This window comes from Ranitomeya imitator, chromosome 4 (genome assembly GCF_032444005.1).
Source record: "Ranitomeya imitator isolate aRanImi1 chromosome 4, aRanImi1.pri, whole genome shotgun sequence".
NCBI classification, from domain to species: Eukaryota; Metazoa; Chordata; class Amphibia; order Anura; family Dendrobatidae; genus Ranitomeya; species Ranitomeya imitator.
Genome location: NC_091285.1, coordinates 130,335,218 through 130,407,306, shown reverse-complemented (window position 1 = coordinate 130,407,306; position 72,089 = coordinate 130,335,218).

The window sequence follows — 72,089 nt, the reverse complement described above, 5'->3', positions numbered from 1 at the left end:
AAAGCAGGATGGCACCATTGAAGCTCTAAAAAACTATAGGGAGAAAAATACTTTATCTAAAAAACTAATTAAAGCTGCCAAAAAGGAAACAGAGAAGCACATTGCTAAGGAGAGTAAAACTAATCCCAAACTGTTCTTCAACTATATCAATAGTAAAAGAATAAAAACTGAAAATGTAGGCCCCTTAAAAATAGTGAGGAAAGAATGGTTGTAGATGACGAGGAAAAAGCTAACATATTAAACACCTTCTTCTCCACGATATTCACGGTGGAAAATGAAATGCTAGGTGAAATCCCAAGAAACAATGAAAACCCTATATTAAGGGTCACCAATCTAACCCAAGAAGAGGTGCGAAACCGGCTAAATAAGATTAAAATAGATAAATCTCCGGGTCCGGATGGCATACACCCACGAGTACTAAGAGAACTAAGTAATGTAATAGATAAACCATTATTTCTTATTTTTAGTGACTCTATAGCGACAGGGTCTGTTCCGCAGGACTGGCGCATAGCAAATGTGGTGCCAATATTCAAAAAGGGCTCTAAAAGTGAACCTGGAAATTATAGGCCAGTAAGTCTAACCTCTATTGTTGGTAAAATATTTGAAGGGTTTCTGAGGGATGTTATTCTGGATTATCTCAATGAGAATAACTGTTTAACTCCATATCAGCATGGGTTTATGAGAAATCGCTCCTGTCAAACCAATCTAATCAGTTTTTATGAAGAGGTAAGCTATAGACTGGACCACGGTGAGTCATTGGACGTGGTATATCTCGATTTTTCCAAAGCGTTTGATACCGTGCCGCACAAGAGGTTGGTACACAAAATGAGAATGCTTGGTCTGGGGGAAAATGTGTGTAAATGGGTTAGTAACTGGCTTAGTGATAGAAAGCAGAGGGTGGTTATAAATGGTATAGTCTCTAACTGGGTCGCTGTGACCAGTGGGGTACCGCAGGGGTCAGTATTGGGACCTGTTCTCTTCAACATATTCATTAATGATCTGGTAGAAGGTTTACACAGTAAAATATCGATATTTGCAGATGATACAAAACTATGTAAAGCAGTTAATACAAGAGAAGATAGTATTCTGCTACAGATGGATCTGGATAAGTTGGAAACTTGGGCTGAAAGGTGGCAGATGAGGTTTAACAATGATAAATGTAAGGTTATACACATGGGAAGAGGGAATCAATATCACCATTACACACTGAACGGGAAACCACTGGGTAAATCTGACAGGGAGAAGGACTTGGGGATCCTAGTTAATGATAAACTTACCTGGAGCAGCCAGTGCCAGGCAGCAGCTGCCAAGGCAAACAGGATCATGGGGTGCATTAAAAGAGGTCTGGATACACATGATGAGAGCATTATACTGCCTCTGTACAAATCCCTAGTTAGACCGCACATGGAGTACTGTGTCCAGTTTTGGGCACCGGTGCTCAGGAAGGATATAATGGAACTAGAGAGAGTACAAAGGAGGGCAACAAAATTAATAAAGGGGATGGGAGAACTACAATACCCAGATAGATTAGCGAAATTAGGATTATTTAGTCTAGAAAAAAGACGACTGAGGGGCGATCTAATAACCATGTATAAGTATATAAGGGGACAATACAAATATCTCGCTGAGGATCTGTTTATACCAAGGAAGGTGACGGGCACAAGGGGGCATTCTTTGCGTCTGGAGGAGAGAAGGTTTTTCCACCAACATAGAAGAGGATTCTTTACTGTTAGGGCAGTGAGAATCTGGAATTGCTTGCCTGAGGAGGTGGTGATGGCGAACTCAGTCGAGGGGTTCAAGAGAGGCCTGGATGTCTTCCTGGAGCAGAACAATATTGTATCATACAATTATTAGGTTCTGTAGAAGGACGTAGATCTGGGTATTTATTATGATGGAATATAGGCTGAACTGGATGGACAAATGTCTTTTTTCGGCCTTACTAACTATGTTACTATGTTACTATGTTACTATTGAATGATTAGTGCAAGGTTGCAAAAAGTGATTAATAAGTGGGGAGAAAAGCATGTTTCCTACTGAAAGAAATTACCAAAAAATCTAAACTTCATTTTTTTTTCATTAATCAACAATTAGTATTTAAATAATATAATTAAGAATTAAAAAAAAAAACATTTCTCAAGTCTTCTAACTTCTGTTTTTGCTAATACATAAATTCATAAACATATGCATGAGTCAACTTTTGGAGACTGGAATGCCATCACAGGAACTCCATAAGAGAGGGGACGGAAAGAGCACTCATACCTGATCATAACCGGGGAAATACGGTGGGGCCATTTGGATTTGCCTCCTTTTGAAGACCACCCATTAGGCATGTAAGAGCTGAAAGGCATCACTTGTTCTATACTGTCTGAGAAACCATTGTGTAAGGCTTTATTCACAAAAAAGAACTGTGCTCTGGAGGCTGTATGGCAGGATATGAATTGAATTTGCTCCGTACTATCCTGCTGCACTTTAACAATTTAGAGGGTGCACTGTGACGATTCACAAGTCCGCAGTCACATAGAGTTTTAGATCAGACAAACCCTTTAATATTGTAATTAATCTTTAATTTTGTGTTTTTAATTGTGATCTGTGTTTCTCTTCTTATTCCTATCAAGTGTTACATTTTGCAATTGTTAAACTGGCAAATGTCCCACAAAGTACATCTTGGAGAAGCTGAGTAATATGCATAGTGGTTTCATACAATCCTTTCTGGTACTAGTCAGCTCATGAAATTAATGACAAACATGTTTCGTTAGATGACAGAAATGGATGGATTTTGTCTGTCTTTAGTTCATTCAGTGATTACACACAGGATGTCTATGGCCATCTATGAATCTGACTAGACATGAAGTCATTGTACTATATCCAAATGTCTTAATATTTTAAGTGATAGATAATCCTGTTCCAAACAGTGAACATCAGGAAGTGTTTAGTTTTGTAGATTTAATTGTTAACAATTAGTAAATTAGTATTTTTAAAATATTTAGAGAACCATTCCCTTTACACTTTACAAATACTTGCTACTTTATTCTGATATATAACATACAATACCAATAAAATAGATTTAAGGTTGAGTGCAATGTGAAAAAAAATTGGAAACGTTCATTGGAGAGATGTGTGTGTGTATATATACACACACACACACACACACACATTTATACATTATACAGCTCTGGCCAAAATTAGGAGACCACCACATCAAAACCCTGTCATGGGCCGCCAAATCTCGAGACCTGAACCCCGTTGAAAACCTCTCGAATGTAATCAAGAGGATGATGGATAGTCACAAGCCATCAAACAACAAAAGACCTGCTTAAATTTTTGCGCCAGGAGCAGTGTGAAAAACTGGTGGAAAGCATGCCAAGACGCATGAAATCTGTGATTAAAAATCATGGTTATTCCACAAAACATTGATTTCTGAACTCTTCCTGGGTTAAAACATTAGTATTGTTGTTTCTAAATGATTATGAACTTGTTTTCTTTACATTATTTGTGTTAGGTGTCAAGTTTCCGCCTCTGAACTAAGGGAATCTCAAACCATCTCCGCTGCGGTCTCCCATTCTTCTCCAGCTGCAGTGGAGACGTCGGTCCCAGCGTCTAGCTCAGGCTGATACTGGGCGCCTGGTTACTACTGTCCTTCCAGGCTCTGCCTTTGTGGCCAGCATTGATCAGCAGCGAGCAGATCTTTCTGGGACTAAGTCCTGCTTTTCTCATACTGAGCACGCCCATGGGGTGACCTGCCATTGGAGGTTGAGGGTCACATGCTCAGGTCCTGTTGCGGCTCCTATTGGACCGTCTGAAAGGTCTTGCAGCACTGGTGCTATAAAAGGTTTGCATGGCCGCTCGGCCATGCGCTAGTGTGTACACTTGTAAATGTGTGTATGTTGACATGTGAAAGTCGTTCATTAATTATCCCCTCCTTTGTGTATGACTGCTCGCGTAAGGTGGATGATTGCTATCTAGCGCCCGACTTGGCTATCAGCACGTGACACACAAAACATTGTCAAATTGCTGTGACCGCCACTGCGGCGCTGAGCGCGTTCACAGTACTTTACTTACCCAAGTCTGGGTGGTTAGTGGCGTCCGCCAGAGCGGCACTGCACGCACTCTCATGCATCTTAATAATTATTATTTTATTCTCTCTGACACCCCAGTTGCGGTGTCGAGCACAAGAGGTCTAGTTGAACTCTAATCCAGAGTTTTGGGATTGAGTTCTGTGACTCCTTGCTTGTGCTCTTTTGTGCGGCACCGCGACCATGTGATGCAACAGGGTTCGCTTTCTTCAAACAGGGTGAAGTTAACCCGTGTGTGACTCCATTTTGTATCGCCATATAGTCCGTCATTACTCAGAAGCAGGTTCCATCTCTGCACGGTGGACCCCGGGCTGCGAACTCACCTTATTCTATCTAATTATTTGGTGTGTTCCGCTAGCCCTAACAAATTGAGGTCTGAAAGAAATGTTGTTTTGTTTTGTTTTTTATTTTGACTATTTCTTCTTTTCAGAAAAAAAACAAATTTTTTTGCTTGAAAATTCGGAGACATGTTGTGAGAAGTTAATAAAATAAAAGAACAATTTAAATTGTACTCAAAAGTATACCTACAAAGAGAAAAATCAGACAAACTGAACATTTTCAAGTGGTCTCTTAATTTTTGCCAGAGGTGTGTGTGTATGTATGTATGTGTGTATATATATATATATATATATATATATATATATATATATATATATACTGTATATGCATATGCATATATACATACAGTTGTGTGTAATTGTGTTTTCCCCTACCTGATATCCTATTCTTTTCCATGTTTTTCACACTTAAATCTTAAATTTCAGATCATCAAACAAATGTAATGATTAGACAAAGGTAACACAAAATGTAGTTTTTAAATGAAGATTTTTATTATTAAGAGAAAAAGAAATCCAAACCTACAGGGCCCTGTGTGAAAAAAGTGATTGCCCCCTAAACCTAATAACCTTAGCAGCAACAACTGCAATCAAGCGTTTATGATAACTGGGAATAAGTCTTTTATGACACACTGTAGGAAGTTTGGCTCATTCTTCTTTGCAGAATTGTTGCAATTCAGACAAATTAGAGGGTTTGCAAGCATGAACCACCCTTTTATGGTCATGCTACAGTATCTCAATCAGATTAAGGGCAGGACTTTGATTAGGCTACTCCAAAGTCTTATTTTTGATTTCCCTAAGCCATTCAGAGGTGGACTTGCTGGTGTGTTTTGGATCATTGTCCTGCTGCATAACCCAAGTGCACTTCAGCTTAGTAACATAGTAACATAGTTAGTAAGGCCGAAAAAAGACATTTGTCCATCCAGTTCAGCCTATATTCCATCATAATAAATCCCCAGATCTACGTCCTTCTACAGAACCTAATTGTATGATACAATATTGTTCTGCTCCAGGAAGACATCCATAGTAACATAGTTATATTTTTTTTTTAGCTTAGGGAGACTTCGCTTTTCCCAGAAGGCACCTGGAATATGCAAATTAGCCTCCTCAAGCTTGAATCCCTGGTTTGGTGATGCTTTCCAAGCAGCTGGTACCGGCTTGAGTTCATGAACAAATGGCCAGATAGTTTTCTTCAGTATTTTTTGGTAGACAACAGAATTCAAGGTTCCATTTACCAGAGCAAGTCTTCCAGTTCCAGAAGCAGCAAAACAGCCCCAGACCATCACACTACCACCACATTTTACTGTTGGTATGATATTCCTTTTCTGAAATGCTGTGTGAATACTATGCCAGATATAATGGGACATATGTGATGCCCACCAGGGCCGTGGGGTACTCTGAACTGCGTTGGACAGTACTTTGGGAAATTCAAGTGGCCGTGACCTGACTCCGTGGCCCTGGGCCTGCAATAAAAATGCAAGGAGGAAAGTTATATGGAACTGATTCATGACGCCACCCGTGGTGTTCGGCAAGGGATGGCTGACGATGCGGTTCAGGTGCACTGGGGCCGATAGTGATGCAGCAAAGATGGTACAGCTCCCCACGGGTAGAGTGGAGCCCCAGTGCAGATAAAACAGGAGGTTCAGTTGGTGGTGAACATTGGGGTGCGGAGAATAAGCAAGAGATGCAGAAAGATACAGTTTTCTTTACCTTTACTTCTTGGTAGATGAACATGCAATCCGGGGTACCAGTTACCGATGACAGAAAGAGTCCGGCTAGCCTGGATTCATTCAAGTGGGTCCACTTTACCAGGTGGGGTTGGAAGCCTTCCTGTTGTGCTCCCTTTTCGTGTCCCTGCGGCCTGTAGCTAAGCTGTTGCCCTCTCAGCATGTTGGCTTTATCCTTTATGGCAGACAGCGCGAGCCTATCACGGGCACTGCCTTTTCACTGGCAGCTTGGTCTGCTGTGGTGCCTCCGGGTGTTCGGTGTGGCCAGGGAGCTTACAGTCCCCTGACCTCCAGATTCAGCTGTTTGGGTGTACAGCACCCACACAGCTAAGGACTCTGGCATCCTTGGCTCCAGGGTCAGCTCTGATGCAGCTGCAATTCCCCAGAATACTTGTCTCCGCTCCTATCTCTCTCGTCTCCTCACACTAACTCACTCACAGACTACTCTGACTCCTCCTCCAGACCAGAGAGAGCAGCTCCTCAGAAGTCGGATCTAGAGCTCCTCCTTCTGGCTTGGAGCAGGGATTGTCATGCATGCTGTGTATTACCTGGCATGGGGACCTCTTCCTGCTTCCAGGCATGACATCACCCTTCAGAGGGAGGCAATGACACCATGGCAACCGGACTCTGGGGTGCCACATCCTCCCCTAGTTAACTGCAGTACGTCCAGGACTGAGACAACATAACAAGAACTGTTAATAACAACAATAAATGAAATGATAATCTACAAAGTCTTAAAAATATAAAAAAATTACAAAAATCCAAAAAAGAAAAACAATAACACAGTTACTGCAGCACCTAGTCCTTACTCTGCCGTCCAGGAATTGTCTTTGTCCGCGTACCTGGGGTTTGGTTGTTGGGAACCGCCGTAGCCCACTTTGTGTGTTGACCCTGGGCGTGGCTACATGGCAATCTGTAGGTGGGCCTGGTTTTCAGCCATGCCGGCGGCTTATATTCAAGGCCAAGTCGGGGTAACTATTTACAAGTAACACATAGTCCTGTGGCTCAATTGTCCTTCAACAAGTTATTACAAATATTTAAAAGGTCATACAGTAAGTCTCTGTAGGCTATCATGCTTAACGGTTGCAATTATACACATTATTAACTTATTTACATTTTAGTCCCTATACTGGGCTGGGACCTGACCTCTCGTACTACAGGTGGATCTACGCAGTACAGGAATCCCTAATGATCTAGCTTGGTCTAGTGCGTTCGTTCTTGACATTGTGGACCCACTGTCTGTGCTACTAGTAGGCCTGCATTTTACTGGTAAACTGGGCAGCCATCTGTGATTTCTTAGACTCCCCATGAGTCTGACAGATTCACTGCTAGTAGGGGGTAGATTTTCACGTTCCTCTGCAGATGTGGCATCTGTTACTGGAGCTGACGGGTCTAGAGTCTCTGCTGCTTCAGGTGCAGTAGACTGGGGAAAGATCAGGACAGGTACTACAATGGCTTGATTCACCTGCGTCCAAGACCAGGGAAAGTCTCTAAGAATGGTATGGATCTTCTCTTCCACTGTCATGGCTCTGTTTGTCATGCAGCTATTTGGTGTCTACAGGGTTTATCTTGGTAGCCTCCCATTGGCTTCAGTGAGGCTTTTTATAACCTCTCTGTGGGTCCTTGCCTTGTCAGTTATACTCTTACCCTCGGCTGAGCTGGTCGACCCCGTTTTGCCTGTGCCTTGTACCTGTGTTCTTGTGTGATTGTATGGTTCTGACCCATTCTGTATCCCTGTAGTGATTGTCTCCTGATTTTGTACTGCATTTGCTCATTCAGTTCTGACTCCTGCTTTTCCCTTGGTTACTCTATTTGCCTGCCCCTTTTGGTACCGCCCTTCCTGTCTGGTATTCTTGACCTCGGCATTGTTTGACTTCCCTCTGCTTGTGCTTCCTTCCCCTCTGTGCGCTTACCCTTGTGGGGTCCTGGTGCCGCTGCTGCACTCTCCTGCTCATTACTGCCGACCTGTGGAAGGCTCCGCCCCTGTCCCCTCTGACCGGCGGTCACATGCCACAGGTCGTTTTGCAACATTTACCTGACTGTCTTGCCATTCTGCCCATGTGCTCTGACAGACTTCTTGCTCTCAGCTGCTCGATCCCATTAGCTTTTTGGTGAGTCCACTTGGCTGTCCTGATATTATAACCGACCGAACCTTACTGTTTCTCCACATGCTTCTTCACTCCCATGGGTTTTATGGATCCCCTTAACCCTCCGTTAGGGGCAATATGTTTCATAACGAGTTTAGGGGCATTGCGCCTGTCTGGCATAGGCTATAAAATTGGCTATATTTTCCTTTTTTAAAAATTTCAATGCTCTAAAAGTGATCAGTAATAGGAATGTAATAAATGAGAATACACATAATCAAGGGTAAAAAAAAATGTTTAATACCCAGAAAAGTAATATGTTTCTATGTCTTGAGCATCCTCCTCACTCTCTCCATCTTGATCTGTATCAGACACATCTGGACATTCTTAAACATCATCTTCTGAATCAATGTCACTTTCTTCCCCTAAATCTTCTAGCTGTAAGGGGTCTGTCTCATCATCAAGCAGTATATTTTGCACTTGCTCAACATGAAGGGCATTGGACAAGTCAAATATTCTCCTCGCCATTTCATAAGAAAAGCAGAAGCAAGAGAGAGAATATGTGTTAGGGCGCAATGTGCCTGAGAAGCACACTCTTATTTCTAACAAAACCTTCTATGACAAATCCACAAATTTAGCACTAGCTATTCATAAAACAAGCTAAAAAAAACAATTGGGATGAATAAAAACAGCAAATTCTATTCGTCAAAGGTGTGACGCATTCAGGGGCAATGAGCCTGAGAAGCCAAAACACTGATATCTGATCTCCTGCAGCTCTGCAGCACAAGAGGCTTCCCAGGTTTCACACAGCCTTTAAAGTTATGAAGGTACTGGGAGGATGGTGTTTCCCAGACAAACCACTGAAAATAGAGAAATGAAACTAAGTGAGCTGCGCCTCTCAGATCAGTTGCCCCTGACGGAGGGTTAAGGCCATATCTGAGCAGATGGAACACCTGGCTCAGATGTTCCAAAAGTTAAATGTGGAACAACGGACTATAGTACAGTCCCCAGCAGCATCTAGCTGATATTGTGCAGGGAGTTGTTGCTTCTGGTGCCCTTGGGACTGGGGGCGGGATGTGGTTTTAGATTCCTGTGAACCCCCAGTTAGATTGCCAAATCTCTTTTCAGGGGACAAGAAGGAATTTAAGGTTTTTAAGGAGAGGGTGCAAACTTTTCTTTTCCTTAAGACCCCTCTCCTCTGGGGATGAATGCCAGAAGGTGATGGTGGTGGTGGTTATGTCTCTTCTTCGGGGTGCTCCTCAAGCTTGGGCTTTCTCCCTCCCCTTATCAGCCCCTGAGAGACTGACTGTGGATGGATTCCTTGAGGCTTTGGCTCATATTTATGGTGAACCAGAAAGAGTATGCCTGGCTGAAGACATGGTGATGTCTGTGTGTCAGGGGAAGCACTCAGCCAAGTGGTTCTGCTCAGAGTTCAGATGTTGGGCTGCGGAGGTCTCCTGGGATGATACTGCCCTGCGGGGTCTGTACCAGAGAGGCTTGTTAGAACGTCTGAAGGATGGTCTGGTGCTCCACCCTCCACTTGACTCTCTGGATGCCATGACCCAGGCCATGCGTATGGACCGCAGATTACATGTTAGAGGGGTGATGCAGTGTGAGGCCCCATTGTTTTCCAGTGACAGATGATCTAGCCCTATGCCTAAACTGATGGAGATTGGTGCCATTACCCTTAAAGAGAAGGAAAGGAGACATCGCTGTGAAAAGCAGTTATGATTTTACTGCGGGGAATCGGGACACTGGAAGGAGTGTACTTCCTGTCCATCATCTTCCAAGGTGACGGGAAATGACTAAGTCTGGGTAGTGATCGAGGAGGCTACCCAGACCTGCAGGTACATTTTTCCTCATGTTCTAAATTGTTACTGCAAGTGGAACTGCTGGTAGACAGTTGTCGTCTTTTCTGTACAGCTTTTGTGGACAGTGGCTCTTCCATTAAGCTGATCAGCCCTCATATTGTTGCCCAATGCAAGATAGGAACAGCTAGGCTCAAGACCCCTTTCAAGGTTGTCGCCATTGACTCGTCTCCCCTCACCCAAGCTGGGATTCTTTGTGTTTCTGAAGTCTTTTTGCTCAGAGTGGGCTCTTCTCATATGGAAACGTTAAGTTGTTTTGTCCTGGACAATCTGCCTTCTGGACTGGTATTGGATATGCTGTGATTACAATGCCATAACCCTGTTTTCAATTGTGAAATGGGGGAAATTGTTTCATGGGGGCCTAACTGTGTCATTTCTTATTATAAACCCATATTGCTTGTTGAACCTGTTAAATCTGTCTGTGTCATTTCTTGGTCTGGAGGGTATTCCGGAGTACCTAAAGGACTTCAAGGATGTGTTCTCCGGAAGTGGGGCTGAGGTCTTACCTTCTTATAGACCCTTTGATTGTGCCATTGATTTAGTTCCTGGGGCTAAACTGCCTAAAGCCCATCTGTTTAATTTGTCCAGCATTGAACGGTTGGCCATGAATGAGTACATTGCAGAGAGCCTCCACAAAGGACACATTCGGCCGTCAGTTTCTCCTGTTGCAGCTGGTTTCTTTTTCGTAAAAAAAAATAGAAGGTGGTTTACGTCCGCGCCTCGACTTTCGGGAACTGAATAGAATCACAGTGAGGAACACTTATCCCCTTCCCTTAATTCCAGGTCTGTGTAATCAGTTATCTAGAGCTAAATGGTTCTCCAAACTTGATCTTAGGGGAGCTTACAATTTGATTAGGGTGTGGGAGGAGGATTAGTGGAAGACGGCCTTTCTCTCGTCCGAGGGGCTTATTGAAAATTTGGTAATGCCGTTAGGTCTTACTAATGCTCCGGCGGTGTTCCAAAATTTTATTCATGTAGTTTTTGCAGACCTTTTTGGCCATTTTGTGGTTGTCTATTTAGATGACCTATTGATATATTCAGCTGACAGTCATGCTCACTTGCATCTTTTATGAACTGTTCTCCAGAGACAAAGGGAGAATCAATTTTTTAAGATTGAAAAGTGTTCATTTTTTTGCACAAGAATTATCTTTTTTGGGGCTCATTTCCTGTGAGGTGTTTTGTATGGATCCCAAGAAAGTGCAAGCTATTGTTGATTGGGTTCAACCCTGGGATCTAAAGGGACCCCTGCGCTTCTTGGGATTTGCAAATTATTACCAGAAATTTATTAGGGGTTTCTCTCAGGTGGTAAAACCTCTCACAGATCTTACATGTAAAGGTGTGGATGTGAAAAGTTGGTCTCCATTGGCCAAGGAGTCCTTTTTGTGGTTGAAAAAATGTTTCATGTCAGCCCCAATCTTGGTGCAAGCAGACCCGTTGTCACGATATGGTATGAAATATCATATAAGTAGTTTCTCTTGCTAGCAGGCTGTGGGCTAAAAAGCCCCCCTTCCCTTTCACTCAGCCAAGAGCTTTCCTTTCCAAGGTATGGGGGAAGAGGAGTTTATTGCTTCTAGCTCTGAGAGCAAAGGTATTTACGACCGGCATCCCTGCAGTGGAAAGTGACCAGCTAGAACTGGAAAAATGGCTCCAAAATTCATGGAAGTCCTTTGTTTCATTATTGTAAGATATTAGGCAAACCATTTAAGTTAAGAACACGAAAATATATATTCTTAATCTCCCTCGGTGGATCTACCCTTCACTCTTAACATGGGCTTCTAACTCCATCTGGTAAAGAAGTAGGGATTTCTCTGTAAATATGTATCACAGACAGGACATATTTGATCTCATTAGAATGCCCACGTTAATCCGAGATGAATGCTGGGTTTGTTATGACTATGACATGTTTTGTAGCGGAGTTATAGAAATTAGATAAAAATTAGGGTAAAATTAGTTAACTAAAGAGGTAGGAGGGACGAGGTGATCCAACTCCTTTCTGGGATGTCACAGGCTGAAGCTTTAACTGTCTGCCCAGATCCCAGCAGTCACTTCTTGTCTTTTTCCTGGAGAGCCCTGAGCACGTCCAATGAGCTGGGACGTATGGAAGCTCCACTAGCCTGGTTGCCTGCAATGCTTTGAACACATGTAAGTGTTATTCTCATGTAATCCTTGTTTTTTTTTATAATTACCTTGTACATATTTGCAATTGTCTCATTTGTAACATCTTTGTAAAATATTTTGATAAAGCACTGCCTAAATTTTGTGGGGTATATTAATTAATACTAGTTCTCTCCATGCTCTAAACGTACCCCAAGTCTCCTGAAGGGAATTACGCTACTGTTTTTGGGTTAGCTTCGGACCCGTTTAATCGAAGCTGGAGGCAGCATACGTTTTGTACTGGGTAGTTGGGTGTTGTTGTAGCGACTGCGGCGTTGATAATTATTGTTCCTGCCTGAGCGGGAGTAGTTTATCGCGTTGCTGCAGCGTGCCTAATAGCCAGTACATAGCAGGCAGCCTTTCTGGCGACTAATTACCCCAGGTGCAGTACCTAATCTGACCTGAGAATAAGGGGGGCGCCAGAGAGCTGCAAGTTTTAAGTGGAACTGTAAGTGGGATATACATAAATCCCTGCAGTTCGCGGTATAGTGAAGAGCAGTGGGATACCTGTTATGAACAGGTGATTCAGAACCACAATGGACCTAGTGGTTAAGAGCACACAAAGTGACCTGATAGTTACTAACATAGGACGAGCTCTGAGACGTGGGAACTCTGCTGACCGCAATCCCTAATCCTATCATACCACACTAGAGGTAGCCGTGGATTGCGCCTAACGCTCCCTATGCAACTCGGCACAGCCTGAGAAACTAACTAGCCCTGGAGATAGAAAAATAAGCCTACCTTGCCTCAGAGAAATTCCCCAAAGGAAAAGGCAGCCCCCCACATATAATGACTGTGAGTTAAGATGTAAATACAAACACAGAGATGAAATAGATTTTAGCAAAGTGAGGCCCGACTTACTGAATAGACCGAGGATAGGAAAGATAGCTTTGCGGTCAACACAAAAACCTACAAACAACCACGCAGAGGGGCAAAAAGACCCTCCGCACCGACTAACGGTACGGAGGTGCTCCCTCTGCGTCTCAGAGCTTCCAGCAACCAAGGAAAACCAATATAGCAAGCTGGACAGAAAATAAAGCAAACAAAAGTAACACAAGCAGAACTTAGCTTATGCAGGGCAGACAGGCCACAAGAACGATCCAGGAGAGAGCCAGACCAATACTGGAACATTGACTGGAGGCCAGGAACAAAGAACTAGGTGGAGTTAAATAGAGCAGCACTTAACGACTTAACCTCTTCACCTGAGGAAGGAAACTCAGAAGCCGCAGCCCCACTCACATCCACCAGCGGAAGCTCATAGACAGAACCAGCCGAAGTACCATTCATGACCACAGGAGGGAGCTTGACCACAGAATTCACAACAGATACCTAAAATAAGCCCCTGCTGTAAACTAAGAGGTCAATAGCCTTGTGTGTGTTTTTTCATCACATTGTGGAGTGGAGGGATAACTAAGATAAGCCCCCCTGCACATGTGACAGCCGTCTGTTGGCCTAAAGTCACCCCGATCCGTGACGTAGGGGTGACGGTCACGGTGTGAATCGTGACAAATTGGTGGCAGCGGTCAGGGATTCCTGACACCCGTCTAAACCATTTATTGTGGAGGTGGATGCATCTGAGGTGGGGGTGGGATCTGTATTGTCTCAAGGTCCTGCCACATTAACCAATCTAAAACCATGCACCTTCTTTTCCAGGAAGTTCTTTTCGGCCGAGAGAAACTATGATGTTGGCAATAGGGAACATTCAATCACGGTGATCACTGAGGACAAGAATTTGGCATACATTGAGTCCCCTAGAAGGTTAACTCCCAGGCAAGCTCGTTGGTCGTTTTTTTTCAAGATTTCAATTTTCGATCACTCTTCGGCCAGGGTCCAAAAATGTTAAACCGGATTCCCTTTCCTGTAGTTTCGAGCAAGTGTCTGCTTCCGAGCCACCGTCCTCCATTCTTCATCCTGGGGTAGTAGTGGAAGATATTTTGTTTGAGCTGGAGAGGGAGATTGTGGAGGCCCAGTCTTCTGATGTGGTGTAAAGACCTGAAACTACTCTATTTCTTCCTAAGCAGTTTCGGTCTAGACTCCTGCAGGAATGTCATGATTTTAACCTGAGTGCTCATCTGGGTATTTTGGCCACGCATGAAGCTGTGGCAAGGATGTTTTGGTGGCCTTCAATGGGTTCTGATGTTAAAAAGTATGTTTCTGCGTGTGGGCTCTGTGCCCATTCCAAGAGCTCTCCTTGCCGGCCGGCTGGGGGAGTGATGCCTTTTCGCATCTGTCTATGGACTTCATTACTAATCTTCCTCCCTCCCTGGGTAATAATGTCGTGTGGATTGTGGTGGACAGATTTTTCAAACAGACCCACTTTATACCCTTAACAGCCTTGCCTTCGGCTGAAGTTTTGTCCAGATATTTTCTTCAACATGTGGTTAGGTTACATTGTGTTCCGATGAATGTGGTGTCGGACAGGGGGGTACAGTTCATGGCTAAGTTTTGGCGGGCCTTCTGTAAAAAGTTTTGTATCTCCTTATCTTTCTCTTCATCGTGCCATCCTGAAAGTAATGGCCAAACCAAGTGCACCAATGAGTCCCTCGAGCAAATCCTTCGGTGCATGACCTTTATTCTGCAGGATGATTGTTGTGATGCCTTTGCCCTTGCAGAATTCGCTTTCCACAATCGAGTGAATCAATCCACTGGTAAGTCTCCATTTCTAATAAATTATGGGTTTAACCCACACTTTGGAGAGTTCTCTCTGTTGGATTCTGGCTGTCCTGGGGCAGAGGGGTGCGTTAATCGACTCATTAACCTGTGGTCAGAGGTTCAGTGGAATATCTCCAGAGCTCACGGGAGATATAAATCTTTAGCTGATAGGAAAAGAAGCACAGATCAGGTGTTGCTGCTCGGTGACAAGGTGTGGCTGTCCACTCGGAACATCAGTCTTAGGGTACCATCAACTAAGTTAGCTCCTAAATGTATCGGTTCTTATGAGGTTATTGAGATAATTAATCCAGTGGCTTATCGTTTAAGACTCCAGGTCTCATTGAAACTTCATGATGTGTTTCATAGGTCCCTGTTAGTCCGCTTGACTATCCTGATATCCACCTCTTCTATGGGTTAAGGGGCATTCAGTGTATGTTTCAGCCTCCCACTGATCGTCCAGCCTGTGCATCCTCCTCTTTATTTTGAGGACCTGTTCTCCTGGTACTAACGAAGTATCCAGAGCTTGCTGGTTGTAGCTCTTTTCTTGTCTCTGCCTGGCTTGGGACAAGCTTCGTTCCACGTACTCTTGCACTTTGCGGTATTGCTGCTGCCGCTCTGTATCCCAGTCGGCATCAGGTGGTGTCATCTCAGGTGTTACGACTCCTATGTCCAAGTCAATGAGTAACTTGCCAGGTCTCACCCTCATCAGGTAGGCTGAGGTGTAGTTGGTGGAGTTTACCGAGATAAGGTTTTATAGATCTACCAGATCTGGCAACTTCTCTGGCCACAACTTTCGCTCTTCCAGGGGCAAGACTTTCACAAGGTCAATTATCACCTGGTTCATTTTCTCACACATGCCATTTGTCTCTGGATGGTATGGCGTTGTCCTGATTTTCTTGCAGCCGTACAGGTTGCAGAACTCCTGGAACAATTCTGCCTCAAATGCTGGGCCTTGGTTGGTGAACACTTGTTCAGGGTAACCGTGCAGTCGACAAGTGTTCTTGAAACGCTTTGACTGCTGTCTTCACGGTTTGGTCTTTGACAGGCATGACTACCAGGAACCTTGAGTAATGGTCAACGATGGTCAGAGCATAGATGTAGCCAGTCCTACTCAGAGTTAACTTCACGTGATCCAGAGCTAACAGTTCAAGCAGTTTGTTTGGTGACTACGCGCTGTAGGGGAGCTCTCTGGCTATCATGGCTTTTCCATCTCAGGTTGCATGGACAGCATTCTCGACACCATTTCTCGATTACTTCTTCATGCCAACCCAATAGAATTGATTACATATCAGGACTTCCAACTTCTTCAACCCGAAAGTGTCCTGCTCCATCATGGTACACTTTTAAGACCATTGGCACATCCCATTTTGGGACTACCACCTGCCAGTCCAGTTCGTGGGTTCAGGAGTTGACACTTTTCCGACACCGCTTCCCCTCCTAGATGAATAGCTTGACCTTCCACAACTGCTGTGTTTCCTGTGGAGCATCTGGACCAGGGTGTGAATCAGCATGTGTCAGCAACTCCTTTGCTAAGCAGACTGCCAGGTCGCTATCTTGAATCTGTGCTCATCCATGGTGGGGCAATGGGTTAAACGTGGCCTCTTGCATGACATAGCGCTTGTCCCTCACGCAATGGGAGCACTGGGCCACTTTGTGGCGGTGGAAGGCTGGTAACTTGATTTCTTCTAGCTCTTCCGGGTCTCCTCCCCTGTCTGGTAAATTGGGCATCCTGGACAGCGCATAAGCATTAGCATTCTTATGCCCCACTCTGTACTTGATGGTAAACTCATAGTTTGACAGCCCGGCCATCCATCACTGTTGCAATGCACCTATTTTTGTGGTTTCCAAGTAAGTCAGCGGATTATTGTCCGTGAAGACGGTAAACTTTGCTGAAGCCAGGTAGTGTTTGAATCGCTCAGTCACAGCCCAGACTCTGACAAGAAACTCCAACTTAACCCTGCTGTTCTGTTTGGTCTGGGGAGACCTATTTTGAACTTTGGTATTTTTTGGGGTGTTCAAGATGCGGTTCTGAAACTTGTGGTTGATTGACTTATATGAGGATGGGTCGGTCGGCCACGGGTTTCAGAGCCGCATCTTGAATATTTTAAAGAATATTGCAGTTCAAGGTCGGTCATTTTTGACCAACAGAACAGCAGGGTTAAAGGAACTATAGTTGTTGGGGTTCCTCTCAGTGGGACGGAGCTTTATGCTTACGTAGGCAATCACTCTCTCTGCCTTTCTGCACTTGTGACAGCACTGCTCCCAATCCCACATTCTGGCGTCAGTGTAAAGTATTAATAGTTGGTCATAGTCAGGGTAGGCCAGGACTTCATCTCCCATGAGAGCCAACTGCAATCGGGTGAAGGATTCTGCTATCCTGTTGTTCCACTCGAACGGAGGATGCTTGTTCTTGGCCTTCTTGGGTTGGCCCGCTTGAAGGTCTTGCAGGGGTGCGGCTATCTTGGTGGAGCCCTTGATGAATCTCCAACCCGAGGAACCGCCGTACTTCATGAATGGTGTTGTGTTTTGGCCAGTCCCTGATATCTGTGACTTTGTCAGGGTCTGGTGCCACACCTTGTGCGCTTACTACATGTCCTAGGTACTGCACCTTGGGCTTTAAAAGGTGACATTTGGCCGGCTTCACTTTCAGGCCAAAATTGGACAAGGCTTCAAACAACTCGGGTAGGTGCTTCAAGTGGTCTTCATATTTCTTGTACAAGACGATGACATCATCCAGGTACAATAGAACTGTCTCTAAGCTCTTGTGCCCGAGGAAACATTCCATCAACCTCTGGAATGTCCTCGATGCGTTGCAAAGCCCAAATGGCATGCAGTTGAACTTGCATAAGCCCATGGGTGTTGTGAAGGCGGTCTTCTCTCTATCTGCCTCTGCCAAGAGAACCTAACAGTACCCACTGGTGAGATTCAAGGTGGAGAAATAGTTATCAGATTTCAGGGCAGCTAATGACTCCTCAATTCGTGGTAACGGGTAGGCATCTTTATGTGTTATTCGGTTTATCTACCTGTAATCAACACACATCCTCATTGTACCATCTTTCTTCTTAACGAGTACTAACAGAGCTGCCCAGGGGCTACAACTATCCTTAATGACCCCCGCTTTTTTCATCTCCTGTAACATGCCATTGACACACTGGTAGTGGGCCCAGGGAACTGGACAGTACCTTAATGGGTGGATGGTCTCCAGTGGGGATATGGTGTTGAACCCATTCTACCTGCCAAAAAGTCCAGTGGGTGTTTGCTGAATACCCGTTTATACTCTTGAACCACCTGGTAAACCCCATTCTTTTGATGCCAAGGGGTGGAGTCAATGCCTATGTGCCGCTTCTGACACCAATCCTCTAGCTGTTTTGCAGAGCCATTGTGCTACGCCTGGTTGGACGGGACCAAGGGTTCTACTGCCCATATTGAGTTGTTATTGACAGTAAACAGCTCAGCAACAGTGGCATACAGTACCGGTGTAGTTTGACCTCTTTCTCCCCACAATTTAAGATGCTTACAGGTACCCTTCCCTTGCAGACATCTACTTCCCCTCTGGCTGTCAAGATACCGTATATACTCGAGTATAAGCCGACCCGAGTATAAGCCGACCCCCCTAATTTTGCCACAAAAAACTGGGAAAACTTATTGACTCGAGTATAAGCCTAGGGTGGAAATGCAGCATTTACCGGTGAATTTCAAAAATAAAAATAGATCATTATTTCCCCATAGCTGTGCCATACAGTGCTCTGCACCGTTCATATTTCCCCATAGCTGTGCCATATACGGTGCTCTGCACCGTTCATTGTGCCCCATAGATGTGCCATATACGGTGCTCTGCACCGTTCACTGTGCCCCATAGATGTGCCATATACGGTGCTCTGCACCGTTCACTGTGCCCCATAGATGTGCCATATACGGTGCTCTGCACCGTTCATTGTGCCCCATAGATGTGCCATATACGGTGCTCTGCACCGTTCACTGTGCCCCATAGATGTGCCATATACGGTGCTCTGCACCGTTCACTGTGCCCCATAGATGTGCCATATACGGTGCCCTGCACCGTTCACTGTGCCCCATAGATGTGCCATATACGGTGCCCTGCACCGTTCACTGTGCCCCATAGCTGTGCCATATACGGTGCCCTGCACCGTTCACTGTGCCCCATAGATGTGCCATATACGGTGCTCTGCACCGTTCACTGTGCCCCATAGATGTGCCATATACGGTGCTCTGCACCGTTCACTGTGCCCCATAGATGTGCCATATACGGTGCTCTGCACCGTTCACTGTGCCCCATAGATGTGCCATATACGGTGCTCTGCACCGTTCACTGTGCCCCATAGATGTGCCATATACGGTGCCCTGCACCGTTCACTGTGCCCCATAGATGTGCCATATACGGTGCCCTGCACCGTTCACTGTGCCCCATAGATGTGCCATATACGGTGCTCTGCACCGTTCATTGTGCCCCATAGCTGTGCCATATACGGTGCTCTGCACCGTTCACTGTGCCCCATAGATGTGCCATATACGGTGCTCTGCACCGTTCACTGTGCCCCATAGATGTGCCATATACGGTGCCCTGCACCGTTCACTGTGCCCCATAGATGTGCCATATACGGTGCTCTGCACCGTTCACTGTGCCCCATAGCTGTGCCATATACGGTGCTCTGCACCGTTCACTGTGCCCCATAGATGCTCCACATAAATCTCTGCCGCCGCCGCTGCTGCTGCTGCTGCAATAAAAAAAAAAAAAACACATACTCACCTCCCTTGATTGCAGCTCCCGGCGTCTCGTTCCGGCGCCTCCATCTTCCCGGCGTCTCTGCTCTGACTGATCAGGCAGAGGGCGCCGCGCACACTATATGCGTCATCGCGCCCTCTGCCTGAACAGTCAAAGCGCAGACGCCGGGAAGATGGAGGCGCCGGCCGGGAAGATGGAGCGACGCTCGGCGGCTGGAACGAGGACAGGTGAATATGCTATACTTACCTAGTCCTGGCGATCCTCGCGCTGTCCCTCTGCCTGGTCTTCGGTGCCGCAGCTTCTTTCTCTATCAGCGGTCACCGGCACCGCTGATTAGAGGAATGAATAGGCGGCTCCACCCCTATGGGAGGTGGAGCCGCTTATTCATTTCTGTAATGAGCGGTCCCACGTGACTGCTGAAGAGGGGAAGAAGCTGCAGCACAGAAGACCGTGGGACGGCAGGGACAACGCGAGGATCGCTGGGACTAGGTAAGTATGCCTCAGCGCCCTCACCCCCTCACCCGCCGACCCTGCCACCCACCTTGACTCGAGTATAAGCCGAGAGGGGCACTTTCAGCCCAAAATTTTGGGCTGAAAATCTCGGCTTATACTCGAGTATATACGGTAGTAGGTCTGCTGTCTGAATACACAGGTTCAACCAGTGCCTGGTAATCTTGACCCCTGATTAGTGTTGAGCATTCCGATACCGCAAGTATCGGGTATCGGCCGATATTTGCGGTATCGGAATTCCGATACTGAATTCCGATACTTCCCGCGTATCGGATACCGGAATCGGAAGTTCCCAGAATTCAAATTGAACGCAGCAGCCAATGAGGAATGAATGAAAGTGTGGGCACATCCTGTTTAGCATGGTGGGCATGTAAGTACTGGCAAGGCTGGGATTGGCTGCTGAAATGATGTCACTCTGCACTATAAAAAAGCGCTGCCGCCATTTTGCGCTCACTCTGCTGTGATTTCAGTTAGGGACAGGACGCTGTGTTCTAACTGAGGGCCAGTCGAGCTAGCTAATTGCTTTATTTTCCTTTCCAAAGGCTAATTTAGCAAAACGCTGTGTGTTCTTCACTGTTCACCTTGCTCTTGCCTTGCAGCGCTGTTTTAACAGCGTTCTGCAAGGTCTCTGTGTGTGTGTGTGTGTGCAGCTCACTCTGTAGTCTGTGTGCAGCCATATACCCGGTTGTATTCAGCTCAGGGGGGGTTCACACTGCCTCACACAGTTGTTCTTTTTTGCTCTTAGTGCAGCCTGCTGCACATTTTTTCTCAAATTTCCTATTAGTGTTTTTCCACCAGTCTCCAGCTCTATTGTGGAAAAACACTACATAGGATAACCTAGAGGGGGGTTTTTGGGCCTTGCAGCGCCGTTTACGGCTGTCTGCACGGTCTCCGTGTGAGCCCAGCTCGCCCTGTAGTCTGTGTGCAGCCATAGCCGGTTGGATTCAGCTCAGGGTTCGTTACTGGCTCATACCTTGAGAAAAATTTTCCTTTTTTTCAAATAGTGCAGCCTGTTTAAAATTTGAAAAAAAAAATTCCTATTAGTGTCTTTCCACTCGTATCCAGCTAAATAGTGGAAAAACACTATATAGGATAACCGAGAGGAGGGTTTTTTGGCCTTGCAGCGCCGTTTACGGCTGTCTGCACGGTCTCCGTGTGAGCCCAGCTCGCCCTGTAGTCTGTGTGCAGCCATAGCCGGTTGGATTCAGCTCAGGGTTCGTTACTGGCTCATACCTTGAGAAAAATTTTCCTTTTTTTCAAATAGTGCAGCCTGTTTAAAATCTGAAAAAAAAAATTCCTATTAGTGTCTTTCCACTCGTATCCAGCTAAATAGTGGAAAAACACTATATAGGATAACCGAGAGGAGGGTTTTTTGGCCTTGCAGCGCCGTTTACGGCTGTCTGCACGGTCTCCGTGTGAGCCCAGCTCGCCCTGTAGTCTGTGTGCAGCCATAGCCGGTTGGATTCAGCTCAGGGTTCGTTACTGGCTCATACCTTGAGAAAAATTTTCCTTTTTTTCAAATAGTGCAGCCTGTTTAAAATTTGAAAAAAAAAATTCCTATTAGTGTCTTTCCACTCGTATCCAGCTAAATAGTGGAAAAACACTATATAGGATAACCTAGAGGAGGGTTTTTTGGCCTTGCAGCGCCGTTTACGGCTGTCTGCACGGTCTCTGTGTGAGCGCAGCTAGCCCTGTAGTCTGTGTGCAGCCATAGCCGGTTGGATTCAGCTCAGGGTGCGTTACTGCCTCATACCTTGAAAAACAATTTCCTTTTTTTCAAATAGTGCAGCCAGTTTAAAATTTGAAAAAAAAAATTCCTATTAGTGTCTTTCCACTCGTATCCAGCTAAATAGTGGAAAAACACTATATAGGATAACCGAGAGGAGGGTTTCTTGGCCTTGCAGCGCCGTTTACGGCTGTCTGCACGGTCTCCGTGTGATTTAAACTAGCTCTGTAGCCCGATCTGCACCAAAAAAAAGGTTAAGTTCACCAAACACAACTTACACTTGTGTAGGCCACATTTGAAAAATAATAAAGTTTAGTCCACAATTTACAACATTAGTGTTTCTTACACCTGTTAGGAGGAGCATTACAGGAATAAGCACACTAAGGCCTTAGTACTTTTCTGCTTATCTTTATCTGTCAACCAAGATGAAGAGGGCAGGGAGTAAGGCACGTGGGCGTGGGCGCGGAGCAGGGAGAGGAGCAGGGAGAGGACGTGGTGATTCTGTGCCTGCTGCGGGCGCCGGTGACTCGTCGTCACTCAGTTTCAGCAGGGAACAGTCCTTCATGCGCAGCTTTGTCGGAGAGCGCCGTGCACCGCTGCTGCGTGAAGACCAAATTGAAGCCGTTGTCGGGTGGATGGCAGCTAACGCCTCGGCATCGACTTCAGTTAGTGCCACATCCTCTCAGGCACAGAGCACTGGAGAGCAGCCATCTGTCTCTTCACCACCTGCCAAATTGGCCAGGCAGTCAGAGAGCCCAGGACAGGAGCCGTCTCTACTTCTGTTCTCTGAATCTCTTGGCTTGGAAACAGGGGGCCAGCCAAGCAGCATTGGAGAAATGGAAGAAGAGGCAGTGTGCAGTGATGCCCAACACCTTTTTCTCTCTGACTCTGAAGAGGCAGGTGGGCCAGTGCCTCCGGTGACCACAGCGCAGTACGCATCTGATGATGAAACTCAGGTGCCGCTTTCTCGTGCGTACTGTGCTGCTGAGACTACCCAGGAGGAGCAGTTGGTGGCAGAGGGTAGTGGAGATGATGAGGTCCTTGACCCATCGTGGCGTGAGGAACAGGAAGGTGGTGGGAGCAGCTCAGAGGAAGAGCTTCCTCTTACGGGCCAAAGAGGGAGAGGGAGGGGGAAGACTGCGGAGCCTGTAGCCTCCACTTTGGCACCCGTTAGGAGCCTGTCTCTTTCCAAAGCCAAAAAGGGCGCTCCCAAGACTTGCAGTGCCTGGTCCTTTTTTGACACAGTTGCAGATGACATTTGTTTTGTCAAATGCAAGCTGTGTCATCATAAAGTAAAAAGAGGGAAAAATGTCAGCAACCTCAATACCACAAATATGTGGAAACATGTGCGGACCAGGCACGCGGTGGAGTTACAGAAACACACTGAAGATGTAGGCCAACCAACAGCGGCAGCTACCACCTCTTCAGCTCGTGTTGCCTCTTCCTCCAGCTCACGCACAGCTGGTTTGGCTTCCTCCCAGAGACCTTGTGTAATTCCACCCACAGCACCACCTTCCCAGTCATCCTCACACTCCCAGTCTACTCTACAGCCATCGGTAGTACAGGCATGGGAGAAAAGGCGGGCATTCTCGGCCAACCACCCCCGAGCACAGGCTCTGAATGCAGGCATTGCCAAACTGTTGTCCCTGGAAATGCTCTCGTTCAGGCTGGTGGAGACTGACAGCTTCCGTGACTTGATGGCATTGGCAGTCCCACAGTACAAGGTGCCCAGCCGCTTTTACTTCAGCAGGCAGGCTGTCCCTGCCCTGCACAGGCATGTTGAGGCAAACATAAAACATGCGCTACTGAACGCCGTCAGTAGCAAGGTCCACCTCACCACCGATGCGTGGACCAGTCAGCATGGACAGGGGCGATATGTTTCCCTCACTGCCCATTGGGTTAATGTTGTTGAGCCAGGTACAGATCGTGCGAGTGGCGCAGGACGTGTCCTGCCCACTCCAAGGATTGCAGGAATCCAGTCTGTACGCATCGACTCCTCCTCTTACACCAGTTCCTCTGATTCCTCTCTGCAGGATCCGTCACAGTCCACCCCCACATGGACCCGTGAACGTTTACCTATGACCGACATGAGCACAGCCGTGGCCAAACGTCAGCAGGCCGTCTTGAAACTAGTTTCATTGGGGCATCGAAGCCACACAGCGCAGGAGCTCTGGAATGCTATAAAGCAGGAGAGCGATGTGTGGTTACTGCCAGCGAATCTCCAGCCAGGCATGGTAGTGTGTGACAATGGCCGAAATCTGGTGGCAGCTTTGGCCCTTGGCAACCTCACTCACATCCCATGTCTGGCACATGTGCTCAATTTGGTTGTGCAGAGTTTTCTGAGGGACTATCCGGATCTTGATGCCCTGCTGCACAAGGTCCGCCTAGAGTGTGCTCACTTGCGGCGTTCCAGCTTGGCCAGATCCCGCATTGCTGCTCTGCAGCGCCGATTCCGCCTTCCGGAACACCGCATCATATGTGACCTACCTACCCGGTGGAATTCCACGTTACATATGTTGGAGCGGTTGTGTGAGCAGCAGCAAGCAGTTATGGAGTACCAGCTGCATCAGGCGCAAAGAAGTCGCAGTCAGCGCCGATCAGACTTCACAACCACAGAGTGGGCCACTATGAAGGACGTCTGCCAGGTTTTGCGTCCTTTTGATTATTCCACGCGGATGGCAAGTGCAGATGATGCACTAGTCAGCATGACTGTCCCCCTTATCTGCCTGCTTCAGCAAACTTTGCAAGGGTTAAGGGATGATGTGGTGGAAGAGGTGGAGGATGAGGAGTCACCTTTTCCATCAGCTTCTGGAGAGTCAGCGCCACGTGGTTCCTCACAAAGGGGTACGCAGGGGCCAATTTGTGAGGAGGATGAGGAGGAGTCAATGGAGGAGGAAGAGCTCCGTCCAGAGGAGGGAGCGACACAATTGTCCAGTGGTCAGTGTGTACAGCGAGGGTGGGGTGATGACGAGCGGGCAGAGATCATGTCTCAAGCAGGGGACAGCGTTTCTGGGCCGGTTGGCACTCTGCAGCACATGGTGGATTTCATGCTGCAGTGCCTGAGAAACGACCGCCGCATCGACCACATTCTCAACATGCCTGATTATTGGGTGTTCACCCTCCTCGATCCTCGCTACCGGGACAACGTCCAAAACCTCATCCCTGCGTTGACCCGGGAGCGTAAATTGCGGGAGTACCACGACACACTGGTGAATTCCATCATCTTCTCCTGTCCAACTGAGAGGAGTGCTGCTAGTGCTTTACAAAGCAGCTCAGTGCGTCGAGGCAGTGGGGGAGGCTCTGCCCAAAGAGGGAGCAGAAGCAGTGCCTCTGCCCAAGGCAAGCCCAGTATGGCACAACTCTGGCACACTTTTGTGTGCCCGCCCCAAATGTCTACACCATCACCGGCGGCTCCAGTCAGCAGGAGGCAACGGTTCCGTCAGATGGTGACAGACTACATGGCTTGCCCTCTTACTGTACTCCCAGACGGCTCTTCCCCGTTCAAGTTTTGGGTCTCTAAGCTGGATACATGGCCAGAGCTAAGCCAGTATGCATTGGAGGTGCTGGCTTGCCCTGCGGCTAGTGTCTTATCGGAACGTGTCTTTAGTGCCGCAGGTGGTGTACTAACAGACCGTCGCATGCGACTATCCTCCGATAACGTTGACCGGCTTACTTTCCTGAAAATGAACCAGGCCTGGATCTCGCAGGAATTTGCCACTCCTCTGCCTGATTAAGTAATTGGGTGTCATCCAGGTCTCCTGCTGTGTTCATCTTTCTACCACCTGAACTGCTATTCCTGGGCTCCAACACCGCCAGTTGCGGCTCAGAAGTGCAGGCTGCACAGTAAAAACATACGACCCAGTGTTATTGGGTTTCAGTAACGTCAGCTGATCCCCAGCTGTGTAGCCGGCAATGTGTCCTGCGACCGCCACGCTGGCACAACAACCTAAATGTAAGGGAACCTGTCCCCCCCCCCCCCGTCGTTTGTTACTGAAAGAGCCATCTTGTGCAGCAGTAATGCTGCACAAGGAAAAGGTAGCTCTTTTTTTTTAGCTCTTTGCACACGCAGAACTTAACACTTATAAAATGTGTTCACTGATACCGTTATACCGTCCCGGAGCTGGGACTTTCCTTCGTAATGTGACGCAGCACAGCCGTCATTCCTACCCCCTTGGTGCCATGCGCTGCCTCCTCAGCGTTGTTTTAAGCTGTCACGGAGCCTGCGCTGTTCTGTTATCCCTTGGGCATGCCCTATTTGCGCTGCCTGTCTTCTGACATAATTTGGTGTCAGGCTGGCTGCGCCTGTGCGGCCGCGGTGCCCGAGATCCCGCCTCGCAGTGTCTTCTGATTGAGTCACACTGCGGGCCTGGGATCCATGGGCATGCGCAGTGCATATCTTCCCCTCGGGCTCTCGCTCATTTCCCTCCGCCTTCTTTAGACTGTGCGCCGTCAGCTGATCCCTAGCATGCCACGGCCGTGACACCGCACAGTCTGAAGAAGAGGGAAGGAGGGGAGTGAGAGTCGAGGTTATGCACTGTGCATGCCCATGGTTCCAAGGCCCGCAGTGGGATTACGTTAGATGAGACTGCGAGGTGGGATCTGGAGCAGCGTGGACGCACAGGCACTGACAGCCTGACACCAAATTATGTCAGAAGACAGGCAGCGCTAATTGGGCATGGCCAAGGGCTAACAGAACAGCGCAGGCTCCGTGGCAGCTTAAAACAACGCTGAGGAGGCAGCGCACGGCATCAAGGGGATAGGAATGACAGCTGTGCTGTGTCCCATTACGAAGGAAATTCGCACCTCCGGAACGGTTTAACGGTATAAAGGGACACATTTTTAGTGTTTACTTCGGTGTTTGCAAGGAGCATAATTAAAAGAGCAACCTTTTCCTTTTGCATCCTTAGTGCTGCACAACATGGCTCTTTCAGCTACAAACGTCTTGGGGGGGGGGGTTAAAGGTTTCCTTTCAACTTGCTCCAATCAGGCTTCGGCCTACACTCTGTTCCTCTGCTCCTCCTGCTGTCCCTGGGCTCTAACACCGCCAGTTGGTGCCTGGAAGTGCTGTGTGCACAGTCAACAGTCGCTCCTCTGTTATTGGGGTTCAGTAACGTCAGCTGATCCCCAGCTGTGTGTGCGGCAATACCTCCAATCTGCTCCTCCTGCTGTCCCTGGGCTCTAACACCGCCAGTTGGTGCCTGGAAGTGCTGTGTGCACAGTCAACAGTCGCTCCTCTGTTATTGGGGTTCAGTAACGTCAGCTGATCCCCAGCTGTGTGTGCGGCAATACCTCCAATCTGCTCCTCCTGCTGTCCCTGGGCTCTAACACCGCCAGTTGGTGCCTGGAAGTGCTGTGTGCACAGTCAACAGTCGCTCCTCTGTTATTGGGGTTCAGTAACGTCAGCTGATCCCCAGCTGTGTATCCGGCAACGTGTCATGCGACCGCCACGCTGGCACAACTAAAATGTAAGGGGACCTGTCCCCCCCCCCCCCCCCTAGGCGTTTGTTACTGAAAGAGCCACCATGTGCAGCACTAATACTGCACAAGGGAAAGGTCGCTCTTGAAATTATGCTCCTTGCAAACGCTGAACTACACACTCATGTAATGTGTCCCCTCACACCGTCCAACCGTCCTGGAGGTGGGACTTTCCTTTGTAATGTGACGCAGCACAGCCGTCATTGCTACCCCCTTGGCACCGTGCGCTGCCTCCTTAGCGTTGTTTGATTCCGTCATGGACCCTGCGCTGTTATGTTATCCCTTGGCCATGCACAGTTTGCGCTGCCCGTCCTCTGACATCATTTGTTGTCGTCCTGGCTGCGCCTGTGCGTCCACGCTGCCCGAAATCACACCTCGCAGTGTCGTCTAATGTGATCCCACAGTGGGCCTGGTATCCATGGCCATGCGCAGTGCATATACTAGCCTCTCACTCCCCTTCTTCACGCTTCTTCAGACTAGGCGGCGTCAGCTGATCCCTAATAGCATGCCACGGCCGTGACGCCGCACAGTCTGAAGAAGCAGGAAGGAGGTGAGTGAGAGGCGATGATATGCACTGCGCATGCCCATGGATCCCTGGCCCGCAGTGGGACTACATTAGATGACACTGCAAGGTTTGATCTCGGGCCGCTTGGACGCACAGGCACTGCCAGCCTGACACCTACATGATGTCAGAAGACGGGCACCGCTAACTGTGCATGGCCAAGGGATAACATTACAGTGCGGGCTCCGTGACAGAACCAAACAACGTTGAGGAGGTGGTGCCCGGCACCAAGGGGGTTGGAATGACGGCTGTGCTGTGTCACATTACAAAGGAAAGTCCCACTTCCGGGATGGTTTGACGGTGTGAGGGGACACATTATATGAGTGTGTACTTCAGCGTTTGCAAGGAGCATAATTTTCGGAGCCACCATTTTCCATGTGCAGTATTACTGCTGTACAAGATGGCTCTTTCAGCAACAAATGCCTGGGGGGGGGGGTTAAAGGTTCCCTTTCAACTTGCTCCACTGCAGGCTTCGGCCTACACTCTGCTCCTCTTTGATTCCCTGGGTTTCAACACTGTCAGTTGCCACCTGGAAGTGTTGTCTACACAGAAAAAAACACTAGGTGATGTGTCAGTGGGGTTCAGCACCGCCAGCTGTTCCCCTGCTGTGTAGTCGGCAACGTGTCCAGCACAAGCCACGCTGGCACAACAGAACAAAAGCTGCCACCAGTGCAGGCTTCGGCCTACACTCTGCTCCTCTCCTCCTCCTGCTGACCCTGGGCTCAAACACCGCTAGTTTTTGCCCGGAAGTGCTAGCTGCACAGAGAAAAACACCAGCCAATGTGTTAGTGGGGTTCAGCAACGCCAGCTGTTCCCCTGCTGTGTAGCCGGCAACGTGACCTGCAAACGCCATGCAGGCACAGGAACTGAAATTAAAAGGGAACCTGGCCCCACCCCCCCAGGTGTTTCTATGTATAACAGCCACCTAGTACAGCAGTACTGCTGCATTTGTACAAGGTGGCTGACTTTTTCTCCTTGCCCACGTGGAACTCAACACGTACAAAATGTGTCTCATTGAGACCATTCCACTGTCCCTGAGGTGTGACTTTCCTTTGTAATGATACGCAGCACCCCCCTTGGTAGCGTTTCCCGTCTTTTGTCATCATGGTTAGCTGGCTGCGCCTGTGCATCCGCCCTGCTAGAAACAACGCCCCTCGTTGTCATATTTATTTTGTCAGCGAGGGTGTGGTTTATGGGCACGAGCAGTGCATATGTTCGCCTGTCTTAACTCATCTCCTTCCGCCTTCTTCAGACTGTGCGGCCTCCTGGCCGTGGTAGGCGATAAGGGATCAGCTGAGGCCGCCCAGTCTGGAGCAGGTGTAAGGACATGTGTAAGCGGCAAACCTATTTACTGCACAAGGCCACGAATCCCAGCCACGCAGTGTGATTTTTTGAAAACACACTGTGGGTCTGGGATTCATGTCCATCGCTAACCGCAACGGCCGACATGAAATGAGGTCAGAAGACAGGAAGCGCTCACAGCGCATGGCCAAGGGATCACAATAGCGCAGACTCCTGTACAGCAAATAACAACGCTCAGGAATCTGCGCCCAGTACCTAGGTGCAAATTTTGACACCTGTGCTGCGTCTCGTTAAAAAGACAAGTCACGCCTCCACAACTGTTTGACAGTATAATGGGCTAAATAGTGTACGTGTTTTAGTCAGCGTGTGCAAGGAGCAAAACAAATAGAGCAACCTTTTACTTGTGCAGCATTAATGCTGCACAAGGTGTGGCTCTTGTACCTTGCAACACCTGAGGGGGGGGTTAAAGGTAACCTTTGAAATTGGTTCAACTAGGCTTCGGCCTACACTCTGCTCCTCTACTCCTCCTGCTGACCCTGGGCTCAAACACCGCTAGTTTTTGCCCGGAAATGCTAGCTGCACAGAGAAAAACACCAGCCAATGTGTTAGTGGGGTTCAGCACCGCCAGCTGTTCCCCTGCTGTGTAGTCGGCAACGTGTCCAGCACAAGCCACGCTGGCACAACCGACCAAAAGCTGCCACCAGTGCAGGCTTCGGCCTACACTTTGCTCCTCTCCTCCTCCTGCTGACCCTGGGCTCAAACAACGCCAGTTTCTGCCCGGACATGCTAGCTGCACAGAGAAAAACACCAGCCAATGTGTTAGTGGGGTTCAGCACCGCCTGCTGTTCCCCCGCTGTGTAGCCGGCATCGTGTCCAGCACAAGCCACGCTGGCACAACCGACCAAAAGCTGCCACCAGTGCAGGCTTCGGCCTACACTTTGCTCCTCTCCTCCTCCTCCTGCTGACCCTGGGCTCTAACACCGCTAGTTTTTGCCCGGACATGCAATCTGCACAGAGAAAAACACCAGTCAATGTGTCAGTGGGGTTCAGCAACGCCAGCTGTTCCCCTGCTGTGTAGCTTGCAACGTGACCTGCAAACGCCACGCAGGCACATGAACTGAAATTGAAGGGAGCCTGGCCACCACCCCCAGGTGTTTCTATGTATAACAGCCACCTTGTACAGCAGTACTGCTGCATTTGTACGAGGTGGCTGACTTTTTCTCCTTGCCCACGTGGAACTCAACACGTACAAAATGTGTCTCATTAGAGACCATTACAATGTCCCTGAGGTGTGACTTTCCTTTGTAATGACACGCAGCACCACCCTTGTTAGCGCTGCCCGTCTTTTGACATCATTGGTTAGCTGGCTGCGCCTGTGCATCTCCCCTGCTCGAAACAACGGCCCTCGGTGTCTTATTTTTTTGGACAGCGAGGGTGTGATTGATGGGCATGTGCAGTGCATATGTTTGCCTGTGTTCACTCATCTCCTTCCGCCTTCTTCAGACTGGGTGTCCTCATGGCCGCGGCAGGCGATAAGGGATCAGATGAGGCCGCCCAGTCTGAAGCAGGTGTAAGGACATGTGTGAGCGGCAAACATATTTAGTGCACCAGGGCACGAATCCCAGCACCGCAGTGTGATTTTTTAAAAACACACTGTGGGTCTGGGATTCATGTCCATCGCTAACCGCAACGGCCGACATGAAATGAGGTCAGAAGACAGGAAGCGCTCACAGCGCATGGCCAAGGGATCACAATAGCGCAGACTCCTGTACAGCAAATAACAACGCTCAGGAATCTGCGCCCAGTACCTAGGTGCAAATTTTGACACCTGTGCTGCGTCTCGTTAAAAAGACAAGTCACGCCTCCACAACTGTTTGACAGTATAATGGGCTAAATAGTGTACGTGTTTTAGTCAGCGTGTGCAAGGAGCAAAACAAATAGAGCAACCTTTTACTTGTGCAGCATTAATGCTGCACAAGGTGTGGCTCTTGTACCTTGCAACACCTGAGGGGGGGGTTAAAGGTAACCTTTGAAATTGGTTCAACTAGGCTTCGGCCTACACTCTGCTCCTCTACTCCTCCTGCTGACCCTGGGCTCAAACACCGCTAGTTTTTGCCCGGAAATGCTAGCTGCACAGAGAAAAACACCAGCCAATGTGTTAGTGGGGTTCAGCACCGCCAGCTGTTCCCCTGCTGTGTAGTCGGCAACGTGTCCAGCACAAGCCACGCTGGCACAACCGACCAAAAGCTGCCACCAGTGCAGGCTTCGGCCTACACTTTGCTCCTCTCCTCCTCCTGCTGACCCTGGGCTCAAACAACGCCAGTTTCTGCCCGGACATGCTAGCTGCACAGAGAAAAACACCAGCCAATGTGTTAGTGGGGTTCAGCACCGCCTGCTGTTCCCCCGCTGTGAAGCCGGCATCGTGTCCAGCACAAGCCACGCTGGCACAACCGACCAAAAGCTGCCACCAGTGCAGGCTTCGGCCTACACTTTGCTCCTCTCCTCCTCCTGCTGACCCTGGGCTCAAACAACGCCAGTTTCTGCCCGGACATGCTAGCTGCACAGAGAAAAACACCAGCCAATGTGTTAGTGGGGTTCAGCAACGCCAGCTGTTCCCCTGCTGTGTAGCTTGCAACGTGACCTGCAAACGCCACGCAGGCACATGAACTGAAATTGAAGGGAGCCTGCCCCCCACCCACAGGTGTTTCTATGTATATCAGCCACCTTGTACAGCAGTACTGCTGCATTTGTACGAGGTGGCTGACTTTTTCTCCTTGCCCACGTGGAACTCAACACGTACAAAATGTGTCTCATTAGAGACCATTACAATGTCCCTGAGGTGTGACTTTCCTTTGTAATGACACGCAGCACCCCCATTGTTAGCGCTGCCCGTCTCCTGACATCATTGGTTGGCTGGCTGTGCCTGTGCGTCCCCCCTGCCCGACACAACGCCCCCCGTTGTCTCATATATTTTGACTGCGAGGGTGTGATTGATGGGCACGAGCAGTGCATATGTTCCCCTGTTTTCACTCCCCTCCTTCCGCCTTCTTCTGACTGTGCGGCCTCATGGCCGCGGCATGCGATAAGGGATCAGCTGAGGCCGCCCAGTCTGAAGCAGGTGTAAGGACATGTGTGAGCGGCGAACATATTTACTGCACAAGGCCACGAATCCCAGCACCGCAGTGTGACTTTAGGAAAAGCCACTGTGGGTCTGGGATTTATGGCCATCGTTAACCGCACCGGCCAACATGAAATGAGGTCATGAGACGGCCTGCACTAACAGGGTATTGCCAAGGGATAACACAAGAGCGCAGACTCCTGTACAGCAAATAACAACGCTCAGGAATCTGCGCCCAGTACCTAGGTGCAAATTTTGACACCTGTGCTGCGTCTCGTTAAAAAGACAAGTCACGCCTCCACAACTGTTTGACAGTATAATGGGCTAAATAGTGTACGTGTTTAATTCAGCGTGTGCAAGGAGCAAAATTAAATAGAGCAACCTTTGACTTGTGCATCATTAATGCTGTTCAAGGTGTGGCTCTTGTACCTTGCAACACCTGAGGGGGGGGTTAAAGGTAACCTTTGAAATTGGTTCAACTAGGCTTCGGCCTACACTCTGCTCCTCTACTCCTCCTGCTGACCCTGGGCTCAAACACCGCTAGTTTTTGCCCGGAAATGCTAGCTGCACAGAGAAAAACACCAGCCAATGTGTTAGTGGGGTTCAGCACCGCCAGCTGTTCCCCTGCTGTGTAGTCGGCAACGTGTCCAGCACAAGCCACGCTGGCACAACCGACCAAAAGCTGCCACCAGTGCAGGCTTCGGCCTACACTTTGCTCCTCTCCTCCTCCTGCTGACCCTGGGCTCAAACAACGCCAGTTTCTGCCCGGACATGCTAGCTGCACAGAGAAAAACACCAGCCAATGTGTTAGTGGGGTTCAGCAACGCCAGCTGTTCCCCTGCTGTGTAGCTTGCAACGTGACCTGCAAACGCCACGCAGGCACATGAACTGAAATTGAAGGGAGCCTGCCCCCCACCCACAGGTGTTTCTATGTATATCAGCCACCTTGTACAGCAGTACTGCTGCATTTGTACGAGGTGGCTGAATTTTTCTCCTTGCCCACGTGGAACTCAACACGTACAAAATGTGTCTCATTAGAGACCATTACAATGTCCCTGAGGTGTGACTTTCCTTTGTAATGACACGCAGCACCCCCATTGTTAGCGCTGCCCGTCTCCTGACATCATTGGTTGGCTGGCTGTGCCTGTGCGTCCCCCCTGCCCGACACAACGCCCCCCGTTGTCTCATATATTTTGACTGCGAGGGTGTGATTGATGGGCACGAGCAGTGCATATGTTCCCCTGTTTTCACTCCCCTCCTTCCGCCTTCTTCTGACTGTGCGGCCTCATGGCCGCGGCATGCGATAAGGGATCAGCTGAGGCCGCCCAGTCTGAAGCAGGTGTAAGGACATGTGTGAGCGGCGAACATATTTACTGCACAAGGCCACGAATCCCAGCACCGCAGTGTGACTTTAGGAAAAGCCACTGTGGGTCTGGGATTTATGGCCATCGTTAACCGCACCGGCCAACATGAAATGAGGTCATGAGACGGCCTGCACTAACAGGGTATTGCCAAGGGATAACACAAGAGCGCAGACTCCTGTACAGCAAATAACAACGCTCAGGAATCTGCGCCCAGTACCTAGGTGCAAATTTTGACACCTGTGCTGCGTCTCGTTAAAAAGACAAGTCACGCCTCCACAACTGTTTGACAGTATAATGGGCTAAATAGTGTACGTGTTTAATTCAGCGTGTGCAAGGAGCAAAATTAAATAGAGCAACCTTTGACTTGTGCATCATTAATGCTGTTCAAGGTGTGGCTCTTGTACCTTGCAACACCTGAGGGGGGGGTTAAAGGTAACCTTTGAAATTGGTTCAACTAGGCTTCGGCCTACACTCTGCTCCTCTACTCCTCCTGCTGACCCTGGGCTCAAACACCGCTAGTTTTTGCCCGGAAATGCTAGCTGCACAGAGAAAAACACCAGCCAATGTGTTAGTGGGGTTCAGCACCGCCAGCTGTTCCCCTGCTGTGTAGTCGGCAACGTGTCCAGCACAAGCCACGCTGGCACAACCGACCAAAAGCTGCCACCAGTGCAGGCTTCGGCCTACACTTTGCTCCTCTCCTCCTCCTGCTGACCCTGGGCTCAAACAACGCCAGTTTCTGCCCGGACATGCTAGCTGCACAGAGAAAAACACCAGCCAATGTGTTAGTGGGGTTCAGCACCGCCTGCTGTTCCCCCGCTGTGAAGCCGGCATCGTGTCCAGCACAAGCCACGCTGGCACAACCGACCAAAAGCTGCCACCAGTGCAGGCTTCGGCCTACACTTTGCTCCTCTCCTCCTCCTGCTGACCCTGGGCTCAAACAACGCCAGTTTCTGCCCGGACATGCTAGCTGCACAGAGAAAAACACCAGCCAATGTGTTAGTGGGGTTCAGCAACGCCAGCTGTTCCCCTGCTGTGTAGCTTGCAACGTGACCTGCAAACGCCACGCAGGCACATGAACTGAAATTGAAGGGAGCCTGCCCCCCACCCACAGGTGTTTCTATGTATATCAGCCACCTTGTACAGCAGTACTGCTGCATTTGTACGAGGTGGCTGACTTTTTCTCCTTGCCCACGTGGAACTCAACACGTACAAAATGTGTCTCATTAGAGACCATTACAATGTCCCTGAGGTGTGACTTTCCTTTGTAATGACACGCAGCACCCCCATTGTTAGCGCTGCCCGTCTCCTGACATCATTGGTTGGCTGGCTGTGCCTGTGCGTCCCCCCTGCCCGACACAACGCCCCCCGTTGTCTCATATATTTTGACTGCGAGGGTGTGATTGATGGGCACGAGCAGTGCATATGTTCCCCTGTTTTCACTCCCCTCCTTCCGCCTTCTTCTGACTGTGCGGCCTCATGGCCGCGGCATGCGATAAGGGATCAGCTGAGGCCGCCCAGTCTGAAGCAGGTGTAAGGACATGTGTGAGCGGCGAACATATTTACTGCACAAGGCCACGAATCCCAGCACCGCAGTGTGACTTTAGGAAAAGCCACTGTGGGTCTGGGATTTATGGCCATCGTTAACCGCACCGGCCAACATGAAATGAGGTCATGAGACGGCCTGCACTAACAGGGTATTGCCAAGGGATAACACAAGAGCGCAGACTCCTGTACAGCAAATAACAACGCTCAGGAATCTGCGCCCAGTACCTAGGTGCAAATTTTGACACCTGTGCTGCGTCTCGTTAAAAAGACAAGTCACGCCTCCACAACTGTTTGACAGTATAATGGGCTAAATAGTGTACGTGTTTAATTCAGCGTGTGCAAGGAGCAAAATTAAATAGAGCAACCTTTGACTTGTGCATCATTAATGCTGTTCAAGGTGTGGCTCTTGTACCTTGCAACACCTGAGGGGGGGGTTAAAGGTAACCTTTGAAATTGGTTCAACTAGGCTTCGGCCTACACTTTGCTCCTCTCCTCCTCCTGCTGACCCTGGGCTCAAACAACGCCAGTTTCTGCCCGGAAATGCTAGCTGCACAGAGAAAAACACCAGCCAATGTGTTAGTGGGGTTCAGCACCGCCAGCTGTTCCCCTGCTGTGTAGTCGGCAACGTGTCCAGCACAAGCCACGCTGGCACAACAGAACAAAAGCTGCCACCAGTGCAGGCTTCGGCCTACACTTTGCTCCTCTCCTCCTCCTGCTGACCCTGGGCTCAAACAACGCCAGTTTCTGCCCGGACATGCTAGCTGCACAGAGAAAAACACCAGTCAATGTGTCAGTGGGGTTCAGCAACGCCAGCTGTTCCCCTGCTGTGTAGCTTGCAACGTGACCTGCAAACGCCACGCAGGCACATGAACTGAAATTGAAGGGAGCCTGGCCACCACCCCCAGGTGTTTCTATGTATAACAGCCACCTTGTACAGCAGTACTGCTGCATTTGTACAAGGTGGCTGACGTTTTCTCCTTGCCCACGTGGAACTCAACACGTACAAAATGTGTCTCTTTGAGACCATTCCACTGTCCCTGAGGTGTGACTTTCCTTTCTAATGATACGCAGCACCCCCCTTGGTAGCGCTTCCCGTCTTCTGACATCATTGGTTGGCTACTTGCGCCTGTTCGTCCGCCCTGCCTGAATAAAATGCTCCTCGTTGTCTTAATTATTTTGACTGCGAGGGTGTGATTGATGGGCACGAGCAGTGCATATCTTCGCCTGTCTTAACTCATCTCCTTCCGCCTTCTTCAGACTGTGCAGCCTCATGGCCGCGGCATGCGAGAAGGGATCAGCAGAGGCCGCCCAGTCTGAAGCAGGTGTAAGGACATGTGTGAGCGGCGAACATATTTACTGCACAAGGCCACGAATCCCAGCACCGCAGTGTGACTTTAGGAAAAGCCACTGTGGGTCTGGGATTTATGGCCATCGTTAACCGCACCGGCCAACATGAAATGAGGTCATAAGATGGGCAGCGCTAACAGGGCATTGCCAAGGGATAACACAAGAGCGCAGACTCCTGTACAGCAAATAACAACGCTCAGGAAGCTGCGCCAAGCACCAAGGCGTTATTTTGGACACCTGTGCTGCGTCTCATCAAAAAACCAAGTCACGCATCCACTACAGTTTTACTGTAGAATGGGGTAAATTGTGTATGTCTTTCATTCAGCGTGTGCAAGTAGACAAATTAATAGAGCAACCTTTCACTTGTGCAGCATTAATACTGCACAAGGTGTGTCTCTTGTACTTTGTAACACCTGAGGGGGGGGTTAAAGGTTTCCTTTGAAATTGGTTCAACTAGGCTTCGGCCTACACTCTGCTCCTCTCCTCCTCCTCCTGCTTCAACACGGGCTCTAACATCGCAAGTTTTTGCCCGCAAGTGCTAGCTGCACAGATAAAAACACACGCCATTGTGTTAGTGGGGTTCAGCAACGCCAGCTGTTCCCCCAGTGTGTAGCCGGCAAAGTGTCCTGCAAACGCAACGCAGACACAAAGCTGCCTCCAGTGCAGGCTTCGGCCTACACTCATCTCCCCCTGCTTACCCTTTGCTCCAACACCGCTAGTTGGGGCTCTAGGAAGACAATCTTTAATAGGCAAGGCAACGCATCCGGGTTCCAGCACCGCCAGCTGGTTCTCGGCAGTGTTCTTGTCACAGGTACTCCCTCGTGCCAAGCCTGGTTTCAGCACCGTCAGCTGTTTCCGGGTTGTGTCAACTTCACTGAGACGCCTATGCTTGCCCCGTCGTGGGGCGGTCGAGTTAGCCAACTCCAGGGTGCCTTCAGTTTAGGAGCTTCCTATGTGGGCTGCGTGAACTGGTAGTCAAGGCTGGTTCTGTAGTGCCAGTAGGCCCAGCTCCCCCTGTAGGACTGTTGGGGTTCGGTAACTGCGGCTGCCTCGCGGCCTAGCTGTTCTCTCCTCTCCTGTGGGCCTTGGGGTCCACCACCTGGTTCCAGCACCGTCAGCTGGTTCCGGGCCGAGCCTTTGGCTAAGGTGCCTCCTCCTGGGTATCCGAGTTCCGCCAACGCCAGGCGGTCCTTGGTAGTGCTTTTAAGCGCGGGCACCTACAGCTTAGTAACCGGGTTCCAGCACCGTCAGCTGGTCCTCGGTCGTGCCATTGGCTCTTGCACACTGGGGCAACGCATCCGGGTTCCAGCACCGCCAGCTGGTTCTCGGCAGTGTTCTTGTCACAGGTACTCCCTCGTGCCAAGCCTGGTTTCAGCACCGTCAGCTGTTTCCGGGTTGTGTCAACTTCACTGAGACGCCTATGCTTGCCCCGTCGTGGGGCGGTCGAGTTAGCCAACTCCAGGGTGCCTCCAGTTTAGGAGCTTCCTATGTGGGCTGCGTGAACTGGTAGTCAAGGCTGGTTCTGTAGTGCCAGTAGGCCCAGCTCCCCCTGTAGGACTGTTGGGGTTCGGTAACTGCGGCTGCCTCGCGGCCTAGCTGTTCTCTCCTCTCCTGTGGGCCTTGGGGTCCACCACCTGGTTCCAGCACCGTCAGCTGGTTCCGGGCCGAGCCTTTGGCTAAGGTGCCTCCTCCTGGGTATCCGAGTTCCGCCAACGCCAGGCGGTCCTTGGTAGTGCTTTTAAGCGCGGGCACCTACAGCTTAGTAACCGGGTTCCAGCACCGTCAGCTGGTCCTCGGTCGTGCCATTGGCTCTTGCACACTGGGGCAACGCATCCGGGTTCCAGCACCGCCAGCTGGTTCTCGGCAGTGTTCTTGTCACAGGTACTCCCTCGTGCCAAGCCTGGTTTCAGCACCGTCAGCTGTTTCCGGGTTGTGTCAACTTCACTGAGACGCCTATGCTTGCCCCGTCGTGGGGCGGTCGAGTTAGCCAACTCCAGGGTGCCTCCAGTTTAGGAGCTTCCTATGTGGGCTGCGTGAACTGGTAGTCAAGGCTGGTTCTGTAGTGCCAGTAGGCCCAGCTCCCCCTGTAGGACTGTTGGGGTTCGGTAACTGCGGCTGCCTCGCGGCCTAGCTGTTCTCTCCTCTCCTGTGGGCCTTGGGGTCCACCACCTGGTTCCAGCACCGTCAGCTGGTTCCGGGCCGAGCCTTTGGCTAAGGTGCCTCCTCCTGGGTATCCGAGTTCCGCCAACGCCAGGCGGTCCTTGGTAGTGCTTTTAAGCGCGGGCACCTACAGCTTAGTAACCGGGTTCCAGCACCGTCAGCTGGTCCTCGGTCGTGCCATTGGCTCTTGCACACTGGGGCAACGCATCCGAGTTCCAGCACCGCCAGCTGGTTCTCGGCAGTGTTCTTGTCACAGGTACTCCCTCGTGCCAAGCCTGGTTTCAGCACCGTCAGCTGTTTCCGGGTTGTGTCAACTTCACTGAGACGCCTATGCTTGCCCCGTCGTGGGGCGGTCGAGTTAGCCAACTCCAGGGTGCCTCCAGTTTAGGAGCTTCCTATGTGGGCTGCGTGAACTGGTAGTCAAGGCTGGTTCTGTAGTGCCAGTAGGCCCAGCTCCCCCTGTAGGACTGTTGGGGTTCGGTAACTGCGGCTGCCTCGCGGCCTAGCTGTTCTCTCCTCTCCTGTGGGCCTTGGGGTCCACCACCTGGTTCCAGCACCGTCAGCTGGTTCCGGGCCGAGCCTTTGGCTAAGGTGCCTCCTCCTGGGTATCCGAGTTCCGCCAACGCCAGGCGGTCCTTGGTAGTGCTTTTAAGCGCGGGCACCTACAGCTTAGTAACCGGGTTCCAGCACCGTCAGCTGGTCCTCGGTCGTGCCATTGGCTCTTGCACACTGGGGCAACGCATCCGAGTTCCAGCACCGCCAGCTGGTTCTCGGCAGTGTTCTTGTCACAGGTACTCCCTCGTGCCAAGCCTGGTTTCAGCACCGTCAGCTGTTTCCGGGTTGTGTCAACTTCACTGAGACGCCTATGCTTGCCCCGTCGTGGGGCGGTCGAGTTAGCCAACTCCAGGGTGCCTCCAGTTTAGGAGCTTCCTATGTGGGCTGCGTGAACTGGTAGTCAAGGCTGGTTCTGTAGTGCCAGTAGGCCCAGCTCCCCCTGTAGGACTGTTGGGGTTCGGTAACTGCGGCTGCCTCGCGGCCTAGCTGTTCTCTCCTCTCCTGTGGGCCTTGGGGTCCACCACCTGGTTCCAGCACCGTCAGCTGGTTCCGGGCCGAGCCTTTGGCTAAGGTGCCTCCTCCTGGGTATCCGAGTTCCGCCAACGCCAGGCGGTCCTTGGTAGTGCTTTTAAGCGCGGGCACCTACAGCTTAGTAACCGGGTTCCAGCACCGTCAGCTGGTCCTCGGTCGTGCCATTGGCTCTTGCACACTGGGGCAACGCATCCGAGTTCCAGCACCGCCAGCTGGTTCTCGGCAGTGTTCTTGTCACAGGTACTCCCTCGTGCCAAGCCTGGTTTCAGCACCGTCAGCTGTTTCCGGGTTGTGTCAACTTCACTGAGACGCCTATGCTTGCCCCGTCGTGGGGCGGTCGAGTTAGCCAACTCCAGGGTGCCTCCAGTTTAGGAGCTTCCTATGTGGGCTGCGTGAACTGGTAGTCAAGGCTGGTTCTGTAGTGCCAGTAGGCCCAGCTCCCCCTGTAGGACTGTTGGGGTTCGGTAACTGCGGCTGCCTCGCGGCCTAGCTGTTCTCTCCTCTCCTGTGGGCCTTGGGGTCCACCACCTGGTTCCAGCACCGTCAGCTGGTTCCGGGCCGAGCCTTTGGCTAAGGTGCCTCCTCCTGGGTATCCGAGTTCCGCCAACGCCAGGCGGTCCTTGGTAGTGCTTTTAAGCGCGGGCACCTACAGCTTAGTAACCGGGTTCCAGCACCGTCAGCTGGTCCTCGGTCGTGCCATTGGCTCTTGCACACTGGGGCAACGCATCCGAGTTCCAGCACCGCCAGCTGGTTCTCGGCAGTGTTCTTGTCACAGGTACTCCCTCGTGCCAAGCCTGGTTTCAGCACCGTCAGCTGTTTCCGGGTTGTGTCAACTTCACTGAGACGCCTATGCTTGCCCCGTCGTGGGGCGGTCGAGTTAGCCAACTCCAGGGTGCCTCCAGTTTAGGAGCTTCCTATGTGGGCTGCGTGAACTGGTAGTCAAGGCTGGTTCTGTAGTGCCAGTAGGCCCAGCTCCCCCTGTAGGACTGTTGGGGTTCGGTAACTGCGGCTGCCTCGCGGCCTAGCTGTTCTCTCCTCTCCTGTGGGCCTTGGGGTCCACCACCTGGTTCCAGCACCGTCAGCTGGTTCCGGGCCGAGCCTTTGGCTAAGGTGCCTCCTCCTGGGTATCCGAGTTCCGCCAACGCCAGGCGGTCCTTGGTAGTGCTTTTAAGCGCGGGCACCTACAGCTTAGTAACCGGGTTCCAGCACCGTCAGCTGGTCCTCGGTCGTGCCATTGGCTCTTGCACACTGGGGCAACGCATCCGAGTTCCAGCACCGCCAGCTGGTTCTCGGCAGTGTTCTTGTCACAGGTACTCCCTCGTGCCAAGCCTGGTTTCAGCACCGTCAGCTGTTTCCGGGTTGTGTCAACTTCACTGAGACGCCTATGCTTGCCCCGTCGTGGGGCGGTCGAGTTAGCCAACTCCAGGGTGCCTCCAGTTTAGGAGCTTCCTATGTGGGCTGCGTGAACTGGTAGTCAAGGCTGGTTCTGTAGTGCCAGTAGGCCCAGCTCCCCCTGTAGGACTGTTGGGGTTCGGTAACTGCGGCTGCCTCGCGGCCTAGCTGTTCTCTCCTCTCCTGTGGGCCTTGGGGTCCACCACCTGGTTCCAGCACCGTCAGCTGGTTCCGGGCCGAGCCTTTGGCTAAGGTGCCTCCTCCTGGGTATCCGAGTTCCGCCAACGCCAGGCGGTCCTTGGTAGTGCTTTTAAGCGCGGGCACCTACAGCTTAGTAACCGGGTTCCAGCACCGTCAGCTGGTCCTCGGTCGTGCCATTGGCTCTTGCACACTGGGGCAACGCATCCGAGTTCCAGCACCGCCAGCTGGTTCTCGGCAGTGTTCTTGTCACAGGTACTCCCTCGTGCCAAGCCTGGTTTCAGCACCGTCAGCTGTTTCCGGGTTGTGTCAACTTCACTGAGACGCCTATGCTTGCCCCGTCGTGGGGCGGTCGAGTTAGCCAACTCCAGGGTGCCTCCAGTTTAGGAGCTTCCTATGTGGGCTGCGTGAACTGGTAGTCAAGGCTGGTTCTGTAGTGCCAGTAGGCCCAGCTCCCCCTGTAGGACTGTTGGGGTTCGGTAACTGCGGCTGCCTCGCGGCCTAGCTGTTCTCTCCTCTCCTGTGGGCCTTCGGGTCCACCACCTGGTTCCAGCACCGTCAGCTGGTTCTCGGCAGTGTCTTTTGCTCTTGTACCTTCTGCTCCCCATCCTGGTTCCAGTACCGTCAGCTGGTTCCGGGCAGAGCCTTTGGCTTAGGTGCCTCCTTCTGGGTATCCAAGTTCCACCAATGTCAGGTGGTCCTTGGTAGTGCTTTCAGGCACGGGTACCTCCTGCTTAGTAACCGGGTTCCAGTAACGTCAGCTGGTCCTTGGTAGTTCCATTGGCTCTTGGACATTCGGCTACCCATCCGGGTTCCAGTACCGTCAGCTGGTTCTCGGCAGTGTCTTTTGCTCTTGTACCTTCTGCTCCCCATCCTGGTTCCAGTAACGTCATCTGGTTCCGGGCAGAGCCTTTGGCTTAGGTGCCTCCTTCTGGGTATCCGAGTTCCGCCAACGTCAGGCGGTCCTTGGTAGTGCTTTTTAGCACGGGTACCTCCTGCTTAGTAACCGGGTTCCAGTAACGTCAGCTGGTCCTCGGTAATTCCATAGGCTCTTGAACCTTCGGGTAGCCATCCGAGTTCCAGTTCCATCAGCTGGTTCTTGGCATTTTCTCAGCCTTCTTGTACCTTCTGCTACATTTCCAAGTTGAAGACCCTAACGTCGACGACCCGGAAGACCACCCCGATGACGACGACCCGGAAGACCACCCCGATGACGACGACGGCGGAGACGACGACGGCGGAGACGACGACGGCTGAGACGACGACGGCGGAGATGACGACACTGGAGACGACGACCCTGGAGACGACAACATGGAAGACCGAGAAGCAGAAGAACAAGAGGCTGCAGAACAAAGAGCAGAAGAACATTAAGCATAAGACTTAATATCAGAGCAAAAGATATTATCTCAATTATATGCAGAAGAAGACTAAGCAGTGTATGGGGGTGAGTCCGTTCCTCCTCGTGGTGCCCCTGGATAAAGCCTGATGCTGCAGGCCAAACTGAACGCGGACAAATGTAACTTTTGTGACTGGCAGAACGGAAGGTGTAATCTTCCAACTTTTATAGATAACAACTACGGGAATGCCTGTCACAAATGAGAATATGATGAAGAAGTAGAATAGGAAGAATAATAACAGTGGAATAAAAAGAATATGTAGAATAGGAAGAATAATAATAGTTGAAGAAAATGAATATGAAGAATGTAATAAAAAAAAAAATAGGTAGAAGATGAAGAAGAAGATGAATAAGGTGAAGAAGTTGATGTCAAGGATGCTGATGATGATGAAGATGAAAGTGTGGGAAAAGAAAAAAAAAAAAAAGAAAAAAAAGAAGGGGAAGGGCGTGGAATAGTGAAACATCAATATCTGACAAAATAAAAAAAATTTACATACTCAATATCTTTTTCAATCCGAACTTCTTTAAAAAAAAAAAAAAAACATGCTATTCTATTTGATTGGACTAATCCTCATTGCCTTTAATGTCTCCGCCACCTCCCCCATACATCCTACATTATTCTTAGTTGTTTTCCTTCAGGTAGAATGAACCTACAAGGAAAGAAAGGGTTTATTTTAATTCCGATATTTTGGTCCCATTGACTTGCATTGGGATCGGGTATCGGTATCGGCGATATCCGATATTTTTTGAATATCGGCCGATCCAAACCGATACCGATACTTTCCGATATCGGAAGGTATCGCTCAACACTACCCCTGATACTTATAGCAGCTCGACACCAAATTAACATTTCAGTTTTAGGAGATGTTACAATGGTGAATGGGTCACTCACCCTCACACTGCCGATTTTTTTTTTCTACCAGACAGCTCTACCTGTTTCCTCTGTATCAGGGCTTTGATCTCCTTGTGCAGGACTCGCTGCTCACTGGAATTGGTAGTTTCGGCTACCTGTTGCAATAGAACAATAATCTCGCCAAGACAATTTTCTATCACATTGGTACCTAGTGGCATCATTGGGTTACATTCTCTCAGATCAATATCTAAAATTATCAGACCTTGGGCTTTCAACTCTACTCGTCCCACCTTAATGGTCACCTCTTTATACCCCACTTGTGGCTAAGGCTGACCATTACTGGCGACTAGGGTTGAGCGACTTTTAGTTTTTTAGGGTCGAGTCGGGTTTCGCGAAACCGGACTATCTCAAAAGTCGAGTCGAGTAAAATCGGCCGATTATCGCGAAAAGTCGGGGATCGACCGAAACACGAAACCCAATGCAAGTCAATGGGGGAGCATAGTCGGCAGTGAGTGGAGGCCAGGAAAACACCCACAGTGCCCATTTTAATGGCAAAAACATCCATTCTTGTTACTGAAGCTTGTCAATCTTAATTTACCTTATAATAATAGTAAGGCATTGGAAATTGGGGGTCATTTGGCTAAAGTTGTGGGGGGTAGGGCTGGTTCAAGTATTTAGTGGGCCCAGGAAATCTGGACCACATCACGGCAGTGGAGCAGGGAGAGGTAAGTATTTCAACTTTGCAAGTGCTGTGATCCTGAGCAAGCAGGGGGGGCCCACTTGTTGGCATTGGCACTGGCACAGGGCCCCTCAAAGTACGGCAGTGTGTTTGCACGGCGGGGGAGCCTCCCACCGGCAGCGACACTTTTGCGTACTATGAGGGGCCCTGTGCCAGTGCTGTTGCCAACGAGTATTCCCCCCCACCTGATGAAGGAACCTGCACTTTCATCTGCACCTTCCTCTCTGTCCCCGTGTAAGGTGGTATGGTATGCGGGAAGGGGAACCTGACTTTCAGCAGGGTCACATTCTGGCTGTGTAGCGTGCACGGGGAATGTAGTGTTCTGGGTCAATGTACCAGCAGACTCATCTATCACTGGCTGGGCAATGGGCAGGATGAGGAGGAAACACAGATAAAGGCCCAAATAATAAAGTGGGCTAAATGCAGTTCAAAATTGGTAACAGGACTAACCAGGGGGCATTGCTTTGTTCAGTGGAGTACAACTGTAATGAGAGGTTGACACAGTGTGTAGGCCCAAATCAGTAAGTAGGCTAAATGCAGTTCAAAATTGGTAACAGAAGTAAACAGGCGGCACTGGTTTGTTCAGTGTAGGAGAACATCAAGCAGCGGCAGACACCGTTAGTAGGGCCAACAAAACAAGTAGGCCAAATGCAGTGTTATATTAAAAACAATTTAACGAGAGCCTGAAGATAGAAGCTAGGGAAAGGCAACCTGAAGAACACCTTAGAGCGGAAGACACCGTTTGTAGAACCCAGACCCAACTTGTAGGCCTAATGCAGTGTTATTTCAACAACTACTTAACAAGAGCTTGAAGATAGAAGCTAGGGAGAGGCAACCTGGAGAACACCTTGGAGCGGCAGACACCGTCCCTACAACCCAGACCCAACTTGTAGGCCAAATGCAGTGTTGTTTCAACAACTACTTAACAAGAGCTTGAAGATAGAAGCTAGGGAGAGGCAACCTGGAGAACACCTTGGAGCGGCAGACACCGTCCCTACAACCCAGACCCAACTTGTAGGCCAAATGCAGTGTTGTTTCAACAACTACTTAACAAGAGCTTGAAGATAGAAGCTAGGGAGAGGCACCCTGGAGAACACCTTGGAGCGGCAGACACCGTCTCTAGAACCCAGACCCAACTTGTAGGCCTAATGCAGTGTTGTTTCAACAACTACTTAACGAGAGCCTGAAAATGGAATTTCAGGACAGGAAACCTGGAGAAAAGCACGGAGCGGCATACACCGTTAGTAGGCCCCAACCAAACTAGTAGCCCCACTGCAGTTGTTCGATTAAAAAACTATTTAACAAGAGCCTGAAGATTGAAGCTCAGGAAAGGCAACCAGGAGAACACCTTGGAGCGGCAGACACCGTTAGTAGGCCCCAACCAAACTAGTAGCCCCACTGCAGTTGTTTGATTAAAAAACTATTTAACAAGAGCCTGAAGATTGAAGCTCAGGAAAGGCAACCAGGAGAACACCTTGGAACGGCAGACACTGTTAGTAGGCCCCAACCAAACTAGTAGCCCCACTGCAGTTGTTTGATTAAAAAACTATTTAACAAGAGCCTGAAGATTGAAGCTCAGGAAAGACAACCAGAAGAACACCTTGGAGCGGCAGACACTGTTAGTAGGCCCCCAACCAAACTAGTAGCCCCACTGCAGTTTTTTGATTAAAAAACTAACAAGAGCCTGAAGATTGAAGCTCAGGAAAGGCAACCAGGAGAACACCTTGGAGCGGCAGACACCATCTCTCCAACCCAGACCCAACTTGTAGGCCTAATGCAGTGTTGTGTCAACAACTACTTAACGAGAGCCTGAAAATGGAATTTCAGGACAGGAAACCTGGAGAACAGCACGGAGCGGCATACACCGTTAGTAGGCCCCAACCAAACTAGTAGCCCCACTGTAGTTGTTCGATTAAAAAAACTATTTAACAAGAGCCTGAAGATTGAAGTTCAGGAAAGGCAACCAGGAGAACACCTTGGAGCGGCAGACACCGTCTCTACAACCCAGACCCAACTTGTAGGCCTAATGCAGTGTTGTTTCAACAACTACTTAACAAGAGCTTCAAGATAGGAGCGAGGGAGAGGCAACAGAGAGAACACCTTGGAGCGGAAGACTCAGTTTGTAGACCACAACGAAACTTGTGGCCCCAATGCAGTTTTATAATTCTGACAAGCTGAAAATCAGCCTTTTTTTTTTTTTTTTTTAGAGAAGGACAGCTGTATTAAGTGGCACAGACAGACACTGCTAGTAGGCCTTACACCACAAAGTAGGCTCACTGCAGGATGAAAAAAAGTTACATGGGTACACGGTCGGCATTGGTGTGCTAAGCGGAGGACAAATGGAAGGAGGGACCGCAGACAGACTTAGTAGGCCTAAAATTTTAAAAAATAGGCTCAAAGCAGTTTGAATTATCTTGCAGGGGTACACAGGCATCATTGGTGTGGTCAGCGGAGGACAATTGGAAGGAGGGACCGCAGACAGACTTAGTAGGCCTAAAATAAAAAAAAATTGGCTCAATGCAGTTTGAATTATCTTGCAGGGGTACACAGGCAGCATTGGTGTGGTCAGCGGAGGACGATTGGAAGGAGTGTCTGACACAGTTAGTACTCCCAAAAAATAAATAGATGTTAATGTCTCGCAAAACAACAAAACCAAAAAACAAAAGGGTGGCATACTTAGGTACAGGGGTGGGCTCCTCTACTGAGTTTCAGACATAGTAATTTGGCGCTAAGTATTTACTGGTGTCAATATATGACACTGACCCTGACTATTTGAACTAGCATCATACATGTCAACAAATTGGTATTGTCAGTGCCAGGTGTTGTGGATTCTGTTTTTGGGCTCCCTCTGGTGGTTACAGATGGTACTGGGTGACTTGTGTTCTCTGCGGTCTCTGGTGTCCACCTGTTCTATCAGGATATGGGAGTTTCCTATTTAACCTGGCTTTCTTGTCATTTCCTCGCCGGCTATCAATGTAATCAGTGTGTCTTGTTACCTCTGCTTCCCGCTTCTGTATTCTTCAGGACAAGCTAAGTTTTTGATTTTCCTGTTCCACGTTTTGCTTAATTTTTGTCTTAGTCCAGCTTGCAGATATGTGATTCCTTTTTGCTGGTTGCTCTAGTGGGCTGATATTACTCCTCATGTTCCATGAGTTGGAACATGAGTTCAAGTAATTTCAGGATGGTTTTTTGTAGGGTTTTTCGCTGACCGCGCAGTTCACTTTTGTATCCTCTGCTATCTAGCTTTAGCGGGCCTCATTTTGCTGAATCTGTTTTCATAACTACGTATGTGCTTTCCTCTCATTTCACCGTCATTACATGTGGGGGGCTGCTATTTCTGTGGGGTGTTTCTCTGGAGGCAAGAGAGGTCTGTGTTTCTTCTAATAGGGAAAGTTAGTTCTTCGGCTGGCGCGAGACGTCTAGAATCATCGTAGGCACGTTCCCCGGCTACAGCTAGTTGTGTGTTGAGGTTCAGGATCGCGGTCAGCTCAGTTTCCATCACCCTAGAGCTTGTTTTGTTTTTTGTGCTTGTCCTTTTGTGATCCCCTGCCATTGGGATCATGACAGTATAGCCGGCCAAAAAGTGGTAATCGTATTGGCTGAAGTAGGAGGAAAAGTAGTCTGAGGAAGTTTTTTTTTTTTTCCCCCTCAGAGTTTGCTGCATAGCCTTATTTGCAGCCTGGCTGCGTCTTACCTCCTCTTAATCCTTGAATGGCTCTGACCTCAGCTGTTTATCATGGACGTCCAGAGTTTGGCTTCCAGCCTGAATAATCTTGCTGCTAAGGTTCAAAATATACAAGATTTTGTTGTACATGCTCCTATGTCTGAACCTAGAATTCCTATCCCAGAGTTTTTTTCTGGAGATAGATCTAGTTTTCTGAATTTTAGGAACAATTGCAAGTTGTTTCTTTCTTTGAAATCTCGCTCTTCTGGAGACCCTGCTCAGCAAGTCAAGATTGTTATATCTTTCCTGCGGGGTGACCCTCAGAATTGGGCATTTGCATTGGCACCAGGGGATCCTGCGTTGCTCAATGTGGATGCGTTTTTTCTGGCATTGGGTTTGCTCTATGAGGAAGCTAACCTAGAGATTCAGGCTGAAAAAGCTTTATTGGCTCTCTCTCAGGGGCAAGATGAAGCAGAAATATATTGTCAGAAATTTCGGAAATGGTCGGTGCGCCCTGGCTGCAAGATTCAGAGATGGCCTTTCTGAGGCCATTAAAGATGTCATGGTGGGGTTCCCTGCGCCTACAGGTCTGAATGAGTCTATGACTATGGCTATTCAGATTGATCGGCGTTTACGGGAGCGCAAACCTGTGCACCATTTGGCGGTGTCTTCTGAACAGGCACCTGAGACTATGCAATGTGATAGAATTCAGTCCAGAAGTGAACGGCAAAACTATAGGCGGAAAAATGGGTTGTGTTTTTATTGTGGTGATTCAGCTCATGTTATATCAGCATGCTCTAAACGCACAAAAAAGGTTGATACGTCTGTTGCCATTAGTGCTTTACAGTCTAAGTTCATTCTGTCTGTGACTCTGATTTGTTCATTATCAGCCATTTCCGTCGATGCCTATGTGGATTCAGGCGCTGCCCTGAGTCTTATGGATTGGTCATTTGCCAACCGCTGTGGGTTTAGTCTGGAGCCTCTGGAAGTCCCTATTCCTTTGAAAGGAATTGACTCTACACCTTTGGCTATGAATAAACCTCAGTACTGGACACAAGTGACCATGCGTATGACTCCCGTTCATCAGGAGGTGATTCGCTTCCTGGTACTGTATAATTTACATGATGTCTTAGTGCTTGGTCTGCCATGGTTACAAACTCATAACCCAGTCTTGGACTGGAAAACGATGTCTGTGTTAAGCTGGGGATGTCAGGGGGTACATGATGATGCACCTCCGATTTCTATCGCTTCATCTACTCCTTCTGAGGTTCCGGTATTTTTGTCTGATTATCGGGATGTTTTTGAGGAGCCTAAGCTCAATTCGCTTCCTCCTCACAGGGATTGCGATTGTGCTATAGATTTGATTCCTGGCAGTAAATTTCCTAAAGGTCGTTTGTTCAATCTGTCAGTGCCAGAGCATACTGCTATGCGGGATTATGTTAAGGAGTCCTTGGAAAAGGGACATATCCGTCCATCTTCGTCCCCTTTGGGAGCAGGTTTTTTTTTGTGGCCAAAAAAGATGGTTCCTGGAGGCCTTGTATAGATTACCGTCTTTTGAATAAGATTACAGTTAAATATCAGTATCCTTTGCCATTGTTGACTGATTTGTTCGCTCGCATTAAGGGGGCTAAATGGTTCACTAAGATTGATCTTCGGGGTGCGTATAATCTTGTGCGGATAAAGCAGGGTGATGAATGGAAAACCGCATTTAATACGCCTGAGGGCCATTTTGAGTATTTGGTGATGCCTTTTGGACTTTCTAATGCTCCTTCTGTCTTCCAGTCCTTTATGCACGATATTTTCCGTGAATATCTGGATAAATTTATGATTGTGTATTTGGATGATGTTTTGTTTTTTTCGGATGACTGGGAGTCCCATGTTCAGCAGGTCAGGAAGGTGTTTCAGGTCCTGCGGGCCAATTCTTTGTTTGTAAAAGGTTCAAAGTGTCTCTTTGGAGTCCAGAAGATTTCTTTTTTGGGGTATATTTTTTCCCCTTCTACTATTGAGATGGATCCCGTCAAGGTTCAGGCTATTTGTGACTGGACGCAGCCTACATCTCTTAAGAGTCTACAGAAGTTCTTGGGCTTTGCTAATTTTTATCGTCGTTTCATAACTAATTTTTCTAGTGTTGTTAAGCCTTTGACGGATTTGACTAAGAAGGGTGCTGATGTTGCTGATTGGTCTCCTGCGGCTGTGGAGGCCTTTCAGGAACTTAAGCGCCGGTTTTCTTCTGCTCCTGTGTTGCGTCAGCCAGATGTTTCGCTTCCTTTTCAGGTTGAGGTTGATGCTTCCGAGATTGGAGCGGGGGCGGTTTTGTCACAGAGAAGCTCCGATTGCTCAGTGATGAAGCCATGTGCGTTCTTTTCTAGAAAGTTTTCGCCCACTGAGCGGAATTATGATGTTGGTAATCGGGAGCTTTTGGCCATGAAGTGGGCATTTGAGGAGTGGCGTCATTGGCTTGAGGGTGCTAGACATCGTGTGGTGGTCTTGACTGATCACAAAAATCTGATTTACCTTGAGTCTGCCAAGCGTCTGAATCCTAGACAGGCTCGTTGGTCACTGTTTTTCTCCCGTTTCGATTTTGTGGTTTCATACCTGCCAGGTTCAAAGAATGTGAAGGCGGATGCTCTTTCTAGGAGTTTTGTGCCTGACTCCCCTGGAAATTCTGATCCCACTGGTATCCTTAGGGATGGGGTGATTTTGTCGGCTGTCTCCCCAGACTTGCGACGTGCTTTGCAGGAGTTTCAGGCGGATAAACCTGATCGTTGTCCGCCTGAAAGACTGTTTGTTCCGGATAATTGGACCAGTAGAGTCATCTCCGAGGTCCATTCTTCTGCGTTGGCAGGTCATCCTGGAATATTTGGTACTAGAGACTTGGTGGCCAGGTCTTTTTGGTGGCCTTCCTTGTCGAGGGATGTGCGTTCTTTTGTGCAGTCTTGTGAAGTTTGCGCTCGGGCTAAGCCTTGCTGTTCTCGGGCCAGTGGATTGTTGTCACCTTTGCCTATTCCGAAGAGGCCTTGGACGCACATTTCCATGGACTTTATTTCGGATCTCCCTGTCTCTCAAAAAATGTCCGTCATCTGGGTTGTGTGTGACCGCTTTTCTAAGATGGTTCATCTGGTACCCTTGCCTAAGTTGCCTTCCTCCTCTGAGTTGGTCCCTCTGTTTTTTCAGAACGTGGTTCGTTTGCATGGGATTCCGGAGAACATCGTTTCTGACAGGGGATCCCAGTTTGTGTCTAGATTTTGGCGGACGTTCTGTGCTAAGATGGGCATTGATTTGTCCTTTTCGTCTGCATTCCATCCTCAGACGAATGGCCAGACGGAACGAACTAATCAGACCTTGGAAACTTATTTAGGGTGTTTTGTTTCTGCTGATCAAGATGACTGGGTTACCTTTTTGCCGCTTGCCGAATTTGCCCTTAATAATCGGGCTAGTTCTGCTACCTTGGTTTCTCCTTTCTTTTGTAATTCGGGGTTTCATCCTCGTTTTTCCTCTGGTCAGGTGGAGCCTTCTGATTGTCCTGGAGTGGACATGGTGGTGGATAGGTTGCATCAGATTTGGAGTCATGTGGTGGACAATTTGAAGTTGTCCCAGGAGAGGGCTCAGCAGTTTGCTAATCGCCGTCGCCGCGTGGGTCCTCGACTTCGTGTTGGGGACTTGGTGTGGTTGTCTTCTCGTTTTGTTCCTATGAAGGTCTCTTCTCCTAAGTTCAAGCCTCGGTTCATCGGTCCCTATAGGATCTTGGAAATTCTTAATCCTGTGTCGTTTCGTTTGGATCTCCCGGCATCGTTTGCTATTCATAATGTGTTCCATCGGTCGTTGTTGCGGAAGTATGAGGTACCTGTTGTTCCTTCGCTTGAGCCTCCTGCTCCGGTGCTGGTGGAGGGAGAATTGGAGTATGTTGTGGAGAAGATCTTGGATTCTCGTGTTTCCAGACGGAAACTCCAATATTTGGTCAAGTGGAAGGGTTATGGTCAGGAGGATAATTCTTGGGTGGTTGCCTCTGATGTTCATGCTGCTGATTTGGTCCGTGCATTTCATAGGGCTCATCCTGGTCGCCCTGGTGGTTCTCGTGAGGGTTCGGTGACCCCTCCTCAAGGGGGGGGTACTGTTGTGGATTCTGTTTTTGGGCTCCCTCTGGTGGTTACAGATGGTACTGGGTGACTTGTGTTCTCTGCGGTCTCTGGTGTCCACCTGTTCTATCAGGATATGGGAGTTTCCTATTTAACCTGGCTTTCTTGTCATTTCCTCGCCGGCTATCAATGTAATCAGTGTGTCTTGTTACCTCTGCTTCCCGCTTCTGTATTCTTCAGGACAAGCTAAGTTTTTGATTTTCCTGTTCCACGTTTTGCTTAATTTTTGTCTTAGTCCAGCTTGCAGATATGTGATTCCTTTTTGCTGGTTGCTCTAGTGGGCTGATATTACTCCTCATGTTCCATGAGTTGGAACATGAGTTCAAGTAATTTCAGGATGGTTTTTTGTAGGGTTTTTTCGCTGACCGCGCAGTTCACTTTTGTATCCTCTGCTATCTAGCTTTAGCGGGCCTCATTTTGCTGAATCTGTTTTCATAACTACGTATGTGCTTTCTTCTCATTTCACCGTCATTACATGTGGGGGGCTGCTATTTCTGTGGGGTGTTTCTCTGGAGGCAAGAGAGGTCTGTGTTTCTTCTAATAGGGAAAGTTAGTTCTTCGGCTGGTGCGAGACGTCTAGAATCATCGTAGGCACGTTCCCCGGCTACAGCTAGTTGTGTGTTGAGGTTCAGGATCGCGGTCAGCTCAGTTTCCATCACCCTAGAGCTTGTTTTGTTTTTTGTGCTTGTCCTTTTGTGATCCCCTGCCATTGGGATCATGACAGCCAGGCATTGAAGGATGTCAGCGCATAGACTAAACATTGGTGGAGCTGTGAGAGATAATTTTGCAAGTGGTAGAACAGTGTTTGAGCTGGGGGGGAAACTCTCTTGTGGCCGGCGGTACAGGCCCAGGGCCCCTCATGTTACAACGGTGTGTCTGACGTTGGTCGTGCGCCACCACCGCCAGAGACACTTTATTGTACTATGAGGGACACAGTGGCAGTGCCGTTGACCAAAAGGGGGCACACCCACCTCTTCAGACAAACGGCACTCTCACGGGTGCTTGCGCCAAGTGGGGAGACCACGGCTCCGTGGGGGGAGTTAGCCCATTTAGAGAGGTGTAAACATGTCATATGCTGGACAAACAGCTGCTGCAAATTAAGAGATTGGAACAGTCAGTAAGACCAGTCCACAAGCGAGACCTTTTTATAGGAAAGCTAGGTGTCAGCCGGGAAAGGTGGAGCAAAATAATTTGAAATCCATGAGTGGTTCATTTTAATGAAGGTTAGATCATCAACATTTTGGGTAGCCAGACGAGTCCTTTTTTCGGTCAATATTGAACCAGCAGCACTGAATACTCTTTCTGATAGCACACTAGCTGCTGGACAAGCAAGCTCCTGCAATGCATATTCTGCCAATTCAGGCCAGGTGTCTATTTTGGATGCCCAGTAATCAAATGGGAATGACGGTTGAGGGAGAACATCGATAAGGGATGAAAAATAGTTAGTAACCATACTGGACAAATGTTGTCTCCTGTCACTTTGAATTGATGCTGCAGTACCTGTCCTGTCTGCGGTCATTGCGAAATCACTCCACAACCTGGTCAGAAAACCCCTCTGTCCAACGCCACTTCTGATTTGTGCAACTCTTAACACCTCTGCCCTGTTGCCCCCTGCAGCTCGTGTGAGAACCATCACCGGCGCTGTGTGCTGGGAATGCCTGAATCAAATGGTCTACAAGAGTTGCTTGTTTGGTTGCTAATATTTGTTCGAGGTTCTCATGTGGCATGATATTTTGCAATTTGCCTTTATAGCGAGGATCAAGGAGGCAGGCCAACCAGTAATCGTCATCGGTCATCATTTTAATAATGCGTGGGTCCCTTTTGAGGATACGTAAGGCATAATCCGCCATGTGGGCCAAAGTTCCAGTTGTCAAATCTGTGGTTGTGCTGGGTTGAGGGGCAGTTTCAGGCAAATCTACGTCACTTGTCTCCCTAAAAAACCCTGAACCCGGCCTTGCAACGCCACCAGCTTCTATTGGTCCCGGAGAAGCTTCCTCATTCAAAAAATACTCATCCCCATCATCCTCCTCGTCCTCCTCCTCTTCGCCAAAAAAATGCCAAACTGCACTCTTTCTACTATCGGATACCTTTTCAGGCATTGCAGACAGAGCTTCTTTAACCGGATGGCCACGCTGTCCTACAACTGGTTTTGCCACGCGTTTTTGGCCAGATACGGGCCTGGCAGATGGAACCTGTTGCGAGGTTGATGCCTGCTGCGGCTCCTCCTCTTCCGCTTCAGAGCTACTGCCGCCTGCACCCTGTTCCCCCAATGGCTGCCAATCGGGGTCAACAATTGGGTCATCTATGACCTCCTCTTCTATCTCGTGTGCAACTTCGTCTGTGTCACCGTGTAAGCGGGTGGTATAGCGTTCATGACGGGGCACCATAGTCTCATCAGGGTCTGATTCTGGATCAGTACACTGCTAGGGCAATGTTCTGGTCTGAGTCAAAGGAACAGCATGGTAATCTGGCTGTGGCTGTGCATCTGTGCACTCCATGTCCGATTCAACTTGTAATGGGCATGGCCTGTTAACTGTTTCACTTTCTAACCCAGGAACGGTATGTGTAAAGAGCTCCATGGAGTAACCTGTTGTGTCGCCTGACGCATCCTTCTCTGTTGTTCTTGGTGAAGAAGACAAGGAAGCGACTTGTCCCTGACCGTGAACATCCACTAACGACGCGCTGCTTTTACATTTAGCAGTTTCAGAAGAGGAGGCGAAAGAGCTAGAGGCTGAGTCAGGAAGGAAAGCAAAAACTTGTTCTTGCTGCTCCGGCTTTAAAAGCGGTTTTCCTACTCCCAGAAAAGGGAGCGTTCGAGGCCTTGTGTAGCCAGACGACGAACCTGCCTCAACAACTTGAGACTTAGGTGCTATATTGCTTTTCCCATGACCATCTGATGCTCCACCACCACTACCATCATTACCAGCTGGCAATGACCGCCCACGGCCACGACCTCTTCCACCAGACTTCCTCATTGTTTGAAAAACGTAACCAAACTAACGGTATTTGTTACTGTAAAACCAGTTACAAGGTGAACTCAAACTTCTTTTGGATTTATATATCCCTTTATAGGTGGGTGAGACTGCAGGGAAAATCAGAGAATTGAAAAGAAATCTGGCCCAGTATTACACACTAGGTTTAATGTGGCACAAAATTTGAGACAGGTGGCACACACAGGAGTGGCACTGAAGCAGAAATGCCAATCTTAATCTCCCACTATTTTTATTTTTTCAGGGAGAATTTAAAAGAAATCTGGCCCAGTATTACACTATAGGTTTAATGTGGCACAAAATTTGAGACAGGTGGCACACACAGGAGTGGCACTGAAGCAGAAATGCCAATCTTAATCTCCCACAATTTTTTTTTAGGGAGAATTGAAAAGAAATCTGGCCCAGTATTACACACTAGGTTTAATATGGCACAAAATTTGAGACAGGTGGCACACACAGGAGTGGCACTGAAGCAGAAATGCCAATCTTAATCTCCCACAATTTTTTTTTCAGGGAGAATTGAAAAGAAATCTGGCCCAGTATTACACACTAGGTTTAATGTGGCACAAAATTTGAGACAGGTGGCACACACAGCACTGGCAATGAGGCAGAATTGCCAATCTTAATCTCCCACTATTTTTATTTTTTCAGGTAGAATTGAAAAGAAATCTGGCCCAGTATTACACACTAGGCTTAATGTGGCACAAAATTTGAGACAGGTGGCACGCACAGCACTGGCAATGAGGCAGAATTGCCAATCTTAATCTCCCACTATTTTTATTTTTTCAGGGAGACTTTAAAAGAAATCTGGCCCAGTATTACACACTAGGTTTAATATGGCACAAAATTTGAGACAGGTGGCACACACAGGAGTGACACTGAAGCAGAAATGCCAATCTTAATCTCCCACTATTTTTTTTTCCAGGGAGAATTGAAAAGAAATCTGGCCCAGTATTACACACTAGGTTTAATATGGCACAAAATTTGAGACAGGTGGCACACACAGGAGTGGCACTGAAGCAGAAATGCCAATCTTAATCTCCCACTATTGTTATTTTTTCAGGGAGAATTTAAAAGAAATCTGGCCCAGTATTACACTCTAGGTGTAATGTGGCACACAATTTGAGACAGGTGGCACACACAGGACTGGCACTGAAGCAGAATTGCCAATCTTAATCTCCCACTATTTTTATTTTTTCAGGGAGAATTTAAAAGAAATCTGTCCCAGTATTTGTTACCTCGGCTCCTGTTCCTGGCGCTCCTCCTGCTGCCGCCGAGTCCAGGTCAGCTGATGTCCTTGCTGCGTCCTCCTCACTCCGGGGCTCGGTGCTTGCATCCCGGCGCGCGTCCTCCCTGCACTCAGCTGCGCGCTCCTGTGGGTTGCGCAGGCGCAGTAGGCTCTGACCGCGAGCGCTCCTTCTGCTCTTCTATCCCTCCATGACCTGACCCGGAAGTACTTCCTGCCAATCAAAGTCTGGCCTCAGGTATTTCTGGCCCTCCTCCCTTTGTGGAGGCGCCTGATTATTGTGTTTTCCTGCTTTAGTTAGGCTGCATAATTTTCTGTGCTTTACCAGTCCTGTGTATTCCCAGTATTGTGCCTTTCCAGCCCTGTGTTGTTTAACCTCTTGTTCTCCTGTTTTCTCTTTCAGTTCCTGCTCCTGTGTTCCGCAGTTCCTGTGTTTTCCCTTTCCTCAGTCCGTTCCTCAACTCCTTTACTTCTCACCCAGGTTTTCCTCTGTCACCTTCTTCCCTTTCTGTTTTTCCCCGTTTTTCTCCCTGTTTCCTTTTCCTGGAGCCGATCCCTGGTCCTGGCCTCCGTGGTACTAGTTTTCCCTGTGCTTGCCTTCTAACAGTCCCTGTATAGGGGTTGGTTCCACTCTGGAGTGCTCCCTCAGGGGAGGTTCGGTGCCACGGTCCAGTGGGTCCACTCTTTGTTCTCGTCGCCTTCGGCGTAACAGACTGCACTCGGACGACATCTGAGTGCAGCCTGATTCTAACAGTCCACTCTTTGTTGCCGTCGCCTTCGGCGTTACAGACTGCACTCGGACGACATCTGAGTGCAGCCTGATTCTAACAGTATAATCAGGCCATGGACCCCGCTGGGGCCTCTGCCCAGAAGGAGTTGGTTTTTTTGCGTGAAAACCAGACTCGCATCATGTCTTTTATGAAGACAATGGATTCCCACTTGTCTGCTTTACAAGCCGCGGATCCTGGGAATGCTACTCAGTTGGCCAGCCTCCAGCAAGAGCTGGTACAGCAGCGTGATACCCAGGCGCACATCCTGTCTTATATGGCGTCCGTGGATGATCGCTTACATTCCTTGCAATCGGCTTCTTCGCAAAGTTCTTCCCGACCTCCTGATACTGCCACAGCGCCTACTCCTCGTTTGGGTAAACCACCTCGCTACAGCGGCGATCCCAAACTGTGTCGGGGTTTCCTCAACCAGTGTCGTTTACACTTCGAGTTGTTGCCCCAACAGTACCCTACCAACCGGGCTAAGGTCGCCTTTATCGTGTCTCATTTGGAGGGTGAGGCCCTTTCCTGGGTGAATCCCCTCTGGGAACGAGACGACCCTATTGTGACCAGTATAGTCACCTTTTTGGACACTTTCAGAAGGGTTTTTGATGAGTCGCTTCCACGACTGAGGCTCTTTTTAATCTTCATCAGGGTACCCTCTATGTGGGGCAGTATGCCATACGCTTTCGTACCCTATCTTCTGAACTAGGGTGGAACAACGAGGCGTTGGTAGGTACCTTTTGGCGTGGTTTGTCGGGAAAGATTAAAGATGAGCTCGCAGGACGGGATACTCCTACTTCCTTGGAGGAGCTCATTTCACTTGCTACACGCATTGATTTGCGCTTCCAAGAGCGCTCTAGAGAGGCTGCTAGGGAGAGGAGGCCTATGCGCCCTTCCTCTTTATCTGTTCAGTGTCCTCTCACTCTTTGGCCTTCGGTTTCTTCCGGTAGTGCTGCTCCTGAACCCATGCAGGTTGATCGGGTCAAGATGGCAGACCAACGCAGAAGAGAGAGGCTGACACAAGGTCTTTGCTTGTACTGTGGTGGAGCATCTCATTTCCTGCGTTCATGTCCTGAGAGGCCGGGAAACGCCTCCACTTAGGACAGGTAAGAGAGGCCTCCCTAAGTGTGTTTGAACCCTCTCCACCTCTTACTCTTTCTGTTCTTATAATTCAGGGTCAGAGACGTGGCTCGGAACTAGCATATTTGGATTCGGGTGCGGCAGGTAACTTTATCCGGCTTAAGGAGGTGAAGAAATACCAGATTCTGGTGGTCGCCCTGAGATGTCCACGAATGATTGCTTCCGTTGATGGCAAGCCTCTGCCGGAGACCATCTCTATGGTTACTGAGGAGGTAACTCTGCAAGTGGGAGCTCTGCACCAAGAGAAGATTGCTCTCTACGTTTTGCCCAATTTGTCTCATCCCCTTTTGCTCGGTATTCCTTGGCTTCGGACTCACGAACCCGTCCTGGATTGGTGTTCTGGTGAGATTCTTCGGTGGGGACATCCATGTCAAGAGAGGTGCTTGGCTTCTGTCCGACCAGTTACTGTCTCTCAATCCTCGTCTGGCCCCGTGGGCTTGCCTCCTGCCTATTGGTCCTTTTCTGACATTTTCGACAAGAAAGAAGCCGAGACTCTTCTGCCTAATCGGCCCTATGATTGTCCTGTCGAGTTACGTCCCGGAACCACACCGCCCAGAGGTCGGATCTATCCTTCATCCCCTGCTGAGACGTCTGCCATGTCTGAGTAAATCCAAGAAAATCTCGCTAAGGGTTTTATAAGGAAATCCTCCTCGCCTGCTGGTGCCGGCTTTTTCTTTGTGAAAAAGAAGGACGGCTCTTTAAGTCCCTGCATTGACTATCGAGGTTTGAATGACATCACAGTAAAAAATAAATACCCTTTGCCGTTAATTCCAGAGCTCTTTGATCGCTTGAGAGGGGCACGGATCTTCTCGAAGTTGGACCTACGTGGAGCCTACAATCTCGTTCGTGTTCGCCTAGGGGATGAGTGGAAGACTGCCTTCAACACCCGGGATGGACATTACGAGTATCTTGTCATGCCCTTTGGTTTGTGTAACGCTCCCGCAGTCTTTCAAGAATTTGTAAACGACATCTTTCGGGATCTGCTTTACTCCTGTGTTGTGGTCTACCTTGATGATATCCTCATCTTCTCACCGGATCTGTCTTCCCACAGAAGAAGCGTTCGTCTGGTCCTGCAGCGCCTCCGGGAGAATCGCCTTTATGCTAAGATGGAAAAGTGTCTCTTCGAACGATCTTCTTTGTCCTTTTTGGGGTATATTGTCTCTGAGAATGGATTGGAGATGGATCCAGAGAAGTTGTCCGCTATCCTACAGTGGCCTCGTCCGGTTGGGGTGAAAGCTATCCAACGCTTCCTCGGTTTTGCTAACTACTACCGACAATTTATTCCGCATTTCTCGTCCATCATCAAGCCTATCTCCAACCTCACTCGGAAGGGATCCAGTTCTATTGTTTGGTCTTCAGAGGCCGAAGAGGCTTTCTCTAGTCTTAAACAGGCTTTCTCTACCGCACCAGTATTGCATCGGCCTGAGGCTAATAAGCCGTTCATCCTGGAAGTGGACGCCTCTTCCACTGGAGCTGGCGCAGTGTTATCCCAAAAGTCTTCTTCCGGTCGATTGGTTTCCTGCGGATTCTTTTCTAAAGCCTTCTCTCCTGCGGAGTGCAACTATTCTATTGGGGATAGAGAGTTGCTAGCCATCAAGATGGCCCTTCAGGAGTGGCGCCATTTGCTGGAGGGAGCTGTTCATCTGTTTATCATCTTCACTGACCACAAGAATCTGGCCTACATCCAGTCTGCCCGGAGGCTCAATCCCCGACAGGCCAGGTGGTCCTTGTTCTTCGCTCGCTTTGATTTCGAATTGCATTTTCGTCCTGTTCTGAAGAATGTCAAAGCAGATGCCTTATCCCGGTCTTTTCAACCTCAAGATGTGGAGGAGGATCTCTCTCACATCATTGATCCTCTCAAGGTCATCTCTGTGGCTCCCGTGAGGTTGATTACTCCACCGCCTGGCAAGACCTTTGTTCCTGAGACCAAGAGAACTCAAGTGTTGCGATGGGGCCACTCCTCCAAAATCTCTGGTCATGTCGGGGTTAAAAAGACTTTGGAGCTCATCTCTCGGTTTTACTGGTGGCCCTCTCTCCGCCAAGATGTGATTGACTTCTCTGCTTCTTGCTCCTCTTGCGCCAAGGTTAAAGTTCCCAGAAGATTACCTTCTGGATTTTTGCTTCCGTTACCTGTTCCTTCTACTCCTTGGCAACACATTGCCTTGGATTTCATCACAGATCTACCCTGCTCTTCCAGTTTCACTACCATCCTGGTAGTAGTAGGCCGCTTCTCCAAGATGGCACACTTTGTTCCGTTACAGCAACTACCTTCAGCTCATGAACTGGCAAAAGTTTTTGTCCAGCATGTTTTCCGACTTCATGGTTTCCCGTCACACATGGTGTCAGATCGAGGTGTGCAGTTTACTTCTCTATTTTGGAGGGCTCTCTGCGGTCTCCTGGAGGTCAAATTGGATTTCTCTTCCGCGTATCACCCTCAAACCAACGGGCAAGTGGAACGTGTCAATCAGGTGTTGGCGACCTATCTTCGCCATTTCTCTAATGCACATCACGATAATTGGTCAAGTCTTCTTCCATGGGCTGAGTTTGCCTACAATAACCACCCTGGCGAGTCTTCAGGCAAGTCTCCTTTCTTTGTGGTCTATGGCATGCATCCCAGGGTTCCATTGCCCATCTCTGCCTCCGCCGGGGTTCCAGCAGCTGACTCCGTGACTGTGGATTTCTCCAAGATCTGGCTGGAGGCTAAGGAAGCCCTGAAGAAGTCAGGTGAACGCATGAAGAGGCAAGAGGCTGACAAGAGGCGTCTGGAGGCTCCATCTTTTCTTCCTGGCGAAAAGGTTTGGCTGTCTTCAAAATATATTAGATTGAAGATTCCTTCTTACAAGCTTGGACCTCGTTATATCGGTCCTTTTGAAGTCCTCCGGCGCATTAACAATGTTGCTTACAAGCTCAGGTTACCTGTCTCACTCCGTATTCCTAATGTCTTCCATGTCTCTCTCCTAAAACCGGTCATTCTTAATCGTTTTCATTCCGTTCCGAGTTCTTCTCCTCCTCCAATCTCTGCAGATAACGTTTTTGAGGTGGAGGATATCTTAGCATCCAAAAGAGTCAGGGGCAAGACATTCTTTTTGGTTGATTGGAAGGGTTTTGGTCCTGAGGCGAGGTCTTGGGAACCTAGGGAGAACATTAATGCTCCTCGCATTCTTAAGACGTTTTTGTCAAAGAGTAGTAGGAGGGGGTGTAAGAGAGGGGGTACTGTTACCTCGGCTCCTATTCCTGGCGCTCCTCCTGCTGCCGCCGAGTCCAGGTCAGCTGATGTCCTTGCTGCGTCCTCCTCACTCCGGGGCTCGGTGCTTGCATCCCGGCGCGCGTCCTCCCTGCACTCAGCTGCGCGCTCCTGTGTGTTGCGCAGGCGCAGTAGGCTCTGACCGCGCGTGCTCCTTCTGCTCTTCTATCCCTCCATGACCTGACCCGGAAGTACTTCCTGCCAATCAAAGTCTGGCCTCAGGTATTTCTGGCCCTACTCCCTTTGTGGAGGCGCCTGATTATTGTGTTTTTCTGCTTTAGTTAGGCCGCATAGTTTTCTGTGCTTTACCAGTCCTGTGTATTCCCAGTCTTGTGCCTTTCCAGCCCTGTGGTGTTTAACCTCTTGTTCTCCTGTTTTCTCTTTCAGTTCCTGCTCCTGTGTTCCGCAGTTCCTGTGCTTTCCCTTTCCTCAGTCCGTTCCTCAGCTCCTTTACTTCTCACCCAGGTTTTCCTCCGTCACCTTCTTCCCTTTTTGTTTTTCCCCGTTTTTCTCCCTGTTTCCTTTTCCTGGAGCCGATCCCTAGTCCTGGCCTCCGTGGTACTAGTTTTCCCTGTGCTTGCCTTCTAACAGTGCCTGTATAGGGGTTGGTTCCACTCTGGAGTGCTCGCTCAGGGGAGGTTCGGTGCGACGGTCCAGTGGGTCCACTCTTTGTTCTCGTCGCCTTCGGCGTAACAGACTGCATTCGGACGACATCTGAGTGCAGCCTGATTCTAACAGTCCACTCTTTGTTCCCGTCGCCTTTGGCGTTACAGACTGCACTCGGACGATATCTGAGTGCAGCCTGATTCTAACAGTATTACACACTAGGCTTAATGTGGCACAAAATTTGAGACAGGTGGCACGCACAGCACTGGCAATGAGGCAGAATTGTCAATCTTAATCTCCCACTATTTTTATTTTTTCAGGGAGACTTTAAAAGAAATCTGGCCCAGTATTGCACACTAGGTTTAATATGGCACAAAATTTGAGACAGGTGGCACACACAGGAGTGGCACTGAAGCAGAAATGCCAATCTTAATCTCCCACTATTTTTTTTTCAGGGAGAATTGAAAAGAAATCTGGCCCAGTATTACACACTAGGTTTAATATGGCACAAAATTTGAGACAGGTGGCACACACAGGAGTGGCACTGAAGCAGAAATGCCAATCTTAATCTCCCACTATTGTTATTTTTTCAGGGAGAATTTAAAAGAAATCTGGCCCAGTATTACACACTAGGTTTAATGTGGCACAAAATTTGAGACAGGTGGCACACACAGGACTGGCACTGAAGCAGAAATGCCAATCTTAATCTCCCACTATTTTTTTTTCAGGGAGAATTTAAAAGAAATCTGGCCCAGTATTACACACTAGGTTTAATATTGCACAAAATTTCAGACAGGTGGCACACACAGGAGTGGCACTGAAGCAGAAATGCCAATCTTAATCTCCCACTATTTTTTTTTTCAGGGAGAATTTAAAAGAAATCTGTCCCAGTATTACACACTAGGTTTAATGTGGCACAAAATTTGAGACAGGTGGCACACACAACACTGGCAATGAAGCAGAAATGCCAATCTTAATCTCCCACAATTTTTTTTTCAGGGAGAATTGAAAAGAAATCTGACCCAGTATTACACACTAGGTTTAATGTGGCACAAAATTTGAGACAGGTGGCACACACAGGACTGGCACTGAAGCAGAAATGCCAATCTTAATCTCCCACTATTTTTTTTTCAGGGAGAATTTAAAAGATATCTGGCCCAGTATTACACACTAGGTTTAATATTGCACAAAATTTGAGACAGGTGGCACACACAGGAGTGGCACTGAAGCAGAAATGCCAATCTTAATCTCCCACAATTTTTTTTTCAGGGAGAATTTAAAAGAAATCTGGCCCAGTATTACACACTAGGTTTAATGTGGCACAAAATTTGAGACAGGTGGCACACACAACACTGGCCATGAAGCAGAAATGCCAATCTTAATCTCCCACAATTTTTTTTTTCAGGGAGAATTGAAAAGAAATCTGACCAAGTATTACACACTAGGTTTAATGTGGCACACAATTTGAGACAGGTGGCACACACAGGACTGGCACTGAAGCAGAAATGCCAATCTTAATCCCCCACTATTTTTTTTTCAGGGAGAATTTAAAAGAAATCTAGCCGAGTATTACACACTAGGTTTAATATTGCACAAAATTTGAGACAGGTGGCACACAGGAGTGGCACTGAAGCAGAAATGCCAATCTTAATCTCCCACTATTTTTTTTTCAGGGAGAATTGAAAAGAAATCTGGCCCAGTATTACACACTAGGTTTAATATTGCACAAAATTTGAGACAGGTGGCACACACAGGAGTGGCACTGAAGCAGAAATGCCAATCTTAATCTCCCACAATTTTTTTTTCAGGGAGAATTTAAAAGAAATCTGGCCCAGTATTACACACTAGGTTTAATGTGGCACAAAATTTGAGACAGGTGGCACACACAACACTGGCCATGAAGCAGAAATGCCAATCTTAATCTCCCACAATTTTTTTTTTCAGGGAGAATTGAAAAGAAATCTGACCCAGTATTACACACTAGGTTTAATGTGGCACACAATTTGAGACAGGTGGCACACACAGGACTGGCACTGAAGCAGAAATGGCAATCTTAATCCCCCACTATTTTTTTTTCAGGGAGAATTTAAAAGAAATCTAGCCGAGTATTACACACTAGGTTTAATATTGCACAAAATTTGAGACAGGTGGCACACAGGAGTGGCACTGAAGCAGAAATGCCAATCTTAATCTCCCACTATTTTTTTTTTCAGGGAGAATTTAAAAGAAATCTGGCCCAGTATTACACACTAGGTTTAATGTGGCACAAAATTTGAGACAGGTGGCACACACAACACTGGCAATGAGGCAGAATTGCCAATCTTAATCTCCCACTATTTTTATTTTTTCAGGGAGAATTTAAAAGAAATCTGGCCCAGTATTACACACTAGGTTTAATGTGGCACAAAATTTGAGACAGGTGGCACACACATCACTGGCAATGAGGCAGAATTGCCAATCTTAATCTCCCACTATTTTTATTTTTTCAGGGAGAATTTAAAAGAAATCTGGCCCAGTATTACACTAGGTGTAATGTGGCACACAATTTGAGACAGGTGGCAAACACAGGACTGGCACTGAAGCAGAATTGCCAATCTTAATCTCCCACTATTTTTATTTTTTCAGGGAGAATTGAAAAGAAATCTGGCCCAGTATTACACACTAGGTTTAATGTGTCACAAAATTTGAGACAGGTGGAACACACAGGAGTGGCACTGAAGCAGAAATGCCAATCTTAATCTCCCACTATTTTTTTTTCAGGGAGAATTTAAAAGAAATCTGGCCCAGTATTACACACTAGGTTTAATGTGGCACAAAATTTGAGACAGGTGGCACACACAGCACTGGCAATGAGGCAGAATTGCCAATCTTAATCTCCCACTATTTTTTTTTCAGGGAGAATTTAAAAGTAATCTGGCCCAGTATTACACACTAGGTTTAATGTGGCACAAAATTTGAGACAGGTGGCACACACATGACTGGCACTGAAGCAGAAATGCCAATCTTAATCTCCCACAATTTTTTTTCAGGGAGAATTTAAAAGAAATCTGGCCCAGTATTACACACTAGGTTTAATGTGGCACAAAATTTGAGACAGGTGGCACGCACAGCACTGGCAATGAGGCAGAATTGCCAATCTTAATCTCCCAATATTTTTATTTTTTCAGGGAGACTTTAAAAGAAATCTGGCCCAGTATTACACACTAGGTTTAATAAGGCACAAAATTTGAGACAGGTGGCACACACAGGAGTGGCACTGAAGCAGAAATGCCAATCTTAATCTCCCACAATTTTTTTTTCAGAGAGAATTGAAAAGAAATCTGGCCCAGTATTACACACTAGGTTTAATGTGGCACAAAATTTGAGACAGGTGGAACACACAGCACTGGCAATGAGGCAGAATTGCAAATCTTAATCTCCCACTATTTTTTTTTTCAGGGAGAATTTAAAAGAAATCTGGCCCAGTATTTGTTAGGACTGGCGGAACGCACCAAGAGAGATGATATAGATGCGTTCGCAGTCCGGGGTCCACCGTGCAGGTGAAACCTGCTGCTAGGAAATGACAGACAATATGGCGGTATTCAAAAGTATACACGCGTGGGTTAAACCTCACCCAGCGTGAAGAAAGCGATCCTGTTGCGTCACAGGACCGCGGTACCGCACATAGAGCGCAAGCAAGTGGTCAGCGAACTAAACCCCAACTGGGATTGTAGTCCGATTAGACCCTTGCTGGCACAACACCGCAACTGGGTGTGAAAGGAGTTATATAATTAAGGCACCGAAGTGCGAACTGTGCCGTGCTGGCAGGCACCACTAAGCACCCAGACGTGGGTCAGGAAGCGCACACTGGCGCGTGGCACCGCACTGGCGGTCACAGCAGTAGACGCTGACACGTGTGTGACACGTTGAGTGATAAGTCGGGCGCTAGATAGCAGCCATACTCCATACGCGAACAATCATACAATAGGGTAGGGGTATTTAAAGAACGACTTGCACTCACAACACACACACGTATTAAATTGTACACTAGCGCATGGCCGTGCGGTCATGCGCAGTTTATATAGTTGCAGGAGAGGAAGCGGCCACAGAAACTTTGCCCTTCCAAGACCTGCCAAGAGGACCAATAGAATGCGCTGCAGAGTCTGAGCACATGAACCTCGATCTCCAACGGGAGATCTTGCCCTGGGCATGCTCAGTGTGCGCAGACAAGGACTTAGTCCCAGAGAAGTCCACTCGCTGCTGACCAGTATAGGCTTTACAGGCAGAAGCTGGAGAAGCAGCAGTAACTCTTCTCACAGAGTCAGACTGAGCGAGACGCTGGGATCGACGTCCCTGCGGAGCAGGCTCCACTGCGGCTGGAGGAGAATGGGAGACCGCAGCAGAGACGGATCGAGATTCCCCCTGTGCAGCAGAGGAAACTCGACTCCTAACATTACCCCCCTCCTAGGGCCCCCCCCTCCTTGGGCCTCGCTACGTTCGAAGGCAGCAATGAGCTGTGGGGCCCGAATGTTTTCAGCAGGCTCCCATGACCTGTTCTCTGGACCATAACCCTTCCAATCCACCAGATAGAACTTTTTGCCGCATACCACCTTACACCCCAAAATAGCGTTCACCTCGTAATCGTCTGTAGACGAACCCGATGTCCCGGCAGATGACTCGGAAAACCGGGACATGTATACGGGTTTCAAGAGGGACACATGAAAGGTGTCGGTGATACCCAAGCGTGGAGGAAGAGCCAGGCGGTAGACCACAGGATTAACCTGTTCGAGAACCTTGAAGGGACCCAAGTAGCGAGGCGCAAACTTAGTGGACTCAACTCGCAGCCTGATGTTACGGGCGGAGAGCCACACCAAGTCGCCAGGAGCAAAGGTCGGAGCGGGGCGCCGATGAACATCGGCGGAGGACCTCATTCTCTCCTTGGAAGCCCGAATGGCATCCTGAGTGCGATCCCAAATGTCCCGTGCCTCCACAGCCCAGTCTGCCACCCTGGAATCGGTGGAAGACACGGGCATGGGCACAGGTACCCGCGGATGCTGACCATAGTTAAGGAGGAATGGGGTCTGTCCAGTGGAGTCAGCTACAGCATTGTTAAGAGCAAACTCCGCCCACGGTAGCAAAGATGCCCAGTCATCTTGTTTAGCAGAGACAAAATGTCGCAGATATGTGACCAAGGTCTGGTTGGCTCTCTCCACCAACCCATTCGTCTCGGGATGATATGCCGAAGAGAGATTCAACTCGATACTGAGAAGGCGACAAAGCTCTCTCCAGAACCGAGACGCAAACTGGGGACCCCGGTCACTGACAATTTTGTCTGGCATACCGTGAAGACGGAAGATGTGTTTAACAAACAATGCTGCCAAGGCCTGTGCAGAAGGTAGCCGGGGAAGCGGCACCAAATGCACCATTTTAGAAAAATGGTCGGTGATAACCCAAATGACAGTACAGCCACGTGACTTGGGCAAACCCACCACAAAGTCCATCCCGACCATCTCCCAGGGCCTGTCTGCCACCGGCAGAGGGTATAACAACCCAGCTGGCCGTTGACGGAGAGACTTATTTTTGGCACAAGAGACACATGCCCGAACGTAGTCTCCAACGTCACGAACCATATGTGGCCACCAATACATTCTCGCCAACAACTCAGATGTCCTCTTTGCCCCAAAGTGTCCACCCACTCTGGACGAATGAGCCCACGAGAGAACCTCCGGACGCAAATTGATGGGGACAAAAGTCTTGCCCGGAGGCACAGACTCTAGCGAAACCGGAGCTACGGTTCTCAGACTCTCTGAAGGGACAATGAGCCTCGGCTCGTCCTCCTCCTCCACAGTTGACACCAGGGAGCGAGAGAGAGCGTCAGCACGAATGTTCTTCTCCCCGGCGAGATAATGTAGAGTGAAGTGGAACCGGGAGAAAAACAAGGACCATCTGGCCTGACGAGAATTCAGCCGCTGGGCTGTCTGTAAATAGACCAAATTCTTGTGGTCCGTGTAGACTTGGAATGGGAACCGAGCACCCTCCAAGAGATGTCTCCATTCCGAAAAGGCCAACTTCATTGCCAGCAACTCCCTATCCCCGATGGAGTAATTTCTCTCCGCTGGTGAGAAGGTTTTTGAGAAGAAGAAGCATGGATGCTTCCGACCTTGAGCATCCTTTTGATAGAGGACTGCTCCTGCACCAACGGAAGAGGCATCCACCTCCATTAGGAATGGCTTATCCACCTCGGGACAATGTAAGATGGGAGCGCTAGCAAAGTGGGACTTAATAGAAGTGAAGGCCTTGGAGACCTCTTCGGACCACGATTTAGGATTCGCTACCTTCTTGGTGAGGGATACCAAGGGAGCTACCAGGGTTGAGAAGTGGGGGATGAACTGACGATAGTAATTTATGAACCCCATAAAGCGCTGCACCGCTTTCAGAGAATGGGGTTCCTGCCAGTCCATCACTGCCTGTAGTTTGGCAGGATCCATAGCCAATCCCTGGGCCGAGATGATGTAGCCCAGGAAAGGTAAAGACTCCTGCTCAAACATACACTTCTCCAATTTGGCATCGAGGGAGTTTGCCCGTAGGAGGTCGAAGACTTTGCAAACATCTCTCCGGTGGGAGTCAATATCTGGAGAGTAGATAAGAATATCATCCAGATAGACTACGACCGAGGTGGAAAGCATATCCCGGAAGATATCGTTCACAAAGTCTTGGAAAACGGCTGGGGCATTACAGAGCCCGAAGGGCATCACCAGATACTCATAGTGCCCATCCCTGGTGTTAAAGGCCGTCTTCCATTCGTCCCCCTCACGGATGCGAATCAGGTTGTAAGCACCCCGCAAATCTAATTTAGTAAATACCCTTGCTCCCCGAAGTCTATCGAATAACTCAGATATCAAGGGCAAAGGATACTTATTCTTAACGGTGATGGCGTTAAGACCCCTGTAGTCTATGCATGGGCGCAATTCCCCATTCTTCTTCTGCACGAAGAAGAACCCTGCCCCAGCAGGTGACACTGACTTCCTAATGAATCCTCTTGCCAGATTTTCCTGGATGTACTGTGACATTGCCTCCGTCTCCGAGAGAGATAGCGGATAAACTCGACCCCGGGGAGGCTCAGCACCAGGCAAGAGATCAATAGGACAGTCATAGGGGCGATGAGGCGGAAGGACCTCCGCCGCCTTTTTGGAGAACACGTCTGCATAAGACCAATACTGCTTGGGGAGAGAGGATAGATCTGCGGGTACCTCAGTAGTAGCAACCTGAACGCACTCCCTCTGACACCTACCCCCACAAGATTCACCCCAACCCAGAATTCTGCCTGAGGACCACTCGATATGAGGAGAGTGGTACCGTAGCCAAGATATTTCCAACAGGACCTCATCAATTCCTTCCGGAATGACGAGCAGAGAAATTATCTCCTGATGAGATGGCGACATGGACAGAGTAAAAGGGCAATGTCGACCCATTCACCACTCGCACCGTTACTGGTTGAGCAAGCATAACCAGGGGTATTGCGTGACGTTGGGCAAAGGCAGAAGACATAAAATTGCCCTCCGCCCCAGAATCCACGCAGAGCTCTACCGAGTGGGAGAATGAGCCAATAGTAATTGTCCCCTTAAAGGACAACTTAGAGGCAAACGTCGCCGTGTCTAGTGTACCTCCACCTACTACCACTAGACGCTGACGTTTCCTCGACCACTGAGGACATCTGGAGGCTAGATGTCCTGACTGCTGGCAAACATGACAGACCCTGAGTGCACAAGCGGTCCGGGACTTAGATCCTGCTTGTGACACTTCCCTGGCCTCATGTGACTCAGGAACCAGGACCGGAAATTCCAGAGGTTTGGCGAAAGTAGGAGCCAGCCGAAACCTCTGCCTACACTGGGCTCGCTCTAACCTCCGCTCGTTAAAACGGAGGTCAATTCGAGTGGAGACAGTTATTAACTCCTCCAGTGTGGCAGGAATCTCCCTAGTGGCCAGAGCGTCCTTTACGTGGTCAGCCAAGCCCCTCCAAAATATGGGGATAAGAGCTTTATCCGACCAATCCAGCTCAGATGCTAAGGTGCGGAATTGGACGGCAAAATGACTGACCAAGGACTCACCCTGAGTTAATGCCAGCAATTGGAGCGCAGTATCATGGGTGACTTGAGGTCCTAAAAAGACCTGTTTCAGAGCGCTCAGAAACAGCGGAGCACTCTGCACCACATGATCGCCACGCTCCCACAGCGGCGTAGCCCATTCCAACGCCCTGTCCGACAATAGAGACAGAATAAATCCCACCTTAGCCCGCTCTGTGGGAAAACGTGTAGCCAGGAGCTCGAGGTGAATAGAGCACTGACTCACAAATCCCCTACAAAACTTGCTATCACCAGAAAATTTTTCTGGCAGCGGGAGGCGAGATAATGTCGGAACAGGGGTGGCAATGGACATAGTAGCTGCAGCCACGCTGGCAGCCTGTACAGCTACTGCAGTAACATCCACAGCTGAGGTCGCGCTCTCGAGAGCCGCCAACCTACCCTCCAGCTGCTGGATATGCCGCAGAGATTGCTGTTTGTCTGTCATCACTAGCCAGACCCTGGCGCTAGTGTAATGTTAGGACTGGCGGAACGCACCAAGAGAGATGATATAGATGCGTTCGCAGTCCGGGGTCCACCGTGCAGGTGAAACCTGCTGCTAGGAAATGACAGACAATATGGCGGTATTCAAAGTATACACGCGTGGGTTAAACCTCACCCAGCGTGAAGAAAGCGATCCTGTTGCGTCACAGGACCGCGGTACCGCACATAGAGCGCAAGCAAGTGGTCAGCGAACTAAACCCCAACAGGGATTGTAGTCCGATTAGACCCTTGCTGGCACTACACCGCAACTGGGTGTGAAAGGAATTATATAATAAAGGCACCGAAGTGCGAACTGTGCCATGCTGGCAGGCACCACTAAGCACCCAGACGTGGGTCAGGAAGCGCACACTGGCGCGTGGCACCGCACTGGCGGTCACAGCAGTAGACGCTGACACGTGTGTGACACGTTGAGTGATAAGTCGGGCGCTAGATAGCAGCCATACTCCATACGCGAACAATCATACAATAGGGTAGGGGTATTTAAAGAACGACTTGCACTCACAACAAACACACGTATTAAATTGTACACTAGCGCATGGCCGTGCGGTCATGCGCAGTTTATATAGTTGCAGGACAGGAAGCGGCCACAGAAACTTTGCCCTTCCAAGACCTGCCAAGAGGACCAATAGAATGCGCTGCAGAGTCTGAGCACATGACCCTCGATCTCCAACGGGAGATCTTGCCCTGGGCATGCTCAGTGTGCGCAGACAAGGACTTAGTCCCAGAGAAGTCCACTCGCTGCTGACCAGTATAGGCTTTACAGGCAGAAGCTGGAGAAGCAGCAGTAACTCTTCTCACAGAGTCAGACTGAGCGAGACGCTGGGATCGATGTCCCTGCTGAGCAGGCTCCACTGCGGCTGGAGGAGAATGGGAGACCGCAGCGGAGACGGATCGAGATTCCCCCTGTGCAGCAGAGGAAACTCAACTCCTAACAGTATTACACACTAGGTTTAATGTGGCACAAAATTTGAGACAGGTGGCATGCACAGAACTGGCAATGAAGCAGAATTGCCAATCTTAATCTCCCACTATTTTTATTTTTTCAGGGAGACTTTTAAAGAAATCTGGCCCATTATTACACACTAGGTTTAATGTGGCACAAAATTTGAGACAGGTGGCACACACAGGAGTAGCACTGAAGCAGAAATGCTAACCTTAATCTCCCACTATTTTTATTTTTTCAGGGAGAATTGAAAAGAAATCTGGCCCAGTATTACACACTAGGTGTAATGTGGCACACAATTTGAGACAGATGGCACACACAGGACTGGCACTGAAGC